This window comes from Salvia hispanica, chromosome 5 (genome assembly GCF_023119035.1).
Source record: "Salvia hispanica cultivar TCC Black 2014 chromosome 5, UniMelb_Shisp_WGS_1.0, whole genome shotgun sequence".
NCBI classification, from domain to species: Eukaryota; Viridiplantae; Streptophyta; class Magnoliopsida; order Lamiales; family Lamiaceae; genus Salvia; species Salvia hispanica.
Window position 1 is genome coordinate 10,665,321 of NC_062969.1, and position 71,021 is coordinate 10,736,341.

The following is a 71,021-nucleotide window of genomic DNA, read 5'->3' on the forward strand; positions in this document are numbered from 1 at the left end:
GGAATTTGCTTAAATTAATTAAAGATCTTGCCCGATTAATAAATGATTGACATGTTTGAAAGGGGCTTCGATCCCTGCTGTGATGAAAGGGGCTTGGATCCCCTGCCGTGGAAGAATCACGGCAGGGTCCAGGGGATGCTGTTTTTTACATCCCAAATTTTTTAAAATTTTTGTTTTTTGATTTAAGTATTACTCCCTCTGTCCACGAATAGGAGTTCCATTTTTTCATTTTAGTCCGTCCGTAAATAAGAGTCTCGATTCACTTTTAACATAAATGTTAATAGAGTCTCACCTTTCACTAACTCATTCCACTCACATTTCTTTTAAAACTAATATATACAAGTGGGATCTCTATTCCACTAACTTTTTTTCATCCACTTTTCTTATTATTTCTTAAAACCTGTGCCACCCATTAATGGGACTCCTAACAGCGGACGAAAGGAGTATATTTTAAGTTTAAAAAATTGCCATGTGGATTCTTCTACAGCAGCGGATCCAAGACCGTTTGAAAGAGGCATGCTTTTAGAAAATTTAGATAAATGGTTAAACACATAAATATGGAGCAATAATCTTGACTAAAGAAATTTCAGGCCGAATGGGTCATTCGGGCTGGATTGAGCCAATTTTGAGGGGCTAGTGCCCAGCTTCCAGTAAATAAATATAGAAGGATAGAATCCATCTTTAGATATAGTAAGAAATAATGTGAATGTTTTTGCATGATATAGAAGGATAGAATCCATCTGAGAACGTCGCCAAAAATGATTGCCGGAGGCAGTCTTCACCTGGCGGCCCCACCAACATCAGCCGGCTTCCTCCACTACCCACCACAGTCAGTCTGCTGCACGCTGACAAAACAAGGCCAGCGGTTTCTCTCCTCCCTCGCCGCCGCAGAAGAGCCTTCCACCGCTGCCAGCTTACTCCGGAAATTCGCCACCTCATCGTCAAAGCACGTGGCCCTCACCACGCTCTCCCATCTTCTCTCCACCTCCGACCCCTGTCCCCGTCTCTCCTCCGTCGCGTTTCCAGTAAGTTCACTTGCAAAAAATGTGCTGGCATTTGCTACTTCGTAGAGGCAATTTGTCAAACAGTTGGTGTGCTTGCAGTTGTTTGCAGCGATCAAGCAAGAATCGTGGTTTAGCTGGAATGCAAAGCTGGTGGCAGATGTGATTGCTTTCCTGTACAAGGAAGAGAGGTTTGAAGAGGCAGAAAATCTGTTTGGTGAGACAATTTTGAAGTTGGGGTTAAAAGAGAGGGATCTGTGTGCATTCTACTGTAATTTAATGGATTCTAATGCTAAGCATAAGTCAGAGAGGGGGTTTGCAGATTCTTGTAGAGAGTTGAGGAAGTTGATGATGCAATCGGGTGGCGTTTACACGAAGCAGAGAGGGTATTCAGCCATGGCTGCCGGGTTTTGTCAGATGGGGTATCCTGAGAAGGCTGAGAATGTGGTGCAAGAAATGGTGGGAAATGGGGTGAGAGTGATGGCTTTTGAGCTGAGATCGCTGGTGTACGGATATGGGCAGAAGGGGCTTCTTGAAGATATGAAGAGGAGCATAGTTTGGATGGAAAACAAAGGGTTTGGATTGGATACGGTGTGTTGTAACATGGTGTTATCGTCATTTGGAGCACATGGAGAGATTCAAGAAATGGTTTCATGGCTGAAGAAGATGAAGGGGTTAGGCGTAGAGTTATCAGTTAGAACATACAATTCGGTTCTAAATTGGTGTCCCACCATCATGTTCCTGCTCAAAGATATCAAGAGTGCACCTCTATCGATTGATGGACTGGTAGATGGTTTGAAAGGAGATGAAGCCAGTTTGGTGCTGGAGTTGTTGAACTCGACTGTTCTTGATCAGGTGATGGACTGTAGCCAGTCACAGTTGAAGCTGGATTTGCATGGAATGCATGTGAGCACGACGTATTTCGTTCTGCTGCAGTGGTTTCATGAGCTGAAGCTGAGGTTGGTTGCTGGGGATTGCATGATTCCTGCTGAGATTCTGGTGGTTTCTGGCCATGGGAAGCACAGCTCTGCAAGAGGAGAATCGCCTGTAAGAGGTTTAGCGAAAGAAATTTTTATGAGGACAAAATGCCCACTGAGGATTGATAGGAAGAATATTGGATGTTTCATTGGCAAAGGAAAAGCATTTAAGGACTGGTTGCTTCATATATTGTGACAAAATCCTTTAATCAAGTTAATGTAATTTTCCCTTATTAATAAAAATTTCATAGTTACTTCAATTTCGGCATCTCTTTGCATTTAATGGAAAATACCTTCAATTAAATGCAGAAATTTGCAAATCCGAACCTTGCATCTGCATTTTAGTCCCTTATTGGTTCTGACTTGACTTGAATTCAGTGGTTGCACTCGTCAAGTTCAAGCCCGGCGACTTGCCCTTCCACCTAAAAGAATGCACTTTGTAATATAGCAATAAATTACGCAGTATGGAGTTTCACCTCTCGAAGCATGCAAGAATCACATCTCTGAATTAAATTAGTGAAAGCACACATCTTCGTTGCATTTCAATGGAACTTGAGGCAATATTTTCAGTGCATAAGCCGCAAATCTTGATAAGATTTGAGAAAGTATTCATACCTAACGAGACAAATCTCAGAACCAAGGCATCCACCATATATACATTTTTCCAAGGTTTTTGAGGGAAACTGCTTCAGAAATTAGCCGGCGAGCTTGTCCCTCCACGGCTAGAGGTAGAGAAGGTGCAGCTCCTACACCGACAACTACTCCCTGCAGACGTGCTTCTATGTTGCTGATGGCTCGCTGAAAGTTAAAACAAAAAGAAATAGTCATATCATCATCTAGTTCGGTCAAACCATGACTTAAGTAACCAGGTAGCCATCTATTTAGGAGAAAGGACAAACAGAGCTCCTCAAGGAAGAGAGCGACTCAAACCTGTGCATGTGGATTTTGTACTTCTACTCCACTAGATTTGTGAGATTTAGTCCATTCGACAAGAGGGTCGTGGATGAAAGTTTCCAGAACACTCATCAGTGTCTCCTTGTGAGCCCTCAGAATTGAAAGTGTGATCTCAGAGACCCTCAGGTAGGTGCCCTCATAGCCAGTTATGCCAAGCCCATCGATCATGTTCTTGATAAAGAAACAACGAAAAACAAATCAAAACAAAAGTGGTATTACTGGTTTTCTAACAGTTGATCCAAAAATTACTAATAAGAAGATGTTCCATAGTGAAAAATATGAACAGTAAGTGACCTTGTGCCAAAACAAACAAATCCTGTTACCTGTGTCAGTCTGAATGGCACCAACTCCGGCTTCTCCAACTGCAGGCCTTTATCAAACAAGCAACTAAAGTCAACATGCACGCAATCCCCAGTGGTAGAATCAAAAAGGATGTTTTCACCATGCCGATCCCCAAGACCAACAATATGACCAACCATTGACCAGACTGCAGTAGTATGTGCATAGGCAGTACGGGCTCTAAACCACATAGCTGGTTCTGAGAATGTGTTTAGAAACCATTTGTGGAAAGCTGGAGGGAACATTGGCAGGATTTTGGTCTTCAGCATTTGATCTTCAGGCATTTTACCATGTGATTGGTCATAGATACGCTTAATTTGAGGATTTGTTTTCTGCTTATCAAACTTTCCGGAGCTTATGTAGATGTCCTGGAGAATATGTCGAAGCCCACGAGTATGAGGGACCCACTCAACCATGCCACAATCTTCTGTCAAAGGAATCACTGCAAAAGTACGAATATAAAGCTTCCGACGACGACTTTCAGGATTTTTGGAAAGCAAACGGTTTATCATTGTATTAAACTCCATCATTCTTGCGTCTTTCCTCAGGTCATCCTTTGGCTTGCAAAGAAATGGGTGTTGCTTTCCATCACTACCTATGAGAATGACCTGCCAATATGATGTTTAAACATAAACCCAGTGAAGTTCAAATCATACATATATTGAGAGCCTCTTAAGAGAAACAGTCACAAGGAGGGGGAGGGGGAGAAAACAACATAAAAAAATAAGAAAAAAAGAGTGCAGCAAGATTAGGTCATACTTTTTTGGGGCGCTGAAGTGATGAAAGAATTTCAGCCTCATCTGTTATTCCAGATATTGTCGGCAGATATGAGTGTGAAAAAATGTCTGATGTACCAGAATCCGCAGGATTTGCATCATCTGACGGTAGGTTAACAGTAAGAGATTCCTGGGTTGGCATTATAATTTCCACAGGCATCATCCTCTTCAGGGCACTAAACTCTGTCAAAATATTGATTGTCTTTGACTTTGATTGGCCTGGATGGAAGCATAACCTGATTAAATGATCCACAAGAGCAGCAAATTGCAAGAACATAGAGTTAAAGGCTCCTTGATTGGATCCTCTTCTAGCAGCTTGTATGATCTCTGCTGCAGAATCTCTTCTCGAAGAAACAGTAGACTTTGTAACAGCTGCCATAGTCCAAAGGGCTTGCTGTGGGTACTGCTGGAGAACAGAAGTTATTATCCGCTTTACCAAGCGGACAGTTACTTCATTTTGGTGGCAAATCCTTGAAACCAATTGAGGCAAGACAGTCAACCACTGGTAGGTTGGCAAGTCTTTCAAGCACCCTCTAATGATACTCTCGATCTAAGAAGGAAAAGGAAATTAACATAAAATAATGAAAGTGAGAAATGAAAGCTTAAATTTTAGTTGGTGAACATAATTACCTTCAAATGTACATTTTTCATATCCTTACTGGACTGTTGATTACTTCTATAATAAAAGGTCCCAAAGTCAAACCATAATGTTAAAAACCTTGGCAGGGCCTGGAACAGATTCTTGTGGCCCCTGTGAAGCCCCTTTGCATAAAACAACAGCACATCAGGAAGATAAGTCCACCAGCTTTGCTCTGAGTTTATGTTTTTAGATGCAAGTGCTGAATTAGATGGCATCACTTGCACTGACTGTTCAGTAGGGCCTTCCTGCCGTTTACGGGCATCAACAAGCACTTCATCACAGTATTTTGCCATGTAGAAGAATCCCTTCTCCCACTTGGGCTGCAGTTCCTTCACCCTAGAATATAGAGTTATCACATCTTCCTTCTGCTTTTGCCCAGTATAATGAATCCACCTCGAGTACAGGAGGAGGGTCTTTGCTATATCTGTATTTTCATTCATACACTGAGCATCAGAGAGCAAAGGGGGAGGATTCACAGGAGCCACAGAGAGGCTGGTAATTGATGACATAGCAGCAGGGCCAACAACTTCAATGGGCATGTTTAAAAGGGACTGTTGCAGCTCTGCAATGGCACCATCTGCGCGCCTGGTGTTCCACAGAAGCTTAGCCTTCTCAATATGAACATTAGATGCCTGCGCAGCCTTGGCTTCCAAAATTGCCCGGTTTGCAGTTTCATAATGACCAGCTGAGCGACAAAGCTTTGCATATTGTATCCAGCAATTTCCAACTTGAGCACCAAGACCACTGGCACTAAAAACAAGTCTTCTGAATGCCAAGAGTGGTTCCCTTGCCCACAAAGATGGTTGGGTAAGTTTGAGCCGGCATTCCCAATTTTCCAGAGCACTTAGGAATTCTGGTTCATCTAGTTTGAATCTCCTTCCTAGAAATGACTCCCCTTTTAGAAGAGAGTTGAAATCCTCAAGCTCACGGAGCAAGTGAAGTTTGACAACAAATGGGTATGCTCGTTCATAGGAATCCATCCCAGCTGCAGCCAGTGGAGCAATTAGAGCTTGCTTAGACTTGGCAATTTTCTCAGCAACCGAAAACTGATCCTTTTCCATCATCGCCTGAAGAATCTTTGCTACACCTTTGTCAAAAGAAGCATTACTCTCAGAGCTGCTATAAAGTAAACCTTCTTCATCAGCTCCTGTCAGGTACTCACCCATCAAGTCCCACCTCCCTAGCCTCCAGGCAGCTTGAACCCCTTGGGTGCACCATGTTTTCTTATACTGAGGATTCCTACGAATTAATCCATCTACATGAGTTACCATGGCCTGTAAATGACACATGTTCAATAAGCAATTGAGGACATCTGAATGCCTCTGAACAGCAGGTTCCATCTGCAGAGCCTGCTCACAAGAAGTCAAAACTTCAGCCCATTTTCCTGCCTTTTTGTTAATCAAAAGGTGGTCTTCCAAGCTTTTTGATTTACGTAGAGATGCCAATCCAGATAAGCCATCTGGTTCATCCAGTTCGCTGTAGATTTCCATAAGAAAAGATATGTCTTCATCCTCAAAGACTCCACAGCTCCTTTCAGAAGCAGGATTGAAAGATCCCGACTTATCCCACACATAGGACTCAAAATACAATAAAGATCTAGCATAAGCCTGACATCTGAATGAGGCCCTAGCAAGGGTAAATTTTGGAATTGCACCAAGGAGTTCTGACACATGTTTGCATTGTACAAGAACTTGGTTTGAATCATCTAGAAGAGCCATATTCTGGTCCTTAAACTTGATTGCCAGCTGCTTAGAGTTGGACGACTGAAGAGGCTGGCAAAGGGCAAGTTCTTGCTCCACATCATCTACCCATTGGCCTAGATTGTCAAGAAGTGTAAATACAGCTTGGATACACACCTCTCTTTGCCCAGAATTATTTCCGTGAGCAGCAGTAGTGCTACTATCTGAGGCGGCTGCATTAAGAACTGATAAAATTTCCTCTGTTATGCCACTACGTGCCTCCTCTGTACCGTCACACACAGCATTTAAGACCAAGTAGGGTAGAAGATACATGGCTATCTGCACATCATGGCGCACTATACCTCGACAAGCATTGAAAATTGTAGACCGAGAACCCGTGGCATGTGCAGTTAATTTTTTAATCCACAAGTATATCCATCTCCTGAATGACATTGAAGGACGGTATATAGATCCACAAGCTGTTGAGTCTGACACATTGGGAAGCTGGAATCTTGAGGTTAAGCAAGGTGCTATTATCTCTTTGATATAACTGGAAAACCGATCCCACAATCTCTGCCCCCTACCAAACTCATCAGAGCAGTTCAACATAGAAGATTTTCCTACCTTCATAAGCTGTTTGTCTTTAGTCCGCTCCAAAATACTGTCATTAAGAGATGGCCCACATCCTGCAATTTTTAGCAGCTCCTGAATAGCCAATGCAGCTGAATCTTGCACAACGGTATCTGGTGCTGCACTGAAAGCCCTGGCTAGATGCTTGTGAATCAACTCAAAAATGAGATCATCGTCAGAACATGCAATCTTAAAGCGTATGCTGGAAAATCCCTTGATTTTGGCAGGATCAATAGCACCAAGAGCTCCAAGGCAATCTGCACATATCAGCTTCAACCTCTGTCCAACCGAAGTCCTTGATTCCTCAGCACACCCTTTGAGCAGTGATGTTATCAAAGAACTCATGATATCCAAAGTTGAATCCCCTTCCTTAATGAACAAAGCCACGAACTCCTCCCTTTTCAAGTTCAACAACTTGCTTAGCTCAGATGCTACCATGTATCTTACATTCAAATTCTCGTGCTTTAACCCCTCCACAACATCGTGTAATTGGTCTTTCAGGGACATTAATCCACGTGCTTCTTCAATGACTTTGTTCACTTCTGCCAGAGCAAGTACATTGGGTACAGTAGGGAACTCACGAATGTGCTGCTTTAAAATGACCTTATTCTCAACTACAAGTTCTTCCAATATCTCTACAATTTTACTCGTATGGGAGGATGAATTCCCTGTATCTCTTTCCAGGAAAGGAACAAGTGCAGCAAAAACTTGAGAAATAACATGTTTAGTGCTAGATGGTGAGACAGTAGCTAATTTCTTTAAAAACAAATGTAGTATAGAGAGACCTTCACCCTGCAGCCATTGCTTGTTGATGGCATGCATGAGAAGAACCATAAATTTTGGTACATGTGTGCTAAGATAGGAGCCCATCAATTCAATCAGCATCTCTATCCGTCTCATCGCTTGCTTTTGTAGTGACATGTCCTCTGCATGAAGCATTTTTCTATCAATGCTGTTCAGCAAACCAACAACATGGTTCCTCAAAAAACCAGGGAGATCTTCACTACCAGTAAGAATTCTTGCAACTTCTCTTAACATATTAGGTACCCTGGTTAATCTGTAAGAAAATCTAGATGATCAATGTAAATTCTTCCAGTATTCTGTCGACTAATTTATAAAACTGAAGAAAATATAGATCATCAATATAAATTCTTCCAGTACTCTGTAGACTATTTAAAAAAAACTGTAAATAGAATATTAAAAGAGCATAGTTGGTTATACTATGAAACTAAAACAAAGTCCCCTGTTATAGATTCCACAAGGAGCTGAAAAATTTAGTTGATATCTCAAGCAGTACTTAAAAGTAGGCATAGATTTGACTTCCAAAACTTTGTATCAACATAACATGAATCATTTTATATTAATACTATCTGTATACATACCTTTTACTTATTTCTTCTGGATCATTTACATCGGAGAAGCATATAAGTTCTTCCAAAAGTGCAGGCAAAGCAGCTGCAAAAATTTCTTGACTATCAGATCCAGTGTGTTCGTGGTAGAATTGCAACGCGGATTTTAATTCCTGTCCATCAGCTTGATGAAGAGCAAAGGCAAGTACTTTAGGCAGCCAATTAACAATTAGCTGCACCATGTCTGTGTTCAAACACTTGGCCAATTCATATAATGTTGCTTGTGCATGGTCATTATCATGCTTGAGGACCACAAGTCTAGGAAGAACAACAGGAATCATCCTCTTGACAAGTTCTTCAGTTTCCACACCAAGAACAGCTGCTGAAAACTCTTCAACCATTTTTCGCTGATTGACCAGCCTCATGCATAGATAATCATACAGTTCATTTCGGGCATGAAGAACTTTGGAAAGGATTGCCTCAAGCCCACCTGTGTGATGTAGGTAACAAGATCTGATAATCAGTTTCGATGCAGTCAGTCTCACAGTAACATGAGAACTGTCAAGCTGACCAATCAGTAAAATAAGGGAGAACAGAAATAGTTGACTATGGATATCAACAGATTTCATGATAGTTGCTGTAGTTTCTAGTAGGGTTTCAAAAACCATAGGTTCATCAGCAGCTGCCAAAGCATGTTTTATTTTGTCCATGAACCTTTGTTCTCTTGATTTGTTGGAAACATCTTTATCTGAAAATAAAATCTCCAAAATAGGCTCCTGAAGAAAGAAACTTATTTGAGATCCAAAGGCTTGTCTCACATTTTTGTTCTTGTTAAGAAGTAAAAGTTCAATGCACTGAACCCACTGAGATCTTGTCTTAAGAAAAATATCTTCAGTTCCATGCAGAAGGATTCGTTGGATTATTCTTACGCATGCAACTTGAACTTCTTCTGATGGCTGATCATAAAGGAGCTCAAAAAATAAAGACTGCAAATGCATAAAATCACAGATCAAATGAGAACCACTTTCGAGCATGCTAGGTGAAAGAACTTCCAAACAAGACCCATCATCGACTGTGTCACTCATGTCACACTTTGAACACCAAAATCCTTGTAACAGACGATGAATAGGTGAGTCTTCTTTATTGTTATCCTTTGTGAAGTATAATTTGCATTCAGCTCCCAGAAATGCAGTAGAGCCACTGTAGTACCCATGCAGGCATGCGAGTTGACCAAGAGAGAGGACAACTGTTTTCTTGACTTGCTCACTATTATCTCCTTTTAGGATTCTGAAAAACAAGAAAATAAAATGTTTTTATTTAAAAGGTTACAGACGGTTGTGTAATCCTAATCTTAACTACAAAGGCGTTCTTCACTTACTCCAGCCTTTTGACCATATGGGGCAGAACAGAAAACCCCGAGAGTAGAACAATCACTGGCATAGAAGTGACAGCTTCGATTCTAACTTCTTCTTCATCATCTTGAAGCCCCAAGTCCATAATATCAAGATCCACCACATGCTCTCTTATACACTCAACCCTGGACTGCACACGAACAGAGAAACATTTTGCCTTCCATAGGGGATGGGATTCTGTCATGGAAGGAATATTATCCCAAGGAAGCTTTAGCAGTGGTCTCAAGATGTTCCCAATATCATCAGTATTTCCGTAGATCATATGCATACTCTCTTCAGATAAGGACCCTAAGTGAATAGAAGGCTTTGATAGTTAAATAAGAAGAAAAATGAAGGGAAATGAACCGGAGACAAATTAAGTTAAATGACTAGAAAAGAAAAGTGTCCCACATGCTGGGAGTGAGGAAAAGAATTAAAAGAGTTAGAGTAGAAGAAAGGATTCCAAACAGTAATCAAACACACACACACTCACAGCTATGGACTAATATTTAAGGCTTTAAGCTCTCTTCTAGTTCCATTACCTCTCGAAAGCAGCAGGCAGTGGACTGCTTCTAGAAAAATGGATAGATCAAGAGGGAATAGAAGTCCTTGTTCTACCTGCTAGATTTGTTAGACATTACAAAACGGCATAATCTAATTATATATAAATATATAAATTTAAACAAAATAAACAAACCTGCTGAAACATCCAAGAAATCCAGTTGAACATAAGCTGAAATATGCGAAGGGATAGCTCAGCATGAGGATGTTCAGAAAAAACTATACAGAGTATGCAAATAGCTGCAAGGGAAGTTTCTGTCCCCAATGAACTAGTATTTTCTCCAGGAGGTTGTAGAAATCCAAGTAATAGATTTAATGAGGAGCACATAAAATCAGCATATTCTTTTTCCCCTGCACCAGTAAAACTACCAACAGCCTTGAATACATCAGGACATTTAAGGCCAGAAATGTCATCTACTTTTTGGCGCTTTTTTTCTAATGATTCTAAATCCTGAATGGATCTTTTGCGCTCACCATTTGAGCTTTCACCTTTATTAACCTTGACCAGAGATAGACCAGTATGATTTTTGGGAGTTGTTATCATTCCAACAACATTGGGGCCTAGCCTCGAAACAGCAACTTTGAAGCAGCCTATTAAATGAAAATTGGGCTTTGATGAACAAAGCATACAAATTAGACATTCTGGCTTCCAGAAACAAGGGGGGCATGTATTCACAATTCGGACATATGCACTGGTAAGAGCAGCCTGAAATGTTGAAAACATAGAATCGTAACATCAGCCAAGCTATAAGGTTAAACAAGTCGCATATAAAACAGATCATGAGGGTCACTGTAAGTAAGCTACACCCACATGACGGAGAGACGGAGACACATACAATGCAAGTAACTTTGAGCGGATGAGCCCAAAGCTAATAGATTATTCTATTTCATAAAAAAGAAAAGACAACACAGCATGATAAGTTAATAACCTTGAGCTCCAAGCTGCCAGTCTTCAGCATTGTCTGAGAAAAAATGGGCATTATATCAGCTGCCGTTGACCTGACAACATCATCTGAACAGCACGAATGCAAAGCCTGAAGACATGCTCCTACTGATGAGTCATATGCCACACTTCTGAAATTTTAAAAAAAATGTCGCCATGAGAAAAATAACCTACATCAGACAACTATGGTACCATGTTGATACTGAAGATGATAGGAAGACAGATCTTGAGAAAGTGTCTGCGTAGCCAAAAGCTAGGTATCTAAAATGACTCAGCTAATTATAAGCAATATTTGATGGCTTCAAAGCAATTAACAATAAGCTCAAAGCTCAGTAGATCATATATCATTGGTTAATCTAAGTTTCATTAACACCAAAAGAAATATTGAGCTACCATGAGCTAAAACATCATGCCAATGCTATTAATCAACAGAAACTTACCATCTGATAAATCAGTGTGATAAGATCATTTTTCTAAATAAGCCACCAAGTAAAGTTATATGTTATGACCAATAATAATAATACCTGAAAATAGGAACAGCCTCAACATCTTCACTTAGTATAATTGTTATTGATTGTATTAGTTTTTCAGCAGGAACTATCTCACTGTTTCTCCCTGCTCTGATGAGGCGTGCAAAGTCAAAACATGCCTTCAGAAAACTTGAGAAGTTAGACTACGCATTTGAGTCAAGTATTAAATCATATGATGCAGAGAGTTAATATAGAAGAAATTTGCAGTACTTTACCATGTGCAGATCAGCATCTCCAAAGCACAAAAGCTTGCAGACAGCCAAAACACATGATGCATCCAAAAGCCCTTCAACATACAAAGTTCCTTCAGTTAAGCATCTACTTAGAAGCTTGACGGTTGATGTGGCAAATGCTAGCAATCTTTCTCTTCCCGAAAGATCAATTAACATTCCTTGTCCAGTGACTGGTTGATTGCAATCTGGTTCATCCCCAAGAAGGACAGAGTGCTTGGAGATTCTGGCAAAAGAATCACAGAAAGACTTCAACAGCAGTCTCTTTGGTTCCCCTGAACTTCTCCCATCAAATGTTGGGGCAGCATATAGAAGATCTATAGCGGGAAAAAATTTTAATGCCATAATACGAATATAAGAATTATCAAGTGGTTTCATATAGAATTATAGAACAACAAAGACTACAACCCCATAAGAAGGAGAAAGAAATAGCATTCAAATGCACATTATAGTCAGTAAGACAAGTCACCAACCAGATTGGGGGCAGAGATTTTGACAGTCTGTTTGTTTACCTTCAGTTAACAACATAGCATCCATAAAGAACTGGCGGTAGGCATCCCGATCACCTGTGCGGAGCAAGGACAGCAGCGATCCAACAATCTCCAGTATAGTTCCATGTCGCGGACTAGCAATAAACAAAATTTAAACTACTTAATAAAACTGCTTCCCCGGGATGATTTATAGCAAAAAAAAAGAACTCTATATTCTGCAGAAACAAGCAACACTGAAATAAAACCTAAAGAAACTAGTACTATAAGTTTTCTGCCAGAACTTAAGCAACCTACTGTCAGGCTGGTATTAAGAAACAAGCATCTCAGACTACAATCAGATAAACCTCGGTTTTCAAAAATATTCAGTGAATACCCAAAAATATCAAAATCCTGCAAAAACATCTGCAGCAGCACCAAAATAAAACCGACCACTACTATATCAAAAAATAACAAACATATCAATAAATGAAGCTAATTACCGAAATGCAGGTTCAGCAAAGAAGGGCAGAATCCTTCCGATTACAGGAATAACCGCACTCGCCTGCCCGTGATAGAAAACTCCGGGAAAATTCTTCGCCGTGTGTGACAGCAGCTTCAGCACCGCAATCACCTCTCTCTCCTTGGCTACCATTGCACTCAGTCGTTTTTTAACAAATTCACAATATAAAACCCCAACCATTACAATGAGCAAATATGCAAAAATTACCAGACGATGAAGGAACAACGTAGGTTTGGAGGAGACTGGGGAGGACGGCGCGAAAGCGTGACTCCAAAACGTCGTCGTGCTGCTTGTTCGGAGGAGTTGATGCTGATGATGCGATGCGCTCCCGGAGCTCGTGCACCAGGCTCGACAAATTCGCCATTAAATCGTTTGGTCTAACTACAAAATGGTTCCAGTTTTTCGGTTTTGATCGTATCCAGTTTAGAGAGAGGTGGAGGAATTCGCCATTAGATTGTTTGCTCAAACCAGTCCAACTCTCTGTATTCTAGAAAGGAGTGTTGGTTGAGAGAGAAATTTGTGTGCGAGTGTGGTGATAGGTGGAACTGGAATAGTTTCTCTACACTGTGCAATGGTTTCCCTCCCAACTATTAGTATTTGTGGGAAAAGACGGTTGTAACCTTCTACTTTTTGTATTACTATTTTATTATTTTTATTATTATTATTATTATTATTATTATTATTATTATTATTATTATTATTATTATTATTATTATTATTATTATTATTATTATTATTATTATTATTATTATTATTATTATTATTATTATTATTATTATCATATCCATTTTTTAATTATAATTGTTTCTCCATTGTCTTTTATTTAATGCTAAAAATTATTCAAAACTAATCTACTGTCTGTCCATCATTAGGGTGTATGCTATATGATTATGGAGAATCCAAAAAATAATGGTCAGCCCACATTATTCATATGAAATAAAAAATATTCATTTCTTTTCAAATTAATAAGATTTGCTATTTGCATTATTGAAGAGCTGACCAAGAATTTGTAGTGAATGTACAAATCTAACATTGCTTTCACTGCAGAAAATTATATCATGTGGATGGGCTTGATCACGGGCCTATATTTAGCAATGGGCCGACATAATTTCCAATATTGGCAAACGAACGTAAAAGTAAAGCAATTAGTTGTATTATGTCATGGCTAGTCTCCCCAACCGAACACTGATAGGATCCGAGTTATGTTATTATAAAATAAAAAAAACTCAATCACCTTTCTTTGGGTAGCTAAAGATTAGAGGCACAAATTATGGTCATTAGATTTAGTGTGGTGACTTCTTTTCGTTTAAAGAAAGCTACTAAAGCTGAAGACAAAGCAATTAATAAATATAAAATTATTTAATTTGTTTAATCAACTGATTATTGAGTTTCAACGGCGGTGACTCTAAACTAGCTTTACCATGGAAAATGTGACAAAAAATCAGCATAAGTATTAGATTCTTTGTGCACATGATGAATCACTATTAATCTTAAATCTTGAAGTAACGCATGCACTTCATGTGCTATGGAGTGACAATTACCAACGACATCATATTGCTCCATGATCATAGAAACACCCACAAAGTTACCACTTTCCACATTTAACTTACGCAATCACAGTCCTTAGGCTAGCTAAAGCCCACAAAATATGCACCAAATTTCAACAATTAACGTGGAACAAATCTCAATGTCAACCACAAAAGTGTGACCTTCATGCTCCGAAAACATCACAAAACAGCCAGAAAAGCTCGCCCTGCCCCCCTTCCAAAGAAGCATCCGCATTAAGCATTTAAGTTTGATAGTATCCATTAGGGCTGGTTATTCGGTCGGTTAACCGACCCCAAAATGCCTTCAAAAAACTAACCGGAACCGACCCGATCTTCGGTTCGGTTACTTAATTAACCGACTCGGTTAGAACCGGTCGGTTCTCGGTTATAACCGAACTAACCGAATTGATTTAACTTATTCAAATGTTTATTTTGCATGATTAAGGTTGTGATAGATAACTCAACCTACACCTAATCACACTATTAGTTTATCACCGAAAGTTGAATTAACTATTTCACGGCCATCCTTCAATGATCAATCATTCAATTCAATGATTCAATCTATAATATATAAAATTCTGAAATTTTCTCACAAAGATTGTTAATTGATATTGTGTATTCTCAATTCTACGCATTTTTGCATGATTGTAAAACCGAAAACGTCAAATTTTTTATCATATTTTTTTGCATTTTAGTCATAATCATTCAATTTTATCCTACACCATAATAAATTAATTCAAATTAAAATAGACTTTTTTGACATTGCAAATTTGCAATATGAGACTTTGACAAAATTTAGAAGTAAATTATTATTATTATTATTATTATTATTATTATTATTATTATTATTATTATTATTATTATTATTATTATTATTACTATTATTATTATCATTATTATTATTATTATACTCCTATTTACAAGCAATACATGTATGATATATTTTTTAGGCTCTTTAATAGACTTAAACTTTAAATGATCTAAATTTTGAAAACTTTTCTCTAATAATAAGTGAAAGGTTATCTTATTTTTAAATTAGTAGTATTGCTTAAGCACTTGTTAACTTTGAGAGATCTTGTTTTTAAAAATATATTTAGAAACTTTATTGAATTTGATATATTATAACTTTATAAGTATAAATAACTAATAGGTAACAAATTAAAATAGATTTTTTTGACATTGCAAATATGCAATATGAGACTTTGACAAAATTTGAAAGTAAATTACAGATTCTTCTATTGTGACAAAGTTTAAAAGTAAATTACAATTTCTGTTATTATTAATTAAAAATATAATTGAATTTAAAATTATTTATTGTTTTAACTTTTAACTTTTCATCTACTTTTATTATTATTATTATTATTATTATTATTATTATTATTATTATTATTATTGTTATTGTTATTATTATTATACTCCTATTTAAAAGTAATATATAAATTGTTTAGGCACTTTAAAAGACTTGAACTTTACATAATCTATATTCTATACTTTAAAAACTTGTCTCCAATAATAAGTGAAGGGTTATTCTATATTTAAAATTAAAATAGTAATTCCTAAGAACTTTATTGACTTTGAGATATAAATTTATAAGTATAATACTCTAATTGATAGTGACACAAATTAAAATGGACTTTTTTTGACATTGATTTAGACAAAATTTAGATATAAATTACAATTTCTTCCATTGTGACAAAGTTTGAAGTAAATTATAATTTATTCTAGTATTAAATAAACATATAATTGAAATTAAAATTGAATTTAATTCGGTTACCGGTTATAACCGACGGTTATCGGTTATAACCGATAACCGACTTTTAGCAAAACTTAAAACCGAAACCGAACCGATAACCGTAAATGTCGGTTATCGGTTAACCGATAACCGACCGGTTTCGGTTCGGTTCTCGGTTAACCGATTAACCGAAAACCGTTTACCCACCCCTAGTATCCATCATTGGCGGTCTCCAACCTACCCAAGGTAGGTGAGCCCGCCTTCCATAGAAGCATCCGCATTAAGCATTTAAGCTTGATAGTATTCGTCACTGGCGGTCTCCAACCTACCCAAGGTAGGTGAGCCTGCCCACCACATTTGACATATTACTTGAGACATAATCCCTTTCGTTGTTACTATAACTATTTGAGAATGAATCTACATCTCTGACATACATATTAATTTTAGAAACTATTTTCTCTTTAATAAAATGAGACTCATTTTTCATTTGATAATACATTTTTAAAAAAAATTATCAATCTCTCTTAGTTTACCAATTATACATTAAATTCATGTCAACCAATTATCTATCCCACAATATATATAATTATGGAAAACACAAAATAATGTAAAGCTAACAAATATATTTCCATTTCACCATATACATCACGATGACCTAATACAACAACACTGATGCATCATAACTAGAAACAAAAAGTTCAGGTCGCCGGAGGAGGAGTAGACCACCCGGGCGGCACCCGGGTGGTTGTGATGTTGGGCATTGCACGAACATTGACATCGAGAGGATAGAGACGATACTCGATATCAAGCTCCTTCAGGATCTTCACCGTCTCCTCCACCAAAAGAGCCCTCCTCTTCCATCTATCTCCCATGTTTTGATGGTTCATCTTATGTCTCACCCACACCGATAGCTTCAACATATTGAGCTGCTCAATGTTCATCACCACCACCGACGGCTGCGGGTACCAATAGTCGTTCTTCACCTCGATGTATCTGCACACCAATAATTATACCATATATATAGAAAAAGTTATCTTTTGTTTTCAAAATTTAAAAGTACTAGTACATACGTTGTGACTCTCTGCTTGATCATCGCAATCTTCTCCACAGGCGTGGCGATGTGGACAACAAAATCGACGGAATCTCCCATGTCAGGGCTCCGGTAGTAGTTCCCGATTGGCCTCGTTGCGAGAGTCACGTTGGGATATATAATCTTGAGATTGTCGTATCGCAAGAAAACCGTAGTCAAAATGTTCATCTCCTCCACGATCATCTACACCAACGCATGAAGAAAAATATAAACAAGGCGATGCATAAATTAACAAGTGAAGAGAAAGTTATATAACCTGGATTCCATCAATCTCGCAGCGATCACCAACGTCGAAAGGGTGTATGACGAAGACGAAGATTACAGCCTCGAAGACGGTCTTGCAAGTGTTTCCGAATATGAAGGCCACAACGACTACCTGTGAGCTAATGTAGAGGAGAAACTTGCTGGTGGCGATCTGGAGAATGACGAGGCAGACCACCAAGATGATCAACCCTACGATCACGTTCACCATGTGGTGGAGCTTGTCCACCGCTGTTTTCGTGTCGTTGAGCGTCAGGGCCAGTGCCCTTCGCTCTATGAACGCGTTAACCTAACAAATATAAACATTGTTGATAGAAATCCGTAGAGTTGTATCCTAAAACCAATTGCCATTAGACCACTTATGTACTTACCACCCAACTCTTGAGGGAAGCTTTGCTAATCCTCTTATCGCTCTCGGTCGACCCCTCCACCGCATTCAAGGTCTTCAACGCGTCTTGCTCCGGCAAGAAACGCATCAAATCGTCGAGGTGGATGTGCCTGGAGAGGAACATACATCAAGTTATTAGGTCGAAGAAAAAGCTAGTTGCAAGTAGAGAAGAAGGAAGAAGAGTGACTTGGATTTAGGCTTAGCGACGTTGCGGAAGATCTTCCTGGCCGCACATTTGGCCTCGCATTCGCTTCGTATCTGCGTGGAGGCCTCGTCGCCCTGGGAGCTATACTGCACCTGCTCATCCAGCGTGGTCAGCACCCCATTCTTCACAACCTTCATCAGCCTCTTCATGTTCCAAGCAGACACATTCTTGTGATTCAGCTTATGCAAATCCTCCATCGACACTATCTCATGCTGGCTCTTACTCCTCTCCATATTAATATTCTTCGAATCCTTCATGCTCTTCGCCAGCTGCCCCGACGACAGCTTGAAGCTCACCGCCTTGCCCGGCCTAGGCGGCAGTTGCCCGCTCTTGGGCTGCTGCAGCGCCGAGGGCTTCAAATCCGGGGGCAGGGTCGCCCCTGCGTTCTGAAGCCGCCACACCTCCGCCATGGTCCGCTCCTCCTCCTCTAACTGCTTCTTGATCTCCAGGTGAGGCGGCCCCGATAGCGCCTCGATCACCTTCTGATTGAAGAGAGACTCCTGAATCCGGTCGAAGAAGGTGCTGACGTGGAACGACGACGCGAGCACCTTCACCATCAACGTCTTCACCAGCCATAGAAGAGTTCCGACGATCATACAGACTAAGACTGTGTTCACATACCATAAGAATTTGTCATTCCCTTCCAGTTTTTTGTCGAACATCCAGTGCCACGCGATCAGCACCAGCCCTAGCCAGATGCAGTTCACCACCGATCGTTTCACTCCGTAAACGAAGTATAAGACTCTCTTCCTCATGAAGAAGTTCCTCTCGATGAAGAACACCACGATGCGAATCCCCCAGCCTGATACCAGCCTCCCGCATATCAAGACCAGAATCAAAACCTCCCATTGCCATAAATGCAGGCCTCTGAATTTCCTGATTTTCCATTTTTTGAAGCGGATGGTGCAAACTAGGGCGGTCACGATTAAAATTAAGCTGATCCATTGGAGCAATGTTAGGGTATTGAATTTGCCCCCTCTGTATTCCTCGGGCAAATCCTCGTCGAATAACGGATCCTCCTCTTCGTCTTCCCCGGGTCGGGTCACCATGCCGGATGCCCGCCCGAGTACTTCTGAGCGGAGCTGGCCGGATTTCATCTCGGGGCGGCGTTCGGGTGTGGAGTCGGGCGGATCGAGGAGGCGCGATTTGGTTTTCATTCTGCCGTACCTTTGTTGGATGGAGGAGGTGCATTTGAGGACCTGGCCGTCGGCGGGGGTGGAGCCGCCGCTGTCGTTGTTGTTTTTGGCGATGGATCGGCGGCGATTGAGGCCGCTCTGATTGCTGGCGTCGTCGCCAATGTCGTCGTCGGATGAGGAAGGGGAGGAGACGGGAGATTCATTGATTTCGCTTCGGAATTTGTCCTGCTCATCGACGGTAACGCGGCGGCTTTTGGCGGCGAGAGGGGGCAGGCTGCGGGAATTGTTATTGTTATTGTTATTGTTATTGTTATTGTTGTTGTTGTTGCGTAATTCATCCATTTCAAGGTCGACGTCGAGGCAGAGATCTCCGCCGGCGGCTTTCTGTTTGTGGAGGAACTGATGAATGAGCTTGGAAGGGGGGTCGTGAGGTGGTGGTTGTTGCATGGGAGGGTGATTTTGCCAGAGGATGGGAGTGTCGTCGTCGATTTTGACGATGATCTCGTTGGCGGAGTCGCGGCGGTGGTCGGAGAGAATGGGCTGCTCTTCGAAGAGTTGGTCGGGGTCGGTGAGGGAGATTTTGCGGGCATGCATAAATGATTTGGAATTGGAGGGCTTCCTGCGGGAAGGAGGAAGCTCCATTAATGATTATTCAAAATCAAATGAGGCAAAGAAATCTTCATTTCTTTCAGGATAAAATACTCTTCAGATATTCAAGATTTCATCCCAAACCAAATTGTGGATTTTGAATAACTATGGCATTACCGATGACAGAATGAGACCACATTGTAATGGATGTGAATGCATGGTTTTCGTTTTTTTACTAATTTTCAACTGTTGGGATGATTGTATTTTTTTGAATTATTTAATTGTATTTGGATCGAATGCTAAATCATTATACTATAAAATAGAATATAGTAGTACTACTACTAAACATAGAGTGATAAAACATCAAGAGATTTTTATAAACTTATGGAGTACTCATAAAGCTGATTATACCAATTTTTTTCAAAATAATTAGAAGGGCTACTTGGGTTACGGACTTACAGTGTTTAATTTGACTGTACATGATGAAAAAAATAAAGTCTCTTGCTTACTATGCTTAAGTTGTTGACATCACAAGACATAAAACTAAAATATGTAAATTGAGTGTGCGTATATTGGTTTGATCGTGTACAATGGTTTATGTTATTGATCAGGGAGAGATCTCGACATCATCACCAAAGTTTTAGGAAATTGATTTCCCCTTAATAGCACATTTAAAACGAGATAAAGACATAAATGCGAGATTGAATGTGAAGAATTTAGTAACAGTAAGAAACTGGTAAAATAAACATAATTCGTTAAGACAATTATAGCATGCACAAATTGGGAGCAGGATACAAGAAAAGAAAACTTGTTCATACAATAAGTGTGATTCGAATATGAAATGAAGGAGTATTTGCGGAAAAAATGGAAATTCTGATTTTAAAACAAGAATTTTCGTAAAAGAAAAGGTTAAACATTGGACACAAACCATATGAGTTTCTACATAAAATCGCCATTTTACTCGGCTTTCTTCTTCTTCTTCTTCCTGGAGAGAGCCGATTGCCAAAAGAAGAAAAACAACACGAGCTAAGAGAAGGTAGAAAAAGACCACCAAATATATTTGGTTATACATGTCCTAATATACACAATTATAGATGAACTTTCAACCCCAAAAATTTAATATAGAGTAGAGTCAAACTTAATCTTGTATGATGTGTCACAGTGTTTACATTTGATTTTCATGAAAAACCTCACAATAAAAACTACTAATAAGATTGCAAAAGTTGTAAGATGAAATGCAGTACAACCTCAAAACAAAGGGATACTGTACAATGCCAAATAGAATAAATGGACTAAGGGATGCAATTAACCCTAAAATTGGACGTGAGTTTTAATATCCCTAAATTAAAAAAAAATCTTCATTCTTTTATTGAATTAACTGTTATTTAGTGATGTGCACGTCTCAAGGCCGAAAAGAATCCTCCTGATCTCTCCTTCCGTTTGTCGTCCCCATCGTCTCCGACCTGTTTTACAAGTGTATAATTAGTTCATGGGCAAGTTATAACAGCAATTAGCTCATAAAGTATGCATATGATTAGGTATGTAAACAAGCAAAAAATATCATCAGCTGTACTCCCTCTTCCCCCAAATAAGTGTCCTATTCAGATATAAAACTTGTCCGGAACAAGTATTCCTATTTCACAATTCCGAATGAAAGATCATGTCAAATTTTCTATTTTACTTCGTGATTCGTTTTCTCATATTATAATTAGGGTCTTGGCATACACTTTTTCTTGGAGCAGACACATGGTCGGGGGAGGAGGGAGTGAATATGATAATTTGGTAATATAGCAAGTGTCAATTAGAAGTAGAAGGTATGCACAGTGATCACTTAAACAAAAAAGAACAATACCTCCTTGGCAATTTTCTGCGAGATCTCCATTACTTCAGAGAAGTCAGGTCTTGCTGCTGGATCTTGCTGCCAGCATTTCTCAAGTAGCTCGGCAAGCTTTGGGTGAGTGTTTTTTGGAATAGTTGGTCTTAGACCCTGAAACGCCAAATGAAAGGAAGTGGTTTGAAATTTACAACATTTAACTTTTCGTGTGGTATGTCAAGTGAATTAGTCTCTGCTCAAGTGTGCATAAATGGTTTTTATGAATAAAAACCCAACTGCATAGCATTGTAGAAGCCTTACCTTTTGGACCACTCCAACGGCTGCTTGTAAAGGAGTCAAGTACTCATAGGGGATCTGACAAACAAAAAAGCAAAAAAGCAAAAAAAACATAACTAATTGTTGTCTAGAAGATTAAGAGTACACAATTTAAGAGAGCAGAAGAAGTACCTTTCCGGTCAGCAGTTCCCACAAAACCACCCCAAAGCTGAAGACATCTGCCTTATGATCATACGGCTTATGTTCAATCACCTTTAAGAAAAGAGCACTAGTGAGCAAATCAAGATTAAGATTGTGTTATGACAAGAACCAGCAAGCAGAGACAGAAAACTGCAGACTAGAAGAGGAAATGCAAAGAATAAAGCTCCAGAGGGCCTCTTTTCAAACCCGAATAAAAGGGCGCATAATCTATTGTTTGAATTATGTTAAAAAGTGAATTCAAGTATAATAGTCAAGCATGGGAATCTTCAGAATTGGTATGATAAAGATACAACATATAATAATGACAGTCACAGTTACAGCTCGTAGGAAAAAATCTGCATATGATGCATAACATCTCCTATATTCTGATTTGGTTCAAAGACGAAGGCATACCTCAGGAGCCATCCACCTATATGTCCCCGTTTCAGCTGTCATAACACCTGACTGTGATTTCACTCTGGCTACCCCAAAATCAGCCACTTTAACAACCTGCAGGTGAAGACATTTGAGTTATTCCAAACTATGAAAGCTCCAATAGTTGGAATGGGAGATTATGTAGTGTACAATATCTTCAGTTCTACCCAGAATACCAAGAACTTTTTACCCAAAATTCACAACACTGACATAAAACAAAAGTCGAGACCCAAATATTTTCTGCACATGGGTAACTATACAATTTGACAGATTCGTGGGGGAAAATAGATCAAAGCAGATTCAATTCATTAAAAATAATGCTTACTTCATTTTCATCCATCAAAAGATTTGCGGCCTTCAAGTCCCTGTGAATGATATTGTTCTGATGCAAATAGTTCATGCCCTTTGATACATCAATAGCTACTTTGAGTAAAGCTGGGAGCTTGAAAGTACCCTTTTGCTTGTGTAAATAATCATAAACACTCCCTCCAGACATGTATTCTGCAATCAAACAAACGTAAAACTTACCCTGATTTGCCTTTTACATCATTAGGAAAAAGGAAGAGACCTCAAGTAGTTCAAACCATATCTCTATATTTTTCAGGCCATGGTACTATGTTTGACACGTACCTGTCACTATGCACAGGTTAGGAGGTCTCGTGCATGCTCCTATGAATTGCACAACATTCTTGTGTCGTACTTTTCTGCAAGTAGCATATACTAATCAATGAAAAAGGAATAATGGTTCATAAATCTTCCACAATAATAAGATAAGTTTAAGATGGATGCCAGCGTCAAGTTTAAAAGGTTGAAATAATAGCAAAACTGATGCACTGAACAAATAGACTCGCAGGAATATAAGATAACATCAGTGAGAAAACTGTCGCCCATGATCATTAAAAAACCGAAAGTTACCAAATAGTATAAAAAATTCTTCAAAGGATGCCCTACTATAGCTGGTTCGTCCACCAATATATCAATAAACACACATTGACTAACCTCATTATATATACTTCCTGGGCAAACTCCTTTTGTAGTTCAGTATTCAATCGCTCTGTCTTGAGAATTTTGATTGCTACTTCCTGACTGCAGTAAGTACCTTTATATCTGAAGAAAGAAAGTAAATTTATTAGCTTCTGCTAAATAGAACACTCAACTACACACATAAGTTGACAAGTGACAGCCCTGGTACTTACAGATCACCATAGGATCCTGATGCTATCTTGGACTCAAACTTCAAGAGCTGAGGATTGATTTCCCAGACATCAGTACCATCACTAGGAATTGTCAGATGATCAGCTTCTCTTTTGATGGATAGTGGATCAATTTCACTGAGAGAAGGCAGATTTTGCGCATTTGGCCATGAATTTTTCTGCAGTAAACATGAATCGTCCATGACAATACAAATCTATAATAATATTAAATCAAGCATATAAGAGACAAATAGGATGAATTCAAAGAAAAAGAGAAGGATCCCAACAAAAACTATCGTAGACCGAGCACATATGTACTCTGTAGAGTAAAGTGCATAACATTAGTAATAGCTCCACGCTGGCTTTTTAACAAAATCATGTGCAGGAAACTTTATCAGACTCCCAATTTCCTAAATTAAGGAGTATAATGTGAAATACCTCAATCTTGAAAACTTCTTTTTCTATAGCAGTCCGGAGTTGCTCAACCTCCTGAAAAGTCATCAAAGTAAAATAAGGGGCACCCAAACATGCATGGATACAGAAAAATTACTACACGAAAAGTATTTTTAAATGATATTCTTAATATGCAAAATATCTAACATGAACGAGGGTTGGTGGCCAATGAAAAGGAAACAATCAATACAACAACAAAAATGGCTGTATTAAGGTGTAGATACCTCAAAGGGCCACCCGTCAACAACAAAGACATCTAGCGAATAGCCATCCACTGTGGAAAAGGCATGTGCTTCTTGGATGTTTAGTCCAATTTCAGCTAATAAAGAAGTCAACTGCAATTGCCATCATTGAAGAGTTTACTTCATGTTAGATATCTTTCATGTGACCAGTATAGCATAGTGAAATGGATTAAGTAATATTAATTACCTGACTGAGAAGCTTTGGCTTGTCATCTGCTGAAAAGGTAATCTCATGCATGGCCCTGCATTGAAGTTTATAGCAAATGTAAGCTTCGTGATATGCATTTCCAGTATTATTTTCGTTAAACATTACAACTTGTCAAACAAAAAAGTTTAGCAGTAAAGAACACAACAAAACTTCCAAAAGATACACTGTCACTGTGTTTGGGTTATTAAGTGAGATAAAAACATGATAGACATAAGTTATATAGCTGTACTTTGGTTGATTGACAATTTGACATTATAAGAGAGTTAGATAACCGATCTCTATTAATTAAATATGTTTGATACAGTTGTGTTTCCCCCATTACTACACACTGAAAGTTAACATTTATAACCTCATTGCAATTAGGGTCAGGAACTTACAACCCACTTCAAAAGCTTAAAGCCAAAAAAGAAGAAAAGGTTAGACCCAACTTCATCACTCAAAGTATGGCAAAGCATTTCACTGAGTTTTCCATAAAAATAAAATTAGTCCTCAAAATTGCCTCCATCTTCACCTGCTTTCCACATTATTTTTCAAAAATTCCAGAGAAAACTCCCCTGACAGCTAAGTCAGAGCAAAGGGAAATTTATTAGTTTATAGTTCTGAATGTTAACAAGAATATATCAATGTCAGAAGATTAGTAAGAAAGGCTCAAAAGTGAGGGATCACAGATCCCATCCATGCCCTTCAAATGGCTGATGGACAAATTATTTTTTCATGGGCCCGAAAAAAGTCAACAAAAGTACACAATGGGTGGGACATGGAATATAATCACTTTCAAAAGATCCAATCAATAGCAGCCTAAAGAATGAAAGTAACAAGTCATATATAATGGCAACTACGTTTAAAAATAATACTATGAATCATGTCAAGATCAGATAAACTATTTAGTATACCTGGGAATCTTGGTACCAGCCTCTGTGACACTATCTCCATCTTGAACTTCAGATTTGTTTACTTCAAGTGCAAGAGCTTCAAGATTAGGAGAAGAACCAAAGGCAGGTGGGGGGTGGATGCTGAATAAAAAATAGGATAGTAAATATTCACAGGTTCAATAAAACCTCACAAACTACATATAAATCCAGAAGAACTACTTAATAAAATATTTTATGACGAAAGATAGTGACAAATTGAAACTGTTAATAAACGAGAAACCATGAATGTCAATTATAGATATGAAAGAGTCGCGGGCTACACCTTCCCCTTCTTGGTGAATGTGAATGTACTGAATCCCCAGAATTCCCATCAAAGAGAGGCACAACCTGTGCAAAATGCCAGGATTAAATTATGTTCAGCATATATATGACATAACCAATCATAAATACCATGCAAACAGTGATAAAAGGCAAAGACAATGGTTGTTAGGTCATCTTTCCTTAGATCAGTTGAGAAACATCTCATCATTTAATAAGATCTCTCCATGAGAATGAAAATAAGTATGTGGGATGAACATGAAGATTTGGCAAGCTTGTAATATAGGTGGACTTATGTTAATTAGAGAATTGAATCCATGCAAAATAAATTTGTGCATATTCCAAATCTCACCATATTACAGAAAAAAAAGAATGAGAATGAGGTGCATGTTGGCTGGTTTGTTTGGACCTTACCCAAATAAAGGCAGACAACGACTACCATAGACCTCAAGATGTACCTACTTTTATCTCAAGGTACAAATGTGGCAAATTACATCAGTATATGCTCTAAATAAGTAGCAACCTGTTTGCTAAAATGTCAAACTTCACCTAGATAGCAGATGGGATACATTCATGATTCAACCATCTTTCACTTTCCAAACCTCAAAACATCAGTAGAGATTCTAAATTCAACTTAAGTCTTAAATATATTGAATAATCAATGAGTTAGAACTCTGGCACTTGACCAACATTATAAGGGTAAAATCTTAAGCTTCCTAGAAGTAAATATAAATTTTAAAGGGGGCAAGCATTGGGCTACTGGTAAAATCGGTTAAGCATTCACTTTTCTGTTACTCTGAAGATCCTATTTTTGGTCTCCACTCTCCACCAATCAGCTCAAGATGACTATTGTACCTTCCTGACGAAACAATTCTCACAAGGCACGAGTATTGTCATTCAAACAAACTATCTTGCTTCCAAGTTGAAGTTAGAGATGGAATTACTAGCCTAATGGTCAGCAGATGCCACGTGAATAAACACAGAACATTAAACAATTAACATATCAGGATCACAGAGGGAAGCAGAACAAGCAAAGTTCACCTGTACAAGCCGAACTTCGAAAACTGGTCTATTAGCAGGATCGCGAGCTAGATGCAGTAAACGCTTGTGCGTGAGAACATCTTCTGCCCTCTCAACATTCACATCCATTGCATACCTTCGATGAAGAGAAACAGATACTCAGTCAGAGACTCATAGAGCAATTAACATACCGAAACGCATCAGAAGGATACACATGTAGAGAAATAACAAAAAATATCTTGACATGCAACACCGCCATAGCTGATATGATTACAGTCTTACATCGTTACAACAAGTTCCAGCAATCATAAGCTGAAAATATCTTTCGACATGGTTAATCACCGCTCAAATTCGTAAATCCAAACAAGACGTACAAAAAATCTCAATAATAAAGCACTCCTATTGGAAAGAGAGAAATGAAAGGAAAAAGACAAATTATACCGACAATATTAGAACAACGTTAAGCGCGTGACTGTGTAGGTTAGAAAGAGTAAAGGCAACCTGGCCGGTAGGCGATTGAAATGCGCCCAAAGCTGATCATCGAAAGTCGGCTCCTGTGCCTCCGGATGATCGGATTCCTTCAGCCGCCGCAAAACCTCATTGTAAACCTCCACTTTCTTCCGCTGCTGTCGGCTCTTGGCAGCTGAAGATTCCACCACCCTACTTCCACAACTCTCGTTATCTTCCATCACCATTTGAGATTCTGAATTCGCGATGGATTTTGCACAAATCACAACCACAACCACAACCACAACCACAACGACTAACGCCTTGATTTTTCTTCAAATTTCGATCTAACTGCTTTTACGGTTCACGTAAAGTGAGATTGGTGATGTAGATTTGAGATGGCGAAATTCCTGTAAACATATTAGCGCCCACTGGTAATAGGATAATTGGGAAATTGGAGTAAAACTCTTGGGATGAAGCTCTCACTAATGTGGATTTGAGATTTTTATTTTCGGTTTCTGAATTGGATCCGCTCTTCCATCCATATCCATTTCTCTATTTTCTGTCTCTCTCTAAGCCTCTCTCTCTCCTCTCTGTTTTGCTTCTGAAAGAGTAAATAAAATATTTAGGGAACTCTGGTTTGTGTAGTTGCTCTAGGTCTTATGGTTTTTTAATAGTGGAACAACTACTCCCTATTCGCTTACGAAAATTATTTACTACTCCTATACCTTTATATTTTAGTATTATAGTAAGTATTTTATAAAAAAATACGTACTAGAGTTTTTAAGAAACATAGTAGTAGTAATTAAAATTACGAAAACACAATTGAAATAAAAATACATCAGTAGTCCAAATTTGGTCTTGGAGCACCATAATGCATATATTTGTCATACGTCATCATTTATTCATTCTATTAATTTATTGTATTCACCCGAGTAGGATCACCTAAATTTAAAGATTGTGCGGAGAGCTCTAGACAACAAGCATCACGTGGGATGCAAAATTTATATTTGTGAGGGGTGGAGTAAGAAATGGTGTAGGAAAAGCAGTAGGTGATCCAAACTGTCACTCATCCCGTAATTACACTCAGTCTCCTCTGTGTTCCCATACATAAGATGTGTCACATTTTTGCTCTTAATGCTTGGCTGCCTCTTGGACCATGGGACGATTTTATATCATTGTCATATTCATAGTTGTTTGATCATTCGTTAGAAGTGTTATTTGATCACTTACGCCTAGTGGAGTCCGATCCTTCGTTATTCAACCACTTCTCCCACTGATGCTCCTTCACCTAAGCTCCAAGGAACTTGAAGGCCATCGGGTTCTCTTTTTAATGGAGATATTATGCACCTCTTTCATCAAATCGTCTTCATTCTAGCTCATTTTTATTGCGACTCAGCTTGTCAATTTTATGGGCATAATTTATGAATGCCTGGGTTGGGTTTGACCTATTAAAATTAGCTCCAAGTATAGGTGTTGTGCCTACAAATATACTTTCAAAATATTAACTATCTTAAAATTTTATTGTGACTTTCTTAACAACTATACTATATAGACTTAATTTCATATACAAATTAAGCATCGCTATCAATATTATTTCAAACCGTTTGCAATAAAGTGAGACTTGTATTCATTATAATAAGCGTGAAAATTATCCAATATGAAATTTATCACTCATACACAAATCGTTAAATGTGTCTCTTATATTCCCTCAATCCCAACTTAATTGTCACTCTTAGAGTGGATACTGGTTATAAGAAATGTAAAGAAAAATTGGTTGAAAAAGTTAGTGGAATGTGAAACCCACTTTTTAATACTGATTTTATAATAAAAATGTGAGTAATGTGAGTTAGTAGAAAGTGAAACCCACTTATTTATGATAAAAATGAAGTGTGACAATTAAGTTGTAATGGACAAAAATGGAAAAAATTGACAATTAAGTTAGGACGGGGGGAGTAATATACAAATTGGCATTTGTTGTCGTAACTACACAAACTCATAAAAAGTTATCAAAATGAAAACCTCATGAGCAGAAATTTATTGTATCCAGTTCTCGTTAGTGTGACTCGAAATAAAGTCATACAGTGCAAAAAATGAATACAGTAAATACTAACAAAAATATAGTTTAGAATCACTCGCAAATTAGTAGGTCTAAGAAACTAATATTTGATAAATCTTTGATTATTTAGACTTTAGAGAGCTCATAATAATTTAGTAGTAACAAATTATAGGTCAAATAGCAACTTTTTTAAAGGATCAATCTTATCCATGATATAATAGTAAGTCATAATTTTGGATTGCACTAGATTAATGGAGTACTAGTATTATACTAACGTTGGTCGTCATAAAAATTTTAACTAATTTCGAAATGTGAGGCAGAAGACCCTAAATAACATTCTAAATCAAAGGCAATTTTATTCTAATGCTGAAATTCTTCTAGAAATAGAAAAATATTAGTACTCCTACGGGACCCCCAAGTATTATTAGTGCAGGATTCGAGATGATTATCCAAATGATTTTTAAATTTAATGCCGATTAATGATTATTTATTTATAATATTTCAGGTGGTGGTGGTAACTGCATCTACTTTTTCAATTAGAGAATAATGTTGTCGACAAATCGGAATTAACGGGAATTAGGGTGAATTCCAATGAAGTGTGATAGTATTTCAAAATGATTAATGCTTTAATCATTTTTAGCAAAACAAAACATAACTATAATTACTGCGTTGTCAGTCCCGATGCTATGGTGAATCTACTAGGATCCGAGTCATCAACAATGGCAATGTTGTAGTATCGGATAAGATTTCTATCTTTTAATACACATTTTTAGGGATTTATAAGGTATGTCAAAGCAGCTGGTGGGTAACGGGTATAAAGAAAAAAATTGTAAATTAATTATACTCTCTCTGGCATATGATATAACACGAGGATTAAGATACAAATTAGTAAAGTAGAGAGAGGAGAAGAAGAATAGTTAAAATAGTATTAGTGTATTGATTTGTAGTATAAGTTGCAAATAATTTGATGTATAAGGAGAATAAAAATTGAACAACTTTCTATAAATAAAAATGTTTATAATTTTTATGGGACGGAAGGCAATAAAAAATATTACTCCAACAATACAGAGAAAGTAAATTTTATTAGCAAACTAATTAAAATAGAAAAATAACTCTTAATCACTTGCGGAGAGTATCTATGTTTACAATTGTCAAACAACATAATGCTTCTTAAAAGTACAATTCGAATTCACAGATTTTTTGTACTAGTTTTTTATCCACCAAGATATTTTTAGTTAAACAGTGTTTCTTGTAGTATCAATCAATAAAGTCATTATTGAGTTAACAGATAGTATGTCGTTAAAATGTTATTTTGCCACTAAAAGCAAAGCTGTGGTCCTCACGTTGAATGCGAGTGTCTCCACGTGGAAACTATCCACCGTGGCACCTTTTTTTTTCAATTTTCATGTGGTGAAGTTTGAAGTTTAAATATTTATTCATTAAAAATATGACCACGATAGATAACAAATAAATGAAATTTTCAGAGGCAGCATCTATATGGTTACCATCTTACACATGGAATTACCAAGGTGCGTGATTAAAGTATAAAAGACAAATCAGATTAAGTTAAAATATCTGGTTCGTAGTCGAGATATATCTATCCCCGTGTTTGGCGAATTTCCGTAATAATTTATTTTTTCAATTGTACTAAAGAATTGCATACACAAAATGGTACTATTCCTACAATATTTAGTTCTACTACTTTTTAACTCTTTTTGAGGGCAGGGATCAGTGATTGGGAGAGTTCAACTTGCTTAAGGAGTTGAAAATTAATGAAATCAGCGTGACATATTGGTGAAGGTAAGGTCCCCCTCTCTCATCGATTTTTTTTTTTTAAGTTGCACGTGTGATTTGATAAACTGAAAATATAAAATTATTAAAATTCCAGTAATAGTACAAATGTATAACTCGCAGAACACAAAAAGTAGATATTTATAGATATAATCAAACGAAGCTCGTTTAAAAAATAAAATAAAAGGACTGAAAAATGGGTAAAACGATGCTCATAATTAATCTCTCATAGTCTCATGTGACATATGGTGTGAGATGTAACATGTATGGTGGATAGGTGAACACTATTGATAAGAAGGTGACATTTCCAACTTTGTTGGGTGGCAAAGAAAAGATGATAGCAACATTATTATATTATTTCTGCTACATATAAATGTTTCCATCTTCAACATATAGATATTTTTATCTTGTGATTTGTTTCTTTCGGTTTTCCTTTTATAAACTGAATAGTATTTTGGTTTTGGAGTGTCAATACATCAAATTTAGCAGTGCCGTGTCATGTACTATGTACTTTATTTTCTATAATTTGTCTAATGGAGTTATAGTTCACAAAAATATCAACCCTATAAATATATTGAGTGGCAAAATAGTTATTTAATCTGGGTATAGGAAATTGTAAGGTTGGAGAATAATGGAGATAGTTAACACTTATTTGTGGATAGTTTAATGGAATATACAACTGGAGGTAATAATTAGTTTATATCCGTGATCCTTTATATACTAGTAATATAAAAAAAAATGTAAATTTTTTGTTCATTTAGGAAAACTCATTCTGTACTTATATTACTCCGTTCTTATTTATTTTCTGTTGTCTCACTATAATTATGTCATAGGTTTATTTTAATTATTTCTACTTTATTATTTTATCATCTATCTACAATTATCTCCCAACATAACTTACTAAGCACTCATTTAATAATTTTCGTGCCCAAATCAACATCTCAATCAGAGTAGAAGAGTTTAAAAGCTTTTCCTCTTCTTTCTGAGATAAATTACTAGAATAGAGAGAGTTTAAATAATACTCCAGTAATTTGTAAGCCGCGCATAATATATGATTGAAATCAAAGAATCTCACACGCACTCACATAATAGAGAAATTTGCATAAATTGCTGAGAACGTGTAAATCATGGTAATTAATTAACATATTGATGTTTTATACATTTCAATGCTTATTAGCATGTTGTTAGTATTTTAATGTTATTTGGCCGTTGAATTGAATAAATCGCCAATCGCGGGACTCGTGAATTCTTAAACAAAACGACCTAAATCAATATCATAGATTATCAATTTCTCTAAATATTAAGATAAAATCCAATACAGTGTCAATTAATTATCAATAACCAATTACTCATTTACTAATATAGTAATATGGAAATCGCGACTGCAAATTAACCTTATGGTTCAAAACCAACAATTTAGCCTTTACATTTTCATGGCATATTTAGAAATAACAGTAAATTAATCCATGCAGAAGTTCACCTAATCTTCTTTAATTCGCACAAAAAATGTACTAGCATACTATTTTAGTACAATTATTGGTAGTGAAGATGTACCTAATAATAATTGAATTAATTTATAAGAAAGCAATTTAGTTGATAATTGGGATCTTGGAGTTGATATATAATGATAATTTAAATAAATAATTGTCGGGGTCATTATGGTTATAAAATACAATTTGAATGGATAACATAAATTATAAATTAAATTATCTAATCCCATGATATTAACATGTTTATCTTTTCCTTTTTAAATTTTCTTAAAGTCCAAACTGTGCCAACACTTTTTAACTGTTTTATGCTAGGAGTATTTTATATTGTAGAAACGTGTGATTATTGATTCTGTTGATTTTATACACTGGTTAAAATCTGGAGGCATAACATGGATGATATACTAAAGTAAATGTGCAGATTTACACTTACAAACCACAATTTATGCAGATTCTCTTGTCTTTATTTTGCTAGTAATTTAAAGCATTGAATACATAAGAACATAATAGTTCCATCTTTAAATTGAACCTGATCGGTTTTATTTGAATCACTTTTATTATTAATTAGTATATTAGTATTTTCTTACTAAAATGTTCCCACTATAATTTAAAAGATATATACAGCATCATTAAAAACGTTTTATTACCCAAAAAAAATGTTTCATGAAATGTTTATGACAAATCCACACATGATTTCCAGTTTGATTTGAAGATATTCATGCAAATACAAAAAAATGTTAATATTTTCCTAAATCTACATGTATTTAATTTGAAAAGTTATTTTTTTCTAAATTATTATAGAGAGATAAATATATAATATTTTGAATTCATTTTAAATAATAAAAAAAAATGATCATTTGTATACAATTTATGTACATTTTTCAATACTCTAAACCCATAAAGTTGTTAAATATTGCATTTCACATATTCTTACAATGAGTCCTTGTGCAATAATAAAATCTAAGGTAATGATTTTGATTAATTGTGGTAGGTTAATATTGCCAAAATGAGGTTCAAAATGGACATATTTTAGGATCTAGTTTTACATCAAGATGAATAATGACAAGATTTTGCATTTTGTTTTCAATAAGTTAGAGAAGAGTAGAAACTAATTTATTCCTGTTTCTATTCATAGTATACTATGTGCTCGTGTAATTATTTACATAGTATAATCAAATTTGAACTAATAAGCTGCAAAATGCGAATTCATCTTTACCAAACTTGTCAACAAAGGAAAGGAAAAAATAAAAAAATAAACATGTGGGCCCTTTGACCTCGATGGAAGACCACCATGGCAAAGTAAAAAATCATTGCTAATAGATTTAGGGTAGCCTAAATTAAGGATTGGGATGCCACATAGATAGATGCCTAAAATGATGACATGGCACATGCCTCTTTGGGTTCTCAAAGGTCCATTGAATATGGATACTTATCCTTCTAACAAGTAACAACATTAATTGATTTGATATGAATTTTAATTTGACTTTGAGTTTATAAAATAATAATCAAACCATATTAAAGTCATGGAGTGATGAAAGAACACAATCTCGCTGGCGTGGTCGGGAAGTGGCGACTTGATCCTCTCTCTCTACAATTGGGAAAATGCGTTAGAATATGCCATTCCACTCAACCTTCTTTACTCTGCAATTTGTAAATTTAATCATACTAATTGTCACTAAAAGGCTTAATCATTGTTAGTAATTAGTATATCCGTTTCTACAATCTGTATCAATTTAAAGATACCGTATCACACAAAATTTTACAAATTTCATAATAATGCGTTATAAAAAATTACACCATGAGTAAAGACATATCATGTAACTGAAGGAATTTCATGACTTGGGGATTTCAATTTGTTAAAATGCATAGAAAGATAGTGGGATCGATCCAAATTATAAATTGTATGTGGTGTAGAAAAGGAGACAAAAGATCATTATGCAAGTCTTCGAAACATGATGACTCTTCACAAACCCAATCCATTTCATACCCTTATTGTGGATAAAACCATATCTGCCAACTCCAACATGTGGGGAGCAATGCTCATTGCTCCTTTTCACTATTTATTTGATTAAATACAAATTTTCAAGAAATTATCATATGATCGACACCTACTCTATATGCATATATAATATATATATATATAGTACGATAATAGTAAATGAGAGTAATTGGATGGTGTGCTAGATTTGGACCCCATACAAAAAAGTATGAAAATATTTTATACTACTACTATTATTGTCAGGACCGCATTTTCTAAGGATAGAAAACACGGTAAATCATGACTAGGGAAGGATAAAAGAAGCGGGAAAGAAAGGAAAAAACAACGAAACTCGACCAAAGCTTAAATAATTGGGAATAGCTCGAATAAAATCAAGTATCTCAACAATCAACAACTCAAAAGAATATTATCTCAACAATTGACAACTCAAATAAACAATATTCAGCGGAAGCATTCGAGAGAAGAATAATACTATGTATGAAGACATAATATATTCGAGATCTTTTATTTGTTATCTTCTTCACTTTTATGCTCAACACCCACCGCGCTCGTCACAGCTCAACCTCGCACATTATAAAAAGAAAAGCAGGGCTGAGTACTTGATGCACTCAGTGGACTCATGCCGAAAACATTTTATAAAAAGAATAATTATCATGCCACCATTGAGTGACCTTGTGGTTTTGAAAATGCCCAAGACACTAAAATCATTTCCATTGTAAAACTCGACTGCAGTCATTTTCCCATAGATGTCTACTATATCTGATCCATTGATGACAAGGAATGTGGCCACATTCCAAGTCACTAGACCGGCCGACCCAAAAGACGGCTCACGATCCCCATTGGTGTACACTAGCCTGAGTAGGGACTCACTCCCTAGTCAGACCCGAATTCGATTATCCATAAATGGCAAAAGCCACAGCAGATAGGTTCCATAGATAAAACAAAACACGGCATGACAAATATTCATTTTCACATAAAAATATACTTAGGGCATTGCTCTTATTTTAAAAGAAAGCCCACCTCGTTCGCTTAAAGCCTTAACATGTGTTCCATTCCATCCTAGAATAGCATGCTCAACGTCACCCATTGATTCGATGTACGCTAAGCCCAATCTTCCATTTTATTAATTTGGCCCGAACCGAATAAATTCCAATCCAGCCCCTTAATTAAAAAATAGAAAGCCCAAAACTTTAAATTAATTCATTTGGCCCAAATATCATTAAATAAAACAAGCCCAAATCTTCTTCAAGATTTTCTCACCTTACTGCTCACGTGAAATTCCAAAGTGAGATTGAAGTTCCCAAAATCAAAACTCAACACAGTATCGCATCTCCCTTCACGCAGTGCTCCTTATCTCTTTCTCCTCTTCCAGCAACGATGTCATGCCGTCTCCGATGAATTCACGGCTACCGTCCCATCTCTCTTCTCCTTCGCTGATTGTTGCCGGCAAAACCGCCGCCAATGTTGTGACGCAGCAGGAGCTGCTGCAGTCACAGTGCAGTTGAAGCCTCCGGCCTCCTATGTCTCCCTCGCGCGGTTTCACGCCATCACCTCCAGCCTCATCGTCTAACGCAGCAGTCACCGCTGCTGGATCGTTGCAGCCCTGCTGCTGCTGCAGTTCGCCGTCGTCTGCTGCTCCCACAACACGATTCACCATCGCGCCGCTATTGCCCGCTGATTCGCCTCCGTCGCTCGCAGCTCCAACACCGCCGTGAAAACAGCGATTTGTCCATCACTTCAAGACAACGTCGCTGCATCTCCTATCTCTATCTCACGTTCCCAAATTCAGAGAAACCAACTTCCTTTTCCCACTTTCTTCTCAACTCACGCACTCTCTCTTCCTCTGATCTGTACTCCGTCGTCACTGTCGGCGAGCTCGAAGGCTCAGCTCTCCGCCTATCTCCTTCTCTCATCGCCGCGGCCGCGACTCTCCATCATCACTGTTGATCAGCCAGCGCTGTCGCTGCAGTGGTGTTTCGGATCTCAGCAGCCGCCATTGAGGACACCTGCCGTCTCAAATTTCTAATCGCAAAGCCGCTAAGTCGCTGGCCAAGCTCCACCGCGCCTCTGCCTGCTCGAGGTTAAGCCAACGCCGCTGCTGCTCGCCTCCCCGAAAGTGGGATATAGTCTCCATCTCTGCCTGAGTTACACGGCGATGAGTTCCTACAACCCGATATCCCATCTTCGCAACATGAACTCTCCATCTTTCGGTTTCTCTTTGAATTTTGAAGGAAATGTGAAAAGACTTTTGAAAACGTCTCCGATTAGGTTTTGGGTTTAGATGTATACATATAATAAATTCCACTAACTGCATATATCGTGAACCCTCCACCACCATATCATGCCTAAAAATGTGGAAACTGATTTGTGAAGATTTCACTGTTGGTTTAGAGTTTATTTGAATTTGAATTTATGAATAATCTGGGATGATTTGTTCCTATTTTTCAGTATTGCAGATCATAGAGTAATCTGCCGTTTTTATTCTCGTTCGGTCAATGGGTTTGGATAAAATGGGCTCAAGAAGAAATATTAAAATATATTTTGGGCTCGCAACAAACGGATTTCGAATTGGGCTGGGAAAGAACAATTATTTTAGCGCTAAAAGTAGAATCCTTTTCAAGTGCACAAACGATGTCCCTTCAAGAACAAATAAAAAGGTAGCAAAAAAGTCGGGGTCTTACAATTATTTTGATCTAGCAGATTTTTTCTATCCAATATAGTGTCATTCGACTTAACTACTTTTCTAAGAGCATTAGTTGAATTAGGCTAATTAGGTCCCATTAAATAGAGTATGGGCTCATTAAAAAATATTATGTGGTCTCTTTATGCATATAGTGGATCGGCAAGGCCCAAACTATAGCATGAAATCTTTTGAACAACCCATTTTGCGAAAAACTTAGAAAATTCACCTCTTTTCGGGCAAAAACCTAGAAATTTGTGAGCCATCTTCCAAATAATTGTTTGGTTTTAGTTATTTTCCTGCATCAATTGTTTAAATACATATATTTTGTGGTGAAAAATATGTTACGCTAATTGTTATAGTTAAATATATATTTTGTGGTTATTGTTACTATGAATTGGAGTGAAATTATGGCTTAGAACTTTAATTGAAAATTATGATTTACATTTTGACTATACATTATATTGTTGTTGGTGTTTGAAATAAATCTGTAGTGTTTGTAAATTATGTTCATTGTTGTTAACTTGTTCTAGTTAAATTCTACATTTGTAGTTTCTTTGTTAGCTTTTTTTTATAGACAAGTGCTCTATTTTTATTGATGTTAGTAATATGTGTTCAATTTTGGAGCTTAATATGTAAGCCATATCTCAACTTTAATGAATTCGATAATGAAATCTAATTTTAAATTTGAATTAATTCAACCATAACATTCATACTATAAAGTGGAGATAAAATCACCAACCTCCATCCATGCTTTCTTTATTTTGTTGTAGAGGTTGAAATCCACCAATTGATATTCGTTCTATCTTTGACTGGATCTTCCATAATTGATTTTATCCCCTCTTTGATCTCGACGCTTTAATGAAATTTGATAGACAAAGAATCAATAATTTTATATGTATGTAATTATGAAGTATATATATAAGTATGCCATGAGTTATCTTTTCGGTGAATATAACTGTGGCACGTCAAGCATGCGATATCCCTTTTTTCTGATATCTTTGCATGCAAACCATACACTTATTTATAAGTGATCAATCAAACGAAAGGGTGCGACTATTCAAATCATATAACCATAAGGTGATTACATGAGATAAACCCTTTCATAATCAACTGCCAAGTTAAATACATTAACTAAAATAACGGCAGTACATATACATATTAATTATAATAATTACTTTAATATATATAATTAACCACTATAATTAATGCTCAATCTTAATGCATTAATTTGTATACGCATGTCGACATACATAGATAGGGATGTAATCAATTGCTAACTAATTACCAATCCCAAATTGAGACCAATTTTCAACTATTAGATTAGAAGATCTTGTGGTTAATATAATGCCAAGTGTAATATATTTTAAATTTAAATAATTATTAATTAAATTAAAAAGGTATTAATGTCAAATCCTATATGTAGTAATTATAACTAACTACTTTCTCTCTCCTCAAAATCATCTCAAATCTTTAAATTTACGTAACTATCTCAATTTAAATTATTTTTTCGCAAAAAATATATCAAATTAAACATAATTTAATAAGGATTCCAACGAGATCTCAATTGCATATGTTCCGACGATGTTCGGGTGATAAAATTTGATAAATTATATTTCAATTTTCGTACATGTTGATAAACATTTATTTTCAACAAATGCAACAAAAAATCTCAATATATTGTAGGCAAAATCTCAATATTATGTATGTCCAATCTCAATAAAAATGTGTTGATATTTTCTTGTCCTTGTGTTGATATTCTAATGTCATATTGTTGATATTTGTAATACACAATGTTGATATAAAAAAACACTCACGAAAATTATCATATGATAACATAATGACGATATTACCCTTTTGTTGATATTTTGTCTACTATTTATTGAGATTTTGTGAGCTTTAATCTCATCCACTCATTTTAAAATCCAAAGGTGGAGATTTAGTCTTGATTTTGGATTAGGGTGCTAAAAGCATTAGAATAGGAACCTATCTATGTATATATTTATACATATAATCAATTCAAATATACATCAATAGTTCCATTTATACATATAATCAATTCAAATGTACATCAATAGTTCCATTGTGTATATATATATTATATATAAATGTAATTATATTTAGAGGTAAGAGAGGAGGGTTATCAATACAACCAATTCTAATTCTTTAATCGAAATCGATCCGTCACGGTATCGTCTTTAATATTAGAATCCTTATCATTTAATATAAACTTGATCCTTATAATTAAACCAATAGACACATAGCTAGGTCATATAAGAATATAAATATTCTTACATAATCTTGTAAATTGATAAATTTTATGTTTCAAATGACACATCTTTAGTATATGAAACCCACTTATTTTGAAGACCCTATCGTAGTATATAGTTGCGAGAGTATTAAACCCATCCAATACCGCAACTTGGATGGCAAAATTTGGGGTGCGTGATGTATGCGGTCATTTTGGGACACATTGAAAGATGGACTTGTAACATATAGTATCACATAATTTATCCGTCCTACAAGAGTATGCATTTTTTTATAAAAATTCTTTTTCTCTTTATTGAGATGGAACCTATTTTCCACTAATAATATTTTAATTATTTTTTCTTTTTATACATCTCTTACTTTACCAATTATGCATTAAAACCTATGGGTGGATCGGTACGGTATACCGTACCATTAGTGTCATACCGTATACCGTACCGAAAGTAGCGGTATGACAAAATTCCATACCGATACCTTACCGAATTTTCGGTATACCGGAGTCCGGTATACCGAAAATTCGGTATGATAATTTTCAATACCATTATTGTACCATTATTGCGGTATACCATACCGTATTACTGTATACCATACTTTTGCGGTATACCAAAATATAGTACAACATACCGTAATACCATTATACCTGCTATAAAAATAAACTATTATAGTTTTATATCCAAAATATTTAAAATAACATTTCCAAGTGTTCAACAATTTGTAAAAAGGTCAAAACAATAAACTTTAAGAATCTAAATCCAAAACAACCAAACTTATACCCAAAATATTTAAAATAACATTCAAGTGATCAACACTATCTTCATTTCTCGCAACCTTGTTGTCTTCATACTACAATCCCACAAGAAATCTTTGAAGGTGCCATCTGCATTTGACAATCTTTGTAAATAGTCGATCATAATCATAATGACAAATACTATGAAACAACCAAACCAAAATAAATATATGAAGTGTAAAATCCATATATCGACACCACCTAATTAACTAAGAAGAGGTGAAGTGATTAAACTTAAAAGTAAAATAATGACAATACAGACTACTATGTAGATGACTTCAATTTTCATATGAACAGAAATACTCGACATTACATGGCTGATTGAAAAGATGTATGCTTAAAGACATAAAACAGTAATATAATATCTAGTACCTCATAAGTTGTTGGATCAAATAGGAGATAAAATTTGAGAATCATCTTGACTCATGATTGCATCTACAAAATAATATAAAAATAATTATCATATATAAGACAAAGAAATTTAATAAATTAAAGTAACATAATAACAATTACTTTTTTCAATTTCTTCAATTTTTTTATACAACTCAAGATCATCATCGGTTGGATCTTTATATAAGCTAAACTTATCTCCTTTGAGCTAATCATTCGTGCACACCAATGCCTCTACCATTTTTGGGCTCAAGCTAGTCCTAAAAGGATCCACGATCCTTTTACCCAAGCTAAAAGTTGATTCACTAGCAACTGTTGAGCTAGGAATTGCAAAGATATCCTTTGCAATTAGTGAAAGGATTTGATATCTAGTTCCACTTACTTTCCACCAATCCAAAAGATCAAAAGAAGGATTAGACCGCTGCTCCATCTCATCGGCTAGGTACTTATCCACTTCGTTGGATATTTGTTTAAGTTGGTCTTGACAAACTTCTTCTTCCATGCCATTGTAAATTTCATCAAAGAGATGCAAACCACCTTGACCAATATTGTCTTTATTGTCCACATGTTCTATGTACGGCTTCTGATCCTGAGTGGACAAGGTATCATGCACTCCCTTATACTCTCCCCACAAACATACCAAGTCATTTTTAAATCGATCACATAACTCTTGAAGCTCTTGATCATCATCTCTCAATTTTTTGCCTCTCAATTTCTTAACGCTTACCGTAAGCATTTTAAGCTTGTTCCTTGGATCCAGAACACTAGCAATAAAAATCAGTGGATTCATCTTATTCCAATTCCCCCAATATTTATCAAATTTCACCTTCATTGCTCTTGCAATATTTGCAAGATTCGGATCTGAACCATCACTGCACCTTTTCCCAATCTCAATTTGTAGAGCGAACATTGAAAGAGAAATCAAATGAGATGTAGGTGTTTTTGATGCACTTAACTCTAAAGTCGCATCATAAAAGTTCTTGAGAAAATGCACAAATGATTTTGCATTATCCCAATCATCTGCAAGTGGAGGCCCCATTCTTTTATTACCCTTTTCATCCTTCTCTTGAAAGTATTTCGTGAAAGGAAACCATTCTTCATACATCCTTTCAAACACCCTTCTAAACTTCAATGCAACTTCAAGCATCTTATAGGTTGAATTCCACCTAGTTTTCACATCCATTGGTACTGTTGACATACTTGAAAACTTGGCTAGAAGAGCAAACTCCCTAAATTTATTCAATCTAGAAGGGGATGAATGAAGGAATATAACTGCATTCCTAATAGCCTTAATAGAAGAATGTAGTTCTTTCAAGCCATCCTTTACAATCAAATTAAGTATATGACAAGCACACCTCAAATGCAAATACTTTCCGTTAAACAACAAGGTTTTTTCAATTCTCATTCTTTTTTTCAAGTAGTCAATTGCACTATCATTAGAAGATGCATTATCAACTACAATCGAAAATTTCTATCCCCCAATATCTCAAACAAAACTCAATCACCTTGCCGATTTCCTCTCCTACATGACTAGTGATTTTAGTGAAGTTAATGATTCTCTTATGTAACTTCCAATCACTATCTAAAAAATGAGCTGTGATAACCATATAATTTATGTTTTGCATCGATGTCCAAGTGTCTGTAGTAATACTCACTCTCTGTCCACTTAGCACATTCTGAATCTTCTTCTTCTCATCTAAATATAAATCATAAACCATACCTGCAATTTTCTTGCGGCCGGGAATTCGGAATCTTGGTTGTAATTCATGCAAGAGAGCAACAAGCCCTTACCCTTCAACAACCTGGAAGGACACTTCATCAATAATCACATATTCAGTGAGCTTCAATTCACATCTTTTCTGATTAAAACTATGTGAAACTATTTGACTTCCTTGTCCCATGGTCTCTTTCGTCAACACGGTTTGACCTTTCTCACGACCAACATGTTCATATAGTGGACATGATGTGCATCTCTTCACTAAATGATTTATCAACCCACTTGTACTTCCACCACCACATGGTATTTCAACTTTATAGTAGTTGCATATCCCAGTTATTTATTCCTTGTCATCACTCAATTTCTCTACTCTTCTCTCGCAATGATCCCAATATGGGCTACGTTTCTTCTTTTTAGGACCAAGAGGAGGCTTTTCTATCGAATCTTCTATTGCTCTCTTTCGACTAGTACCATCATCAACTTTTGAAGAATCAAGTATTTTTGACGGTTCAGAAATAGGTGGATTTGGAAGCGAATGAGAAGGTTCTGATTCCATTCTGAAAAAATAACACCAAAGTAAATATTATAATTAGTGGTTCCCAATAAAATTGTAAAATAAACAAACTAAAATTACTATATAAAATATTTATGACAGATATGAAGCAGTAAGGAATGGAAAACAGTAAGTTGTTTTAAGCTTATGAGCTCCACGATATACTAATACCCCAATCTGATACTCTGAAGCTTATTAGCTTTGTGACAAGAATATAATTATGCAATAGTATATACATGCAAAATCTCTCACATGCAAAATCCCTCCACCCTCATAGGCTCACTACCATTAATTATCACATGCCATATTTGCTTTTTAGTATACATAATTGAATAACACATTTATGCATCTCAATTATTAAAATTATTCCGTACTGTTTTAGTTGATTGATTAACTCCCTTAATTTCTAGTATAATTGGAAATTGAAGCATACAAAATTACCTGCTGCGAGGATCCGACGGAGAAGCTGAGATTCTGTGAAATAGCATGAGTCGACTTTGTTGAGTGAATGTGATTATGCGAATTTGCGTGAGATGTAGGGCGGAGGTATTAAATCTGAAAGTAGGGTTTAAGATCTTTTATGCGGTATTTAATTAGATCCATCAAAAGTTTTCAGTACGGTATCAAACCGTACCGAAAACTATGGTATACCGAAAAACCGGTATTTTCGGTATTTTTTCGGTACGGTAAGTCCGGTATTTCGGTATGTCGGTATTTTTATCCACCCCTATTAAAACCTATGTCCAACCAAAAGTGCATATTATTATTGAACAAAGAGAATACATCATTATAGGAAGTCTAAGCTACTGACTATCATCTAATCGCCGCTTTGATTGAACACTAAAAAATTATACTTTATCGTGGAGTATTGAGATTAGTTTTCAAGTAGTTTAGATTTGTGAATGATGGAACGTCTGAATAAAAACAATGGATATTTGTATTAAAAAAATAGGTTAATATGAGGGTATTTGTGTAATAACATAGATTTGTCATATTTTAAAATTGATACAGATAAATAATCACACTATGAAGACCAGAAAATTTATCTGTAATATGAGTGTTTATTTTCTTGGACTTCTTCGGGCCCGACCGTAATCACAAACTTTAGAAATAAATAAACTATGCTACCAAATAGTAATCAATAATACTCCGTATAAATTAAATAAACTAATCTAGTATTATCATAGCTATCAAATTATGCCTAAACTAATCCAATTATATTTAAATGTTTGATTTTTGGGAACTTGGAATTCTATTAGTCACTTGTTGTTTGATGAATAATGAGAATCAGTTAATGAGTGAATGGAATGTACTTTCATTCTATTCATTTGCTTGATGTAATGGAATAGTGAATGGATAAAGATGCAAAGGAAATCCAAGGAAATTGACATTTCATTCCAACCTTCATTCCATTCCATCATACCAAGCATGCCCTTAATATGGATGGGTGAATGTCATCAAAAGCCGTACAAAGAAATCGTATGATAAGCTATGGGATGAAGTGAATGACACTATAAATGAGTATGCAAATTCATTTAACAACTAAAAGAAACTCAAATTAGTAGAAGAAAAGAATATAAAAAACAATTTCAGAACTTTATGATACTAATTTATAAAAACAAATAAAATCAAAGTTAGTTTTGCAAATTGTGCATGCATTTCTCCTTAATTTTCATAAAAACGATTCATTTAATTTTCCTTTTATGCAATCTATTTAAAAATCAGAGTAAAAGTCAATTTTGATCCTAAACATATGACTGAAATACGAATTTGATCCAAAACATTCACTTTTTGAAAAACGAGTCCTTAACAAATGAAATTCGTGTCGATTGGGTCCATTTTTTACGGTTCCATCAAGTTTTAACAGTAAGCCATCTAATAGCGAAATTTTGACCCAATTAGGCTTAATCTCGAATTATTAGCCATCTAATGATTTTACTAATTAAATTATTTTTCAAGACTTTTTTAATTCCTTTTCCATTTCTAACTACTCCAAATACTTGGAAACAAATAGACTTCATCCCCAACTCTCCAACTCTCTCTTCCCTCTCTTTTTTCTCTTAACACAATCTAGAAAAACCTAAGTTCGATTCCGACCCAGAACGCCGCCGACGCCGCCTATTATATCTTGTTGGCCATGAGTTGGAAGTCGTCGTACCATGAATTCCTTTCCACCGACGGACTTGTAGATGCCAAAGCGGCGTATTCGAGGAAGAGGAAGTGCAACCACGACCCGACTGAAAATCAAAGTGAAACTGCAGGGCCGCCGGAGCCCGATTCTGACGGACACCATTCTCCTCCTTTGAAGCAAATGGAACAAAGTCCGTCGGCAAACCTTAGTGCCGAAGCGAAGTTGAGCTTTCCCCAATTCCAGAAGTCGAGCCCGTCGGCAAACCCTCAGGAAGAAGACGACGCAGGGAGGACGACTTCGAACCCTAGTTCTTCCTACCATGACCGTGGAGCTACGCCGTTCAATTTTTCAAAAATCGATGAGGATTTTGAGAGGAGGACTAAGCTACAACACGAACATTCGCTTCCACTGCCTCAGAAACCGACCGTCCGCTTCCGCTTCCAATTCGTCCAACTCGAAATCGCAAAGGTAAGAATTTTGGTGCTTCTTATCTTGTCTCTATCAAAAAATTGAGGTTTGTTATTAGGGTTTCATGAGATTTATAGCTTCTTATGTTGTTTGTGTTGTTTTTGTCGATACATTCTTTTACATAATTGAATTTTGTTCTTTTTGTGTTGTCTTTATTTATGAAGTGGTCCCGTTTACAACTAGGAAGAAGCGTAATTGAGATGAAGAACAACCAACTTGTACGTTGTGCCACCAACTCGACCCCAATAGGGCAACTTGCACAAGTGCGATTGCGGACATGTATAAGGATCCAGCCACCTCGGAAGTTGATGCCTCAACATCTGTCACTGAATAAGAAGAATTAATGGAAGAGTGTTTGCCATTGTCATGTTGCCTATTCGTGAAAATGATTGTGTTGTAATGAATACTCTAAATACTTATTTATTATGTTGATGGTGTGTCCTGGTTTTTTTATGGTAGGTACTTGTTGTTTTATGGTGGATACTTGATTTTGATGATGGTTTTGATTGTGTCAGTGACACAGAAACTTGTTTTTTTGACATCATACACTGCTGACCTTGAATTCAATTGTAAAATATTCGGGACCGAGTTGATCTTAATTATGAATATCATGGACTACTATGACCTTTGCCTAATCGGGTCAAAATTTCACTAATCGACGGTTGACCGTCAAAACTTGACGAATCCGCAAAAAATGGACCAAATCGACAAAAATTTCATTTGTTAAGGACCCATTTTTCATAAAGTGAATATTTTGGATTAAATTCGTATTTCGGCTATATGTTTAGGATCAAAATTGACCTTTACTCTTTAAATTATTGTTCCGGCCTTCCCTAAAAATTACGCCGTTGTATTCCATTTTATGCTTTTAAAAAGACTTTTATTGTACGGAGTATATAAAAAATAAGTGGCGTGGCCCTAAATACTATAGATGCAAGTATAATTTTTGTTAGTGGCATTAGTCAAAACTAGTGTTATCACCCGTGCTATGCACGGGACAAAAGATTTTCTAATAATGAAAATATATTTACAGCTAAATAGATTAAAATAAAGAATATAGGAAAATAAATAAAATTATATTTCTTTTAAGAATATGTATAAAGTAAAAATTATATTAATAAGATTACAAACAATTAAAAACATTATAAACAACATTAAACAAACATTTGTAATTTTCTCAACCCACTGTAATGAAACATTTCGTAATAATATTGAATTATCAATTATAAGCGTAGTAACATAAATTAAAAAAATAACAAAAAAGGACATGCTTTAATGAAATAGAATAAGATATAAAGATAAATGAAAAAGTATTCCTAAATACAAATGAATTAAAAATATTTGAACGAATAATTTGTTCATGGTTTCATTCGATCAACAAATCACATGTATTTATTTGTGCAGAAAAAATATTTAGAAAAACAACAACCTCGTTCATAAATTTTGAAAAACTTCTTTGTAAATAACATTAACAGTAGATTCATTTCTACTGTCATCATCATTCATCATCTCTACAAACTAAAATATTCAGACACACACGATTTGTGACTCTAAATATAGCAACATACTGTCGTTGTTGGAATCTGAATGAGAACCTTGAATCATACAGTATTAAATCAAAGGCATTCGAAGAATCAGGACTTTATGACCGATTTACCCAATACTCGAGCCTCCAAAACATAATCACCTAGCCGTGTACTTATCAATCTGGTGTCATTACACAAACCATTAGACTATGTTTATCAGCAACAACCCAATCCAACCCAACCGTCCATTTTTTTAATATTTAATTAATTTATATCTCCTCTACATCAATATTCATCCAACCCAATCTTCTTAATATATATCATTATTATCATATCATTTACTCCCTCCGTCCCGGCTAAGATGACACATTGCTTAGCCGGCACGGGGTTTTAGGAGTTATTGGTTAAAGTGTTTAATTGGAGAGAGAGAAGGTGAGTGTAAGTATTAAAGTAGAGAGATAAAGAAAGATGGATATTTTAATAGGAGTAAGAAAAAGTGGTTGAGTGTATTAATTAGAGAGAAAGTTACCAAAAAAAAATGTGTCATCTTAGTTGGGACAAACTAAAAAGGAAAAGTTAATGTCATGCTTAAGCGGGACGGAGGGAGTAATATTTTATAAATGTTATTGTTAGTACTTTTTTTTACTTCAAATATAATCAAATTAAAAAAAAAAAATCATGGCAACAAACTATACCAATCAACAATTTTTAAAAATATTTTATCATAAGAAATAAATAATTAAACATACCCACATTAAACATATGAATAAATTAGATCATTGAAATTTAAAATTTCTTTGAGATCCAAGATAGAAAATTTTGATCATGTCCAATAATCACATCTTAGTTGACTACTTATTTCTTATGTTTAATTTTGGACTATAGCATAACTTGACATGCATGGCCAAAGAAAAAAAATATCTGTTTAGTATAGGAAAAAGATAAATTTCTGATTTCCTGCCATATATACATATAAAAAGTAAGTCGTCACTTAAAATAAGTAATAACATTTTATCACTTAAAATTTATACTACTCTTTATATTATAAAAAGTAATACAAACTTTATAAGTTAGATTTAATTTTAAATATTTAGAATTTAATCTAATTCTGTTTCTGATTTAATTTTAATTATTTATAATTTCATCTAATTTTGTGATTATTCTATAAACTTAATAGTAGCGTTTAGTTAATTGGAGACATTAATCTCACAAAAATTAATAAACGTAACGTAACAAATTAATGTTAAAATATCCCACTAATACAAAATTTTATTTAAATGAAAATCCAACAACCAGCCCCATCAACTGTAAACCACTGTAAATTGAATATGAATAGACAACATTAAGGTAATTTAGGTTTTACCGTCTCCAAATGCGCCGTTTTCCTTTTTTTAAAAATTAAAACCCCCCCTCCAGTCGTCTTCTTCCTTCCTTTTTAAGCTCACCCAAATTCTCGTTTGGGTCACCATCTCTCTCTGTTTCCTCCGAAATGGGCGGGGCCCAAAGCCCCTTTCCCCCGCCGCTCCTTCTGTTGATGCCCTGTGCCCACCTCTTCCCCCGGCATCCCCCCGCCCCTCAATTTCTTTTGCCCGTCCATCGCTTCGCCTTCTTCACAGCCCCGCGCCCCTTCGTCGCCGACCTCCCCCTGCACTGCTGCATAGCCCCCCAGCGAGCCGCTTCCTCCCCCATCTTTCTGCTCCGAAATCTCTTTTTCTCTCTCCCAAACCCCGTTTTGTTGCACCGCCCCATTTCCCCTCGACCTTGCCGCCTGTGGTTGGAGCTATAGCCAGTTTCCCAAAGATCCTGCCATGCTCCATCAATAAATAAAGAAAATTAGTCCACAAAATGCAGATTTAATTGAGGGTTTCTGCATATAAATGAATGTTAAATCTTCTTAGAGAACCCAAACCCTTTTTTGCTTTTTCATTGGACCAATTTTTGCCCAGGAGAATCTGCCATTTTTTGTCCCAATGGATGATTTTCCCGCCCAAAAATGTGCTACATAGACATCCAAAAAACTGCCCCTTTATATATTGATAGATTTTGTATTCATAAGTATAATTTCAGGGTTTTAGAGGCAGAATTCGATTGAAATTTTGCAGATGTAGTATATACAGTTCGCAGTCGAAAACGAACACCTGGTGTTTGATTTTACGCCTCTGAGAAATAGAGAAATAGTAGGTGAGTTTCAACATGAGTGAGTATGCAAGCAGAGAGAGCAAAAATCTGAAATCCAAGATGTTAGGAGCAACTTCAATTCAAATTGGGGAAGATGATGTTTCGGGGCCCGGTTGGGGGCCCGGTTAAAAAAGGGCTTCTCCGAAGCTCGGCGGAAGGGCCTTTTGCCTCCGCCCACAGGGCCGCGCCCCACCGTGCTGCCCTTTCCGTTGGCGCGCCACCGCTCACACAGCCCGGTATTTGTTCTTCTCTATCTAGTTCTCTCTGTCACTTGCTTCTTTGTGTATGGGAGGTATCTGTTTTTCTTTTGTTTATTGGTTTCCCCCTGTTTGTTAGGTTCAGTTGTAGCCAAAAGTCTTACGAGACAGATGTTACGGGCAGTGCATCAGTTGATATGCAACATGAGGAAGCTTTGCCTAAAATTTCTGAGAACACTGTCTCTCATGAACCAATGGAAATAGAAACTGAAAGTGCATTAAAATATAAGGAAGACAATGTTTCTACAAATGCAAGCCCAGATAAAGGAACGTGTATTCAGTATTTATTTACAGCTTAGTTTAGGAGCGCATTTATCCAAGGCTGTTCAGGAGCTTTTAACCTCAGCCAAACACCCACATAGTCCCATTTATATGTTTACTTTGAAGGTGTCACACTTTGATCTGTCATAGGTCAATTAGTTTCAGAAGATATTTTTTTCACTTAAATTTTTCCAGGGATGCTGATCAAATTTGTCTAAATGTAAGCCAATTCAATTCAAATAATGTTTCCCAACGTGATTATCTTCGAACTGAAGGTGATCCTGGTGCTGGTGGTTACACAATAAAAGAAGCATTAGCATTAGCTAGAAGTGTGGTAAGTAAGAACTTGTTTTCTACCATATAACATACTTTTGTAAATATGAATGTATCCCATAACCATTATTACTTCTGGAACACTTGTTTCAGGTTCCAGGCCAACGGACACTTGCTTTAAGTGTAATTGCAGCTATTCTTAATCGGGCAATTTCTAAAATCATTCAGAATCAAGTTGATTCTGTTTCTAATATTGCTGATTCTGTGGAGCCTGCTGACTGGGTTGCTATTTGGGCTTATGCTCTGGGTCCGGAACCTGAGCTTGCTTTATTACTGAGGTAAATCAGTGACCTTCATGGATTATGTTTGTTCCCTTCCTTTAAATCTGGATAATTATTTGACCGTGATGTGTTCTGATATTTTCTGTAGAATATCTTTTGATGACAACCACAATAGCGTTGTCCTCAATTGTGCCAAGGCCATTCTTAGTGCATTGAATTATGATACAAACAAGATTTTATTTGACATGTTGGAGGTAGAGTTTTATCTCTCAAAAGATATTTTGTTAATACTTGGCTCCAGTTATGACTTATGAGTTCATCTTTGTAATTTATATATATTACTTTTTTTTTCAGCGGACACCAACGTATTCGAAGGATGTTTCTACTGCTCCTGTATTCAGAAGTAAACCAGATGTTAATGTTGGTTTTCTTCGTGGTGGCTTTTGGAAGTATAATACTAAGCCTTCCAATATTCTTCGTTGTGGTGAGGAGATGATGGATGACGAAGCTGAAGGTGAGGGCGAGCACACTATTCAGGATGATGTAGTTGTTGCAGGGCAGGATTTTGCTGCTGGTCTTGTTAGAATGGGGACTCTTGAAAGGATCTGCTATCTCTTACAGGTAAAATATTTATTCAAATTGTTTTAGGTTCTCTGCGTCATTTCAGCGATTCTTAATACAAAATGGAAATTTATCAATTCCGTGCCAATAGACAGACCCTGCTGCACCATTAGAAGAATGCTTAATATCAATATTGATAGCTTTAGCAAGGCATTCTCCAACTTGTGCTGCTACAGTTTTGGACTGTGGAAGGCTTGTTCAGACAATTGCTGGAAGATTTACTTCAAATGAACAAATGGAAATCAATGCCAGTAAAATCAAATCTGTTACTCTATTCAAAGTGAGCTGTACTTTCACAGTTTTTCCCTTTTAAGCTGCCGGATGTATTTTGTTTGCTTATCCATCTTTATACTCTTTCTGATAAATAATCAATCTTTCTACTCTTGTGGTGGTGTTTAAAGGTATTGGCTCGGCATGGCAGGAAGAATTGCTCAACATTTATTAACAATGGAATTTTTCGCCAGCTGACTTGGCACTTGTACCGGTATCCATTTTCTCTTGATCAATGGGTCAAGTCCAGGAGAGAGTCCTGCATACTTTCATCTGCTATGCTGGTCGAACAATTGCGTTTATGGAAGGTTTCCGTTAATTATGGATATAGTATTTCGGACTTTTCTGACCTATTTACATCATTGTGTGCATGGTTGAGTGTACCTACCTTTGAGAAGTTAAGCAGCTATGACGTGGTGAGTGAATACTGTACCATCACAAGGGAAGCTTATCTTCTTCTTGGAGTTATGGCTGATAGACTTCCGAACTTCTATTCAAGCATGCAAGAACCACCCGCAGATACTGTTCAAGATACAGACCCTTGGTCATGGAGACACTTTGGTCCTATTATAGATTCGGCAGTTGAGTGGATACAAGTTAAAAATATTGCATACGTATCGAGGCTCTTCAACTCCCAAAGTAATGATGGTGAGAGGATCTGTTTCCAGGATTCAAAAGTAAATTCCTTGCTATGGATAATTTCTTCTGTTTTAAGTATGCTTGCCAGCGTGCTGAAAGCTGTCATCCCAGAGGACTTTACGAGCTTACCTGATGGCCGATTGCCATGGTTGCCAGAGTTTGTTCCTAAGATTGGACTTGCATTTGTTAAAAATGGGTATATCAGGTCTGGAGGATCAAGTGATCCTTCTGAAAATGGCTCTTTTGTAAAGTATCTATGTGATTTGAGACTTCAAGGAAGTCCTGAATTTGCAATATCTTCTCAATGTTGTCTCCAAGGGTTCTTCCAAGTAGCAGATTCTGTTGATAAGTTGGTTACACATGCAAATCTCGATATCCATTCAGCACGAGTTGGATACAACAATTTCTCAAGGGACGATAAGATTCTTGCTAATGGTATACTGAAGTCCTGTTCAACTGAAATACAGTATCTGCTGTCAACTTCAATGGAAGCAATTACTAGTGACTGGCAATTCCTGCGGCCTATTGAGATGTTCAGTAGAGGCGGCCCTGCTCCAGGAGTTGGTGTTGGCTGGGGTGCCTCTGCTGGAGGGTATTGGTCCTTAAATTCTTTGTTGGCTCAGCAAGACGCAAGATTGCTCGTTTACTTGCTTGAAGCTTTTGGGATTCCATCTACTGTGGATCCATCAGAAGCCGAAGAGATGGACTGCACAATGCAAAAGATAGAATGCATCCTTACTGCTTGTTTAATTGTGGGCCCATGGAGTAGCTCAGTCCTTGATAAGTTACTAAAAATCATCTTCCAGGTTCCTGTACTCAAGCATCTGAGTTATGGCATTCATAAGTTCCTCTCTCTTAGAAAAGGATACAGTTCTTTCAAGTGGAACTATGATGATGAAGAATATGCACTGATATCTAATGTTTTGGCCTCTCACTTTAGAACCAGGTGGCTTGGTGCAAAGAAGAAACGAAAAGCCATGCCTGAGACCAACCATCCAAGCCAAAAATCTACAAAGAAAAAGGTTCGTTTTATGGAAACTATTCATGAGGATATGAATGCGACAAGTGAAGCTGGTGAAGTGATGTCTTCTTCATCTTCATTAATATTGGAGTGGGCTCGCCAGAGATTGCCTCTTCCTGAACATTGGTTTCTGAGTGCAATCTCCACCATTCAGTTAAACAATAACACATGTCCGCCCGGTGCTTCTCATGGTGAAATCTATTCAGAGGAGGCCTCAGACATTCTAGAAGTTGCTAAGAGCGGACTCTTTTTCCTCCTGGCTATCGAAGCCATCCCTACTTCTCTTAGCTCTGAGTTCCGCTCACCTGCTAAATGTGTTCCAGTTGTTTGGAAACTGCACGCGATGTCTGCAACATTACTTTCTGGGATGGGTGTTCTGGAAGACGAGAAAAGCAGGACTGTCTATGAAACCTTGCAGAATGTGTATGGCGAAGTTCTTGATGAGAAGAGGTCTTCAGACGTGCTCGGTCACACGGGTGTTGAGCGCCTGAAGTTTGCATCAGACATCCACGATAGCTACCCTACATTCATCGAAACTCTAGTGGAGCAGTTCTCAGCTGAATCGTATGGTGATGTCATATTTGGGAGGCAGGTTGCAATGTATTTACATAAATCCGTTGAAGATTCTGCAAGGCTTGCTGCGTGGAATACCTTGTCTAATGCACGCGTTCTTGAGCTCCTGCCGCCTCTACATAAGTGCCTCGCGAAGGCTGATGGCTACCTTGAACCCATCGAGGTGAGTGTCAGTTTTCTATCATACAGCACTGTGTGCGTGTAGATCTTAATTCAGTTCTGTCTGAAGATAGAGGCACACATCTTACATTGAATAAAATTTAATGAGTTCAAGTTGCCTGCAGGATAACGAGAGCATCCTAGAAGCCTACGTGAAATCGTGGACCTCTGGCGCCCTTGACAAAGCGGCAAACAGGGGCTCAGTAGCATTCTCTCTGGTTCTGCATCATCTTTCATCCTTCATATTTGGCAGTGCTGGTGATGCTACTCTCTCACTGCGCAATAAACTCGCGAAATCTCTGATGCGCGACTATTCTCGCAGGCAGCAACACGAGGTATGACGCTCTTGCATCAACTCATCTTTACATATTGTATAGTATGTTACAAATCCAGGTGAAACCATGCGCATTATACTCTGCCTAGTGCCTGTAATGAACGCGTTTTTTGCCATAGCGTGTCGTCTACCTTGTTATACGATATGAATATGTGCTCTTTCTACTGCTCTTCTGCAACACTTGTTTATAGTGGTGAATCATTGACAGGGGATGATGGTGAAATTGATATGCGACAAGAAACCTGAGCCCGAGTCGCAAGCATCGGCGACAGCAGCTTCGTCTCTACCTATGTCGGAGATAGAAAAGAGGTTGCAACTTCTGACAAAAATTTGTGATGGATGTGCGCCTCAAGTGGCAAAGCTTGAAGCCTGTATCAGAAAAGAGCGTTCAGAATAAGGTGGCTGTTAGTATGGAGTTAATCATGATTTTGGATGTTTGATGATCTTGTAAACAATCTCAACTCGGCCCGGCCCGGGCCTCTTTTTGGGTCTGGCCGTCTGTCAAATAATAGGTGTAATAAAGTTATAGCGCAATTTGTGCCGGGCCGAATTGGGCTGAAAAAAGCTGGATCAATCACCTCTAAACTGGATCCAATCAACTCTAAATCATACTTAATTTTAGTATAATAAATAACTATATTCAAAATAATCATAATTATAACTATATTATTACAATATTTATATATAATTGTTATTATCATAATTATAAATAATAATTTATTAAATAATTAAAATATAATTACATAATATAAATCATATAATAATAAATAATAATTATTATTTTATCAATTAATAATTAATCAATAAAATTGTACTGAAATTTTAAACTATAAAACTATTTAGTTATAATATCCATAAATATTATAATAATAATAATAATAATAATATTTATTAGTATTACTTATATTATATTTAAAATTTTATATTATTATTCTTATTTATAAATAAAAAAATAATAAGTGTATTTTTAGTTTGGTATTTAAATCAAATATAAAATTTAAAATCTTGTTATTTTTCAAACACAGTAAAATAAAGTTATTAGGAATCATATTCCCAGGATTCATTTTCCCAGGAATTATTTTCCATACCAACTTTACTTTCTTGTCAACCAAACATGGCCTTAATGATTTTTTCACAAATTCATTTTTTTTCCTAACTCATGAAAAATTAGTACAAGGCTAAGTTCTTGACTTCCTTGACTAAATTTTAAGTTAATGAAATTTACCAAATTATGACAAAATTTGTAATTTTAAAAACCAATAATTTCATGAATATATTAGAATCGAAATTCATATCATATTTATATGCAGCAGAATTAAATTTCATATTTGAATCAAGATCCATAACAAATCCTAGTGAATCAGTATTTTATATACACTACATCCGTCCACAAAAATTTATCCCATTTTTTCATTTCCGTCTGTCCCCCAAAATTTGTCTCATTTCACTTTTATCATTTTTGATAGTGGGGTCCATATTCCACTAACGCATTCCTACTCACATTTTATTATAAAACTAAATATAAAAATAGGACCCACAATCCACTAACTTTTCCAACTCACTTTTCATTACATTTCTTAAAATTCGTGTCGTGTCAAAGTGGAATAAATTTTGGGGGATAGAGGTAGTACTACGTTGTTGAATTGTTAAAGTTGATTATTGCGTTTTGAATTAAAATGAGTGAACTACATAAATGATATATGATCTTTATTTTATATCATTTTTGGTACGCAGTGACAAAAATAACCCTAGATACCAAATATGTGATTTTTTTTATAGAGGATATTTTGGAAATTTCCATTAAATAGTACCAAATATGTGATTATTTTTTCTTCCTTTCTTATTTCTCTTTTTCTTCTTTAGTTTCTTCTTCCTTCTTTTTTCTTCATTTTCTTCTTTCTTTTTAGTATTTTATCTTCCCTTCTTTTATCTTTTTTCTCCTTAGTTTATGTTTCATCTTCCTTCTTTTTTCTTCTTTCTTTTTAGTGGTTTATACATACATCTAATCTAATTGCATTCATAACATAAATTAAAAAAAATCTAATTAAATTAATATTTAAAGTAATTAAATCAATTGAATATTTTTTATTAAATTATTTTATACTCATTTTAAGGTTGAAACACCTAACTAAAAATATTCAACTTTTTATATCATTATGAATACAATTTACAATGTTAAATTTTTATCAAGGCTATATTGATTAGTTACTAATTTAATATAAAATAATAATAATAATAGTTATTACATAATATTATATGATTCATAATTTATATAATTATACGATAATTATTTATTAATTACTACCAGTTTTTAGTATTATAACAATAATAATCTATATTGATTAGTTACTAATTTAATGTAAAATAATAATAATAATTATTACATACTATTATGTGATTCATAATTTATATAATTATACTATAATTATTTATTAATTACTATCAATTTTTAGTATTAAAATAATAATAATTAAATAAAATTAAATATAATTATAACTATAATTATATTTAAGTATATTTAAATGATATTAAAAATGAATATTAATATTAATATTAATTAATAATAATAGTATAAAGAATTAGGATAAGGAAAGAAGATATTATAATATCACTTTTGGTACTAATTTTATGTTTGGCCAGAATAGTTTCTATGACATAAATAGAAAAATATATTTATTTAAAGAGCATTTTGGGAAGTATGTAATTCACTCAATTAAAATATCTAATACTCCCTACGGAAAGTATCTAAACCAAAAATTACTTGTATAAATTTATAATTAATTAAAAAAAACAGCAAAAAATTAATTAACTTGTAGTATGACGTAATTTGTGAGAATTATTAATCAACATTCTAAAAATTATTTTTAGAACGTGGCCAATCTTCTCCCGCTCGATCGATCTCAATACAAGTCCTTCCCGAAGCTCTTTAGCTACATGGAGAAAGTCGACGTGTTGTGCTCTTAACAAGGAACGTTTCCGGTTAATTTCCGGTGTGCAAGTCTGGCGACGCTAATTGATGGTTTGCTATGCTGACGTGATCCTTTGGAAGGGAAATTCGATAACACTGGTCGAATTGTTGCTGTCAACACTGTTGATATGAATTTGAGTGTTGCTGCGTGTTCAATTTTTGGTTGTGGAATCTGATGGAGAATTGTTGGTGGTGGATATGTATCTGAGGCTGATGGGTGGCGGTGTTGGAGTGTTTGATTTGGAGCCGTTGATGGTTAATCGGAGATATTCTCGCTTTGCATTTCGTTTAAAAGATTGGTTTATATGTGTATTGTTTGTGCTTATTGATCAGCATTGTGTGCTGCACTTGATTTTGCTAGTGCTTGGAATATTTTTTAGTTGCTGTATTCAAAATTTTAAGTATCACTATAACATCATTTTAGAGCTGTTGTTGAATGATTTGAAGTACATGTTCTTTAACTGAATATTGTGCATTTCCTTGACTACTTTCTGCCATCATACTAAAATGCATTACAGTTGATTCTGTAGCTGTGAAGGTAGATACATGTATTTGCTCTCATCGCTTCTGTTGGTGCCAAGATAGCGATGAGTTAGGGCAGAAACAGAAGTCGGTAGAATGGAGACAACCTCAGATTTTCTAGGATATAATTTTCTTTAAATTGCTGGAAATCAGCAACCACAATTAGTAGTACTACTCAACAAGCTGTAGAGAACACAAATTTAGTGTTGCAACTGCATAACTGCGGTAACAAATAAACCTAATTTATCTTGTCAAGTGCTAAAAAGAAAGAACAAAACTTCAACTGGTACATATACTACGCAAATATACAGGATATATAAAGATGAATCATCCACTATTTAACACCAACCAGATATCTAGATCATCAATCACGTTCTGGGGCATTCCACGGGACTCTCCTGGACCCTAGATTTCCAGTGTAGGACCAGACTTTATCCAGATCAGCGGGCACTATCTTGTCGAACTTATGGTTTTGCACTCTTGTCTGGGAAGTCTTGTTCAGTGGACTAACAGACCTTCTCGGGCTATTGGGCATGGGCGGGGATGAACAGAAGGTTGGAGTTGCGAATGGAGATGTGTAGGGCGTGTGCTGAATGGAGAAGGGACTTGGTGACATCTTCTTTTGGATTGGCAGGCCGTTGAAGCCACCTCCCCTCCCAAAGATTGACATGGACTCTGCTGCAGCACAGCGCCTTGTGGCATCATCCACAAACACAACATCATCGATCCTAGCAATTATATTGAAAGCTAAACTCTCCATTACTCGTGAATAGCTCTCAAGAATCGAGTGCCCTACATCCTGCAAGAGAGAGAATTAGTGAGAAACAGTTCTACAGGCTGCAAATTGTGCAACATAATAGGTCAACAAATGAAGAGGAAAGAAAGATTTGGTTAACTACCTTGTTGTACTGAATTTTGCTCATATCTAAAGCAGTTTGTGGAAGGCCAGGGAAGCGAAGCCGAAGACTTTGCAGCAATGTCTCAGCACGTTGAGCCAGAAATAGACTTTTTTCTCCATCAGCTACAAAACCCTTCACCTTACCACCCCATGACTTCCGTTTAGATTTCGCATCATTAGGGTGTTTCTTCTTTTCTTTCATCTTCCAAACATGCACAGCTGCCTCGACTCTATTTACTACATCTAGAGTGTGATGCTCTGTTGACAAGTCGAGGCAATCAAGAAGGCGTTCAGGTGCGAACTGATCAGCCGTAATATACTTGTAGATGATGTCACCCAAGCATTCTCTTCCGTTCTGCAGAGACCACAAATACAGTTAATTAAACTATGTCCTCAACGAATTAGCAAACTGTTTCACAAAAAAGAGAATATAATTACCTTTGGCAATGTTTCAATGTAGGCTGCTGGAATATCCATCTCAGCTAGCACATTGGCATTTATGGCTAATGCTGCTTTCAGTATCTGGTTTGTGCAATCCCTGGATTGTTGTAACCTCTTCCTTGACTCTTCAGACAGACCCTTCCCAGGAACCTTAGGGCACGGAAGCCACCACTTCTCCTCCTGTCGAACTGAAGGCCTCCCGGACAATGAACCAGGTGAATACTTATCGTGATCATCCATAACTATTCCACGATCAACATACCAAAACTCCGTGTCACAAAACCCATCAAGAATGCTGATCAACATCGCATCTAGCTTCTTGAGCGCTGGCAAGTTCATATATAAGTCTGAGCGTGGTCTTGTTGCCATCACCTCATATGTGCCCCCACCCGGGTATTGTTGAATGGAGGGAACAAGTTCCACAATCGAATCACTCACAGACAAGAGCCATTGCATCTCTCTGCACCACATTGCCTTCTTTTGAGGAGCCATCGGCTCCAACCTCCATAGTTCACCAAATACAGTGGCTACAATTACAAAAATACTGTCAGAAAAAGGAAGAAAATAAACAAGCAAAAGGAACCAAAACTTGTTGACAGAGGCTAAGGGAAAATACCAGAGAGATTGGTGATAGCATTCGAAATTGCTAGCGCAGTACAAACTCCTTTACCTCCGCCCGACATGTCTTCCCCCAAGAGAAGCTTCGCAAATCTTTCCTTCATCATCTCAATTTCTAAAATCCAACCAAAGATAGAGAAAATTAGGGCATTGCTATGGCTAACACCAATCTTATGCACAAACCACTGATTCTAGGGTACAACCCATGGATTGCGAGTAAATGCACCAAAGCACCAAATCAAAAACACTAATGTTGCATAAATTCAAGCCAAAACTGAACAGGAAAAATTAGATCGGTGAAAAACTATACATTAGTACTAATCAATAGCAAAATCAGCACCAGAATCGTGAAAACACAGAACTCAATTGCTCAGTCTAAGCAGCAATTACTTGAGATAAGCAGAAACGACAAAATTAGTAAAAAAACAATCTAGCTAGCAGCAGACCTGACAAATCAGAGCTACGTTTGAGCGGCTTCTCGTCCCATACCACCACATCTTTGCCTCCGATGACCGGAAAACTAAAAGTCGGCGACAAGGACGCCGAAGCGCCGGCGGCGAAGGGAGAAAATCCTGCGGAGCTGGACGCGCCGCCGCACTCGTCCTCCTCTACTTGGCCATTGGAGCTCTCCGACTCGCTGATGTCAGCGCTCAAGCTGTAGCTCCCGCATCTCTCCTCACTGCCTTCCTCCGACGACACACTGCCCATAACCTTACAAAAAAGGAAAATGCAGAGATCTCAGATGCAGATTACCGGCATTTCACGCACACTGCCGTTTCGTGTGAACTCGTTGCAGAAAAGAGTGGTGGTGAAGGCGGAGAAGATGGCGAGTGGTAAAAGCAAAAGCCGACAACTATTAAAGCAAAGGAGCAAGTACTACTTCTTTCTCTCTCTATATGATATGTATAGGTGTACGTAATTCCTTCTCTCACTATATCTATAGCCTATAGGTATATGTAATTGTGAAGTAACGGCGGTAATACTTAATAGGGAACGGAGTGAAAACTCAACGGCTAAAATTCTCTCGATTAAGTTTGGAATATACTGTTCACTGCGTATGGTCAGTTGGGAAACGGCGTTTATAGTGTGTTTCTACTTTCTTGTCACGTGAACGACGTCGTTTTTTTGGTTCTATTGGTTTTGGACTTTTCGCAACAAAATTAATTGAATTTCGCGGCAGTTTTGGGAAATAAATCCAATTTATTTGCATTGACCAACTTTAAAGTAAGAGAATTAAATCAAGTAGTCCACTACTTACGGAATAATATGCAAAATTAAACATTTTTCGCTACATAAAATATTAATGGCTAAATAGGACATGTGTAGTTTACAATGCTTCATCCTACCAAGATAAAGAAATTTCGCAAAAAGCTAGAAAACATATTAAATGCTGTTGAATTTTGAGAATTGTAGGTGTTTGTTGTTCCGGTTTTGCCCTTGCTATAAATGATTTATTTATTATAAATTTCCAATAGAGGTTTAGGGTCATAAAAACAAAAAACCAATTCAACTTCTCAGAATTGATGGGCACTTAATATTGTCCATGCTTCGCACTTACATTCATGAATTTCATAGACCGTTCGATTATTTTATGTTCATTTCTTCAAATTATCAACTGTATTTTAATCGTGTATTATTCCTCTAAAAACACAAAATTATTGCGCCTACAACTCACAAGCACATGACAAATAACCTAATCCAAATGTAGGATAATTATTCGTATAATTATTCCTTACATAAAATTTTAATTTTTTTAATAATCTCTCTCAAAGTCTGCATTTACTGTATGAAGTTGAATATACGTATAATAATTAATCTAAATGACGAGCGACTGTTGGAAATTTCATTCAAAACGTCAATAATTCATATAGTAAAATTCATTAATGTTGCAGACTATTTCCAACGTCATAAACTCATGATCATAAATGTTTTCCATCCTCACAGGATTCATGTGAGGAAAATTCGAATAATAGAGTAATAAAATTCCCTTCAAAATTCAAAACATCATGTAGTACATTTTATTTTATTAAATCTATAGTACGTGAATTAATCGATAATTAATCAATAAATTCCTCAAAAATATGTGGTGCCCTTGAAATAAATCTAGATGGCATTGCGTGTGGAAGAGGGGAATCGGCGTGCTTTTTTATTTACTATTTTTGTTATAATTGAAATATTGGGAAAATCTAAGATGCGGTAGTCCACATAGTAAGATTTATCAGCGCACTTTTACGGGCGATGGATCGGAAGGGAAAATTGAATGTCTTTTTTTTTTCACTTTTTATACCCTTTTTCTTTTTTACTTAATTGTCCAATCAAATTCCAAGGAGGTGAATTAAAAAAAAACAAATAACGTATTTTAAAAAACAATAATAATTGTATTTTCTATTACGTTGGATAACATAAAACTTGAACTTTCCAGAGTAACTAGTACAGTAGTAGTATTAATTTTCGTTAATTTAAATTTCACGTTTTATCATTGGAAATTTGATAGATTTTGATCACCAACGTTGTTATTTTTTTTTGTTTTTATTATTTATTTATTTATTTATTATTATCATGGGTCAACCTTGATAAAGTGCCATGATCTCTTGATGGGCCCTAAAGTGTAAGCATTTTCTAAACTTAGTTCATCGAGAATAGAAGCATTTTTATAAAATAATACTCCCTCCGTCCTCGATTAAGAGTCACACTTTTTCATTTCGGTTCATCCTAAATTAAGAGTCACACTTCATTTTCACCATAAATAGTAAGTGGATCACATTTTCACTAACTCAATTCACTCACATTTTATTATAAAATCAATATAAAAAAATGAGTTTCATATTTCACTAACTTTTTCAACCAACTTTTCTTTACATTTCTTAAAACTCGTGTCCGGTCAAAATGTGACTTAATCGGGGACGGAGGGAGTAATAGCAGTAGTATAAAACATGAGGAGTTCGCTTTGTAAATAAGCCGATTTACTAGCATGTTAAACTATAATAGTACTACAAAAAATGGACAAATTATTGAACCCCAACTACCAAATCATATAGTGGAAGCCCGTATACATTCATTATAAGTCGTAGTACTATTCATAATTGAATTTTTATCAAGTCCCCATTTACTTCACACAATAATTAATATAACAATTCTTTGCATTTACCCTTCGGTGGTCCAAATTGCTATATATTCCTAACATTCAAATTACATTGGATTGAAAAAATAAAACTACTTTAATTTCCTATCGAGATTCGAAACAAAAGCAACATTCAAATAATTGAAAAAATCTCATGGATAAAAAAACGAAATGACTGTGGACGGTACATAAACTTCTAATTTGGGTAGGGGTTATGAAATGTAAGATTATTTGCACCAAATCCAATAATCGAATCCTTTTGATCATATTTTCCTTTGTCTTGTTGTTGGATCAGCCGATTTCGCTCACGCAAGAAAAATCAAGTTTAAGTTTTGACCCGATTTGAAGTTTATATTGCCCGTGATTGCGCTGCACGAAATTGTTAAACCAAGGGGTAGTAGTTTGAATTTTCTCTCGTATTTTTGATTATTTTCAATATGAAATTTGAATTTGTAATACTTACCAACATTTATTATAAGTAGCTTAAGCACCCATTTTGTTGGAAAATATCGAGTTTAACTCCTTTAAACTATATTTTGTCACTAAACTTGTCATGTGAAAATAATAACATCAAGTGAAATATAATGTGCATTCAATTAGTACTAGTATTAATTAAGTAAAAATAATAACATCATGAGAAACCTTCTTAGTTAGTTAAAAAAAAAAAAGCAGAAATTGAGTGCGTGAATTAGACTAATGGTGTCAGGCCAAACATTTTGAGTTTGAATCTATCCTGAGAGCACTCTCAATGCTCTCCCTAAAAACTCTCTTATTTTTCTCTAACTCCTGCCACATCAGTGCTACATCAGCACCAAAATTTATCCCCAGTTTTTAGCCAACTTTTAGCCAACTGCTCCAATGGTTTCTCCCTTATTTCTCCCTAACTCAACATTTCATTTTTACATCATTACTAATTTAATTGTTTTATTTTTGTATATAATAAAGCTAGCTAATTTATAAGACAAGACAAATAATAGTAATAAAGTTCGTTGTATTAAACACGAGTAAAAAATTACAACGACGAAAATTAAAAAGAAAATAGGGGGGAAATTATTTTAAATTAATTATTAAATTTTAAATTTATAGGGGGGGAAATAAAAAAAAAAAAAACTATTTTTATCGCCGGATTATCGCCCACAGTGGTCGGCGATAATCCGGCGAATTTTCGGGATTCGGCGTTAATTCTATCGAATTAACGCCGGATTATCGCCGATTCCTCCCCATTGCCGGCGAATTTTCGGCGATAATCGGCGATAAAACGCCGGATTTAACGCCGAGTGCATTGGGAGTGCTCTAAAGTAGCCTCAAAAGTTCTATTCGTTTACCTATAAAAAAATGGAAATTGAGTCCAACTCAAATTTATTCATATAAAAGTGACAAATATTACTGCACTACAGTACATAATTTAATAAAGAGATATTAGCCTCTAATATCATGAAATTTTAAAAAAATTGGATTTTTTCTACGAACTTTAAACTTGACAAATAATAACACGAACTTTACCCGAGTGTGTTATTTCCCACCAACGAAAAAATTCCGGCTATATTGGACTAAAGTCTAAAGAGCACTTTTGGAGGGTGTACTTCAAGAAAAAAAATCAAAGATTGAAGAACTTGAAGCTCTCGAAGTTGTTGTCGAGAAATTAGGAAAAAAAAAATATGTATCATAACATTATTTGCCATAATTTTTTTATCGGTGGTAAATAACAAACTCGGGTAAAGTTCGTGATATTATTTGCCAACTTTAAAATACATGGCAAAAAACTCAATTTTTTTAAAGTTCCATAATATCAGGTCCAATATCTCGTTAATAAATCATCCCTTTATAGAGCTCCTGTGATAGATTTATATATAACGAAATTTATAGTTTTTATTTGTATTTCCAAGTGATATTAATGTTATCATTTGGGCCTATTAATTAGTCTATTACTAATACTAACCGCAATAGCACCACCGCGGCGGTCTATTGCAAGCCCCGTATGCACCGTGGCGGTGCATCCATAGCCGAGGACCCGGCTGCGCCGGGTGGGAGGACGGCGGTGGCATGGTGGAGCCGCGACGGCTATTGTAAGCCAAGAGACAGTTGCGGCGCTCAAATCGATTTTTTAAATTCTTTAATTTTTATCTATAAAATACATATTTCCAATTCATTTTTTTTCATTACATTCCAATCTCAAATCCACAATTTATTTTTGTCCAATTAATTTTGTTCTAGTGCAATTTAAATATATCAACAATTAAAAAAATGTGAGGCGTAGTTGTGGCGTGGCTGGACAAGTTTTGTGTGGCTGAGGCATGACTGTAATAACTAGGCGGACAAATTTTTTCGTGGCTGAGGCGTGGCTGTTTCATGATTGTGGACACCGTGAAACAAGGTTTGATACACAATTGCACTGACTTTTTTACAATAAATGGGGTTGATATTACCCAAGAGTGAAATGATGGAGAGTGTTAGAGTGTCTACAATAAGGCCGTCGCGGCGGTCTATTGCAGGGGACGGAGGGCGCCGAGGCGATGGAGGAAGAGCCGCGCATGCGGCGGTGTGGTGGCAGAGGTGGGGTTGACGGGGCGGTGCCGTGATGACTACCGTTCTAATTTATTATTATTATTATTATTATTATTTTATTAATTTATAATGTGATAAATAATGTGATTTTATTTTGTGGTGGTGATGATGTGGCAAAAGAGTTTTTTTTTACTGTGATGGTGTGGCGGAAAAGTTTTTTGTGGCTTTGGTGTGACTGTTCCGCCTAGACACTCTTAAGTTGGATTAGTTTCATAAACTATTACTCTAAACAATGATATTGTATTAAATTGGTTATTTAACAGCATACTTATTTCACAGGAGTAATACTTTAGGTTTAATTCAATTTTTTTATTTAATTATATTACATGTGGGAATTAAAACAACCACATAGATTTTCCCTTAAATCATTAGAAAGAATAATTTGCCAAAGGAAAATTGATTTTCCGATTACCGAATCATCATCACCAGCTTCTCATTGGCGAAAGTTCATTTGAGAAGCGGGGAGGTTTTGCAGAATTGAGATTTTTCATTTTGCAAATTATTCCTTTGTTGCATTTGTCCAGTGATGTGGAAAGTAATGAGTATGATTCAAGGGATAATATGTGGCTGTTTTAATTGCCATATAGAATATAATTAAGTAATTTTTTTGAAATAAACCTCAAGTAATAATGCAATACTATAAAATTAAGTGCTTAACTTGAAACAAATTACTTAAAATTTAATTTCCTCCGTCTCCTAAAAATAAGAACTTTTGAACGATACAAATTGTAATGCAAAATTCGTAAAGTAAAAGAAATTAAATAGAAAGATAAAATGTGATAGTGAAAAATGAGTCACACTAAAGAAATATGTTTCTCTAAGTGGAAAATTTCTATTTTAAGAATATGAACCGTAAAAATAATAATAATAATAAGAGTAACTAATTTAATATAAATATCATACTTTAGTATAACTATTTATTAAATTAACCTTTGTAAATCCTATAAATTGAAAAAAGTCTTTTGTAAAATTTCTTATGTTACATCACATGCTTATGGTCCCACATTTAAATTGAGATGTAAGGAGTACTATATAAATAAAACAAAAACAATATTAACTCGGGCGGGGCTTATGCGCGCCCCTCCTTACTCGGACGTGTGTCCCCCCGTTGGAGATCTTAAGTGTGAGGCACCATTTTTGAACGTAACGAATTTTACAAACCTCATTCCTAGAGATTCAACAATCGTAAAAGCGATACATCAACTATCAAAGTCGAACCATAACCATATCGCGGCGGTGCTTACTCGTCCAACCTTGGCAACCTCGGTTGCAGTTGACGTCGATTGTATGTGTGGCACATAAAAGGTCCTAGATAAAATAATAGAGTACCAAGATACTATAATGTAGGACTAATTATTCCATGATTATTCATCTAGGATTATGTTGTGGGATTGAATCTCATGAACCAAACACACTACATATTTAATCCCGGGATACAATTTTGTAAACTGAACATTCTCTAAATAAAATATAAACATGCATTAGGTTGCACGTATTTATCTAATAAGTTATATATAGAATTTAACAGAAAATAAGATGTAGTATATAATGACAAAACTAACTATGTATGTGAGTTAGGTTAGTGATAAAGTTGTTAAGCCTGATGCCAAAGATTTTAAATTCGAGACCGGCCTTTTAATTTCTATTCATCTTCCTATGAAAAAAGAGAACTAACTCTAAACTCAATCACCCTATTTGAAAAAGAGAAAAACTCTAAACCAATCACCCCATTTGAAATTTGAACGTTAGCCGAACATAGAGTTTGGTGACTACAACTTTAAGTGGACTAAAAAGAAGTAGTTTGCGAATAAACTGAAAAGCACATTTGATTTTTGTAGTTTCCACATGGATTTATAAATACACGTTCCCCCGTGGATTTGACAGCTAAAATGTCGGAGTCCTTCCTCCATTATCACTCAACTCATTGCCTATTTGCCTTTATGCAACTCATGTATCAGCAGAGCAGCACGCATCCCACCACGATGCTCCTCGCCCTCTCATGCTTTATCGTCGTGCTCCCTAGCGTTTGTTGGTCTGGTCTGGCTACGCGGGAGTTGCCACTCTCGCAGCCGCCGTGTTCCCTCATCCTCTATGCCATCTTCGGATTGTTATCGCCCACAAACTAGTAACCAAGGACGATGGTGTGATCCAAATCAAGGATGATGCCGCTGCCGATTGTGTGATCCAAATCAAGGACAATCAAGTGGACTCGTAAACGCTTTCTTACTATTGGATAAAATTAAATTAAATTACTATTTTAATCCTCTCTGTATATTTACGTATTGTTACGTTTTAATGAAAATATAATGGACTATTATATTGGCCCAAATGGATACGCAGAGATATTATATTGGGCCGTACTGGGAAAGGCCCAACTCAAACCGTGCCATATTATTTTTCTTAATTTTTATTTTTATTTTTATTTTTTCTGATTTTCTTTGTTAGTAGTACTCGTATAATTACACCTTACATGCAAAAAGTTTTACAGACGTTTCAATTAAATACAAAATATTTTAAGTTAATAAATACCATACAAAAAGTTTGATTAATGTTACAAATTAGTACATTCTTTCTAAAAGTCATTAACATCGTTACTTTTTCTTATTTTTCATCATTTCGACTCTAAAATTAGCTACAAATATTAGTTGAAAGTTGAATGTGCATTCATTGTTTAATAAAATGCACATATGGCAATGAAGAAGGTATTATTTAGAGAAAAAATATCATATTTTTTAGGGCATAATTTTGGAAAAAAATTAAGAAAAAGTATTAGTGTTAGTGATTTTAGATGGAATATACTAATTCATAATATTAATTAAACTTTTTATATGATACTCCCTCCGTCCCACATTTTTAGTCACAATTAGTTATGACACGGGTTTTAAGGAATTGGTGGAGTGTGTAATTAATGAAGTGAGAGGTGAAGTGTGTAATAAATGAAGTGGGTTGGTAGAAAGTGAGATGAGTTGACTTTTTAGATTTAAAAATGGTGTCTTTTTCTATAAGTTTGGTTGTTTAAATTATGTAAACTTATGGTTATTAATTTTCCAACTTGTTAAATCTTTTTTCTTTACAAACATTTAAGCTATGTCAAAGTTAAAAAAGAAAAAAATTGTTTCACACATTCCACAACCATGTAAATTCGGCCCTAAGCATCTCAACACATTAAAGAGGAACCAAATTCAATTTTCATTAACTCAACCTCCAAATTAAGGAGGGAAAAATTCATTACAAACAATTGGAGGGAAAAATCCAAAATCAAATCTAAGCTAAACTATGCCTATAAGTACATTCACTCCACCGTTACTCCAACAACTTGAACTCCACCTACCAACAAATCAACCAAAAGGTATTTATAGCTAAATTACCCTCTGAAAATTTTCATCATAGGGCCGAGGAGATGGAGCAAGAGATGGAGCAACAGACAGAGCAGGAGCATATGCTCCAGATGGAGCCACATATAGAGCAGGAGCAGTTTCCAGAGGCAGAACCAGAGCAGGGGCCGAGGGGCTGCAAGACTTTGACCAGCCAAGAGAAGAACCATATTGTGCAGTTCCTTCAACAGCAATGCAGAACTGGAGCCCTGCCACATGGTTCATTTCAACTGGCAGCCAACAGATTCAAAGTCCACAGAAGGACAGTGACCCGCATATGGGGGATAGCCAAGTAGCACATTCAAGATGGGAAACCTGTTGTCATGAGGAGCAGAGCATCAGGATATACTAAGAAAACAGGTACAGTAATTTTTTATGAAGATAAGTTCAGAGAATTGACTATTCTTGAGAGATCTTGCTATAGAAAAGTTGCTAGTAAGATGGAAGTGAGCAAGACCACAGTTGGTAGATGGGCAAAGAATAACCTGATAAGGCCACATACAAATGCCATAAAGCCAGCTCTCACTGAAGCAAATAAAATCAGTAGAATGAGATGGTGTCTTAGTCATATTCAGCCAGCCATATATGAAGGGAAGCTTCTTACCATGTAATGCTCAACACAGTTCATATTGATGAGAAATGGTTTTACATGACAAAGGCTTCAGACAGATACTACCTGTTGCCGGATGAGGATGAGCCTTACAGGTCTTGCAAATCAAAAAGATTCATCACAAAAGTGATGTTCATGTGTGCTGTAAGTAGGCCACAGTTTGGCACAGATGGGCAGACCATCTTTGATGGTAAAATAGGTATATTCCCATTCACAGAACAAGTTCCAGCCAAAAGGAAGTCAAAGAATAGGCCAAGAGGGACACTGGAGACCAAGCCTATCCCATCAGTTAACAAGGAAGCAATTAGAGAATGTCTCCTGAATCAGGTATCAATATTTTTCAACTCACATTCCTATCAGACATTTGTAATGTCATCATTTAGCCATTCATTCATTTATTCACACATAATGCACAGATTATTCCAGCAATCAAGGCTAAATGGCCAGCCAATGCAAGCAAGGAGATATATCCAACAAGACAATGCCAAACCTCACCTAAACTCCTCTGACTCACAATTTGAGGCTCTTGCAAGTTCAGATAGATTTAAATTCCATCTAATTAGCCAACCAGCAAACTCCCCAGACACAAATGTATTGGACCTTGGCTTTTTTAGGGCCATATAATCACTACAAGATGATAAAGTAGCCACCAATATAGATCAATTATTGGGTAATGTTTGGAGTTCTTTTGAGGAACTCACACCACAAACTCTGAACAATGTTTTCTTAACATTGCAAAGTTGTTTTAGCAAGATCCTAGAAGTGCATGGGGGCAACAACTACAAGATACCCCACTTAAACAAAGAAAGGCTGAGAAGGACAGTGGGGCTTCCTACATCACTTGAAGTTGAAGAAAATCTGGTAAGGAAAAGTTTAGAGTATCTACTACTCCCTGAGAATGATGTGGGTGTCTCATATGACATAGGACATCTATTCAATGTTTTAGATGTGTAACTAGGCCACTGGGATCAAGGGGTTTACAGTATAAGCATCAAAATAGCTTGGTGTTTAGGATGTAAACTTGTTTTTTGGGTTATAGACTTCATTTTGGATTAGGATTACTAGGCTGCACTATGGGGTATGGTAACTAGGCTTGGTTACAGGGGTAGAAACTGCATTTTGTATGAACTCCAAGTGTAAGGCATGATTGGTGTGTGTTTTGTTTTTGAAAAACCCTAAGCAAAGCTTCAGCATGAGGTTTAAGCCTCCACACCTAATACAGGGGTGGCTTATAATCACACAAACTTCATCACAGAGGAGTAAACATACAATCAGAGCCAACAAACCAACCAAAGACAGCAAATTTGCAAATCAAAGCCTCCAAACCACCAAAGGGGTGGCTTAGTTCACAAAAAACCAACCAATACAAAGCAATCATAGCTTAGCATACAACACTCTCAGAAAAGCTTCATCACAGAGGAGCCATAGAGCAAATCAGAGCCTCCAAACCATCTAAGGGGTGGCTAAGTTCACAACAAATCAACCAATACAGAGCAATCATAGCTTAGCATACAACACTCTCAGAAAAGCTTCATCACAGAGGAGCCACAGAGCAAATCAGAGCTTTCAAACCATCTAAGGGTGGCTTAGTTCACTAAAAAACCAACCAATACAGAGCAATCATAGCTAAGCATACAACACTCTCAGAAAAGCTTCATCACAGAGGAGTAAACATACAATCAGAGCCAACAAACCAACCAATGACAACAAATTTGCAAATCAAAGCCTCCAAACCATCAAAGGGGTGGCTTAGTTCACAAAAAACC

General features: G+C 36.2%; 7 protein-coding genes across 13 annotated transcripts; 2 read left to right on the plus strand and 5 right to left on the minus strand.

Annotated features, from left to right (window-relative positions):
- Positions 1–558: 558 nt before the first annotated feature.
- Positions 559–13,534, minus strand: LOC125188202 (serine/threonine-protein kinase ATR). 7 transcript variants are annotated; one of them, XM_048084962.1, is made up of 18 exons: positions 13,198–13,534; positions 12,971–13,115; positions 12,513–12,625; positions 11,986–12,317; positions 11,765–11,889; positions 11,227–11,371; positions 10,434–11,003; positions 10,279–10,357; positions 9,724–10,045; positions 8,379–9,632; positions 4,678–8,053; positions 4,031–4,597; positions 3,256–3,879; positions 2,909–3,103; positions 2,594–2,776; positions 2,272–2,400; positions 1,768–2,028; positions 559–1,175 (listed from the first exon to the last, which is right to left on the minus strand). In XM_048084962.1, exons 1-15 carry the CDS (start codon positions 13,352–13,354, stop codon positions 2,609–2,611), a joined length of 8,172 nt encoding a protein of 2,723 aa, XP_047940919.1. In that variant the 5' UTR covers positions 13,355–13,534; the 3' UTR covers positions 559–1,175; positions 1,768–2,028; positions 2,272–2,400; positions 2,594–2,608. The 7 variants fall into 7 exon arrangements, with proteins under 7 accessions (XP_047940919.1, XP_047940922.1, XP_047940921.1 ...); XM_048084965.1 differs by having other exon boundaries at positions 559–2,028; positions 10,279–10,354; XM_048084964.1 differs by having other exon boundaries at positions 559–2,028; positions 2,306–2,400.
- On the plus strand, positions 759–2,238 carry LOC125188203 (pentatricopeptide repeat-containing protein At2g17033). Its single transcript, XM_048084967.1, has 2 exons — positions 759–1,025; positions 1,104–2,238. The coding sequence occupies exons 1-2, from the start codon at positions 759–761 to the stop codon at positions 2,172–2,174; spliced, it is 1,338 nt and encodes a 445-aa protein (XP_047940924.1). The 3' UTR covers positions 2,175–2,238.
- A 3,361-nt stretch (positions 13,535–16,895) lies between the features above and the next one.
- On the minus strand, positions 16,896–19,991 carry LOC125189391 (mechanosensitive ion channel protein 6-like). Its single transcript, XM_048086673.1, has 5 exons — positions 18,196–19,991; positions 17,992–18,118; positions 17,616–17,909; positions 17,340–17,542; positions 16,896–17,262 (listed from the first exon to the last, which is right to left on the minus strand). The coding sequence occupies exons 1-5, from the start codon at positions 19,989–19,991 to the stop codon at positions 16,968–16,970; spliced, it is 2,715 nt and encodes a 904-aa protein (XP_047942630.1). The 3' UTR covers positions 16,896–16,967.
- A 1,041-nt stretch (positions 19,992–21,032) lies between these two features.
- Positions 21,033–28,032, minus strand: LOC125188705 (serine/threonine-protein kinase STY46-like). Its single transcript, XM_048085711.1, has 17 exons — positions 27,902–28,032; positions 27,470–27,825; positions 26,990–27,104; positions 25,953–26,017; positions 25,652–25,771; positions 24,738–24,792; positions 24,533–24,643; positions 24,294–24,344; positions 23,859–24,034; positions 23,662–23,769; positions 23,293–23,366; positions 22,988–23,163; positions 22,642–22,737; positions 22,219–22,299; positions 22,072–22,125; positions 21,790–21,924; positions 21,033–21,400 (listed from the first exon to the last, which is right to left on the minus strand). Exons 2-17 carry the CDS (start codon positions 27,661–27,663, stop codon positions 21,323–21,325), a joined length of 1,689 nt encoding a protein of 562 aa, XP_047941668.1. The 5' UTR covers positions 27,664–27,825; positions 27,902–28,032; the 3' UTR covers positions 21,033–21,322.
- Positions 28,033–41,084: 13,052 nt separating this feature from the next.
- Positions 41,085–42,059, minus strand: LOC125189392 (zinc finger BED domain-containing protein RICESLEEPER 1-like). The gene has a single exon (XM_048086674.1). The coding sequence runs from the start codon at positions 42,057–42,059 to the stop codon at positions 41,085–41,087; it is 975 nt and encodes a 324-aa protein (XP_047942631.1).
- Positions 42,060–45,283: 3,224 nt separating this feature from the next.
- On the plus strand, positions 45,284–54,672 carry LOC125189393 (transcriptional elongation regulator MINIYO-like). Its single transcript, XM_048086675.1, has 11 exons — positions 45,284–45,745; positions 45,910–46,067; positions 49,786–49,986; positions 50,094–50,301; positions 50,394–50,578; positions 50,670–50,775; positions 50,876–51,142; positions 51,234–51,422; positions 51,544–53,808; positions 53,930–54,139; positions 54,347–54,672. Exons 1-11 carry the CDS (start codon positions 45,284–45,286, stop codon positions 54,533–54,535), a joined length of 4,440 nt encoding a protein of 1,479 aa, XP_047942632.1. The 3' UTR covers positions 54,536–54,672.
- A 3,142-nt stretch (positions 54,673–57,814) lies between these two features.
- LOC125190982 (rop guanine nucleotide exchange factor 1) lies at positions 57,815–60,493 on the minus strand. Its single transcript, XM_048088424.1, has 5 exons — positions 60,032–60,493; positions 59,584–59,700; positions 58,965–59,494; positions 58,528–58,881; positions 57,815–58,427 (listed from the first exon to the last, which is right to left on the minus strand). The coding sequence occupies exons 1-5, from the start codon at positions 60,291–60,293 to the stop codon at positions 57,993–57,995; spliced, it is 1,698 nt and encodes a 565-aa protein (XP_047944381.1). The 5' UTR covers positions 60,294–60,493; the 3' UTR covers positions 57,815–57,992.
- Between the last annotated feature and the right edge of the window lie 10,528 nt (positions 60,494–71,021).

What these genes read in the sequence shown, in the direction of transcription:
- LOC125188203 (XM_048084967.1), top strand. Translation starts at nt 759, where the DNA reads ATGATTGCCGGAGGCAGTCTTCACCTGGCGGCCCCACCAACATCAGCC. An exon ending in TCTCCTCCGTCGCGTTTCCA is followed by an intron (nt 1,026 to 1,103) that starts GTAAGTTCACTT and finishes GTGTGCTTGCAG; the next exon opens with TTGTTTGCAGCGATCAAGCA.
- LOC125190982 (XM_048088424.1), bottom strand. Translation starts at nt 60,293, where the DNA reads ATGGGCAGTGTGTCGTCGGAGGAAGGCAGTGAGGAGAGATGCGGGAGC. An exon ending in ACGTAGCTCTGATTTGTCAG is followed by an intron (nt 59,701 to 60,031) that starts GTCTGCTGCTAG and finishes GTTGGATTTTAG; the next exon opens with AAATTGAGATGATGAAGGAA. An exon ending in TGCTATCACCAATCTCTCTG is followed by an intron (nt 59,495 to 59,583) that starts GTATTTTCCCTT and finishes TTGTAATTGTAG; the next exon opens with CCACTGTATTTGGTGAACTA.
- LOC125188202 (XM_048084964.1), bottom strand. Translation starts at nt 13,354, where the DNA reads ATGGCGAATTTGTCGAGCCTGGTGCACGAGCTCCGGGAGCGCATCGCA. An exon ending in GAGATGCTGATCTGCACATG is followed by an intron (nt 11,890 to 11,985) that starts GTAAAGTACTGC and finishes AGTTTTCTGAAG; the next exon opens with GCATGTTTTGACTTTGCACG. An exon ending in GAGGCTGTTCCTATTTTCAG is followed by an intron (nt 11,372 to 11,764) that starts GTATTATTATTA and finishes TTAAAATTTCAG; the next exon opens with AAGTGTGGCATATGACTCAT.
- LOC125188705 (XM_048085711.1), bottom strand. Translation starts at nt 27,663, where the DNA reads ATGGTGATGGAAGATAACGAGAGTTGTGGAAGTAGGGTGGTGGAATCT. An exon ending in GCTGGTACCAAGATTCCCAG is followed by an intron (nt 24,793 to 25,651) that starts GTATACTAAATA and finishes ACTTCAATGCAG; the next exon opens with GGCCATGCATGAGATTACCT. An exon ending in AAGAAGTTTTCAAGATTGAG is followed by an intron (nt 24,035 to 24,293) that starts GTATTTCACATT and finishes TGTTTACTGCAG; the next exon opens with AAAAATTCATGGCCAAATGC.
- LOC125189392 (XM_048086674.1), bottom strand. Translation starts at nt 42,059, where the DNA reads ATGGATGTGAAAACTAGGTGGAATTCAACCTATAAGATGCTTGAAGTT.
- LOC125189393 (XM_048086675.1), top strand. Translation starts at nt 45,284, where the DNA reads ATGAGTTGGAAGTCGTCGTACCATGAATTCCTTTCCACCGACGGACTT. An exon ending in GAGCTTGCTTTATTACTGAG is followed by an intron (nt 50,579 to 50,669) that starts GTAAATCAGTGA and finishes TATTTTCTGTAG; the next exon opens with AATATCTTTTGATGACAACC. An exon ending in GGATCTGCTATCTCTTACAG is followed by an intron (nt 51,143 to 51,233) that starts GTAAAATATTTA and finishes CCGTGCCAATAG; the next exon opens with ACAGACCCTGCTGCACCATT.
- LOC125189391 (XM_048086673.1), bottom strand. Translation starts at nt 19,991, where the DNA reads ATGGAGCTTCCTCCTTCCCGCAGGAAGCCCTCCAATTCCAAATCATTT. An exon ending in GTCGCTAAGCCTAAATCCAA is followed by an intron (nt 18,119 to 18,195) that starts GTCACTCTTCTT and finishes GTTCCTCTCCAG; the next exon opens with GCACATCCACCTCGACGATT. An exon ending in ATCAAGCAGAGAGTCACAAC is followed by an intron (nt 17,263 to 17,339) that starts GTATGTACTAGT and finishes ATTGGTGTGCAG; the next exon opens with ATACATCGAGGTGAAGAACG.